At 38.8% G+C, this 72,089-nt stretch overlaps 1 protein-coding gene across 2 annotated transcripts; it reads right to left on the reverse strand.

Annotated features, from left to right (window-relative positions):
* Positions 1–5,203: 5,203 nt before the first annotated feature.
* Positions 5,204–51,518, reverse strand: RRP15 (ribosomal RNA processing 15 homolog). Of its 2 annotated transcripts, none has more exons than XM_009441505.5 (5): positions 51,312–51,518; positions 34,207–34,481; positions 31,642–31,739; positions 29,133–29,334; positions 5,204–5,831 (listed from the first exon to the last, which is right to left on the reverse strand). In XM_009441505.5, exons 1-5 carry the CDS (start codon positions 51,448–51,450, stop codon positions 5,688–5,690), a joined length of 858 nt encoding a protein of 285 aa, XP_009439780.3. In that variant the 5' UTR covers positions 51,451–51,518; the 3' UTR covers positions 5,204–5,687. The 2 variants fall into 2 exon arrangements, with proteins under 2 accessions (XP_009439780.3, XP_016794419.1); XM_016938930.4 differs by lacking the exon at positions 5,204–5,831 and adding an exon at positions 13,572–14,029 and having other exon boundaries at positions 51,312–51,503.
* Positions 51,519–72,089: the final 20,571 nt, after the last annotated feature.

Here is a 72,089-nt window from a genome sequence, read left to right on the forward strand (position 1 = left end):
TTTGGACTTTGAGCTTTTATATTTATAATATACTTAAGAGAACCCAGTGTTGCTGTACAAAGACAAATATTATTGTGTAGAAACAGTCTTGATGTTATGCTTGGTACTTCTCAGTATTTCAGGGCAACTGCTGAGTCTGGCTGCTGCACTGTTTTCAGAGCTGATGTCAATCTATTGTTTATGTCCTGTCCATGGGAGGGATACATTTTTACCTAAGATTGAAGTCTGGTTCTGCAAATGCAAAGAGGCAACTGTCTGGTAGCCTGAGGGTGAATCAACAGCTGCAAGGCCACCCACGCATACGGACACAGCTCTCAGCTGTCTCTCCATTTAGAGCCCCAGTTGGTCCTGACCTCTTACAAATTTGGTGTTTTCACTTTGATGTTTATGAACCGATTGCATTAAAAATGCAGGATAATGATTCAGGGTTAGAGAAACTATTATTTATACAAATGTGGTTAACACCTCATCATTTTAAATTGGCTGTGCTAATAATGCTCATTGTGCTCTTCGGGGTTTTGTGTGTGTGTGTGTGTGTGTGTGTGTGTGTGTGTGTGTGTGTTTTGCCTGAATCTGCAACCTACATTTGCTCTGGCAGTATGTTGAGTATATGCTAGAATAGAATGGACCTAGGCAACTCCAAGGTCCTACAACTAAATACACTTACTTAGGAAACCTCCTAAATAAGTAGGCCTCTAGATATAAGTGAAAAACATGAGAATTCACTCCTTACATGGTATCTGTTGCTCCGGCAGTTCTCAAAATGTCCTTTTGGTGCATCATAAACCCATTCTTTTAGAGAACAACAAAAATATTTAAGGTTTGGTGCATTAATTCTGAAAGCCTCAGATGATAAATAATGCTAAAAAACCAAATGCTATTTGTTATTAACTGAGTGGCTTAACATTTAAGGACAATGGTCACCCTACAATACAAGTTAATTATAAAGAAACATATCTTTTTAAAAATATAAATGCTGAAAAAAAGTCAACAATAATTCAATCAATAAAATTTCACCAGTATTTGTATATGCCTAAATTATATCAATAAAAGTTTATGGAAAAAGCTTAAGACAGATTTACAATTCCCAAATTCACTGTTGTTTCATTAGACTAGATATATGCTCTGTAGCTTTATTCTCTTCATAGTTGGGATAGACCCACTAGCCACGTGTAACTTTTAAAATTTAAAGTAATTAAGTAAAATTAAAAATTTAGTTCCTCTGTATCACAAGCCACATGTGAAATGCTCAGTAGTCACCTGTGCAAGTGGCTACCATATTGAACAGCACAGACATAAATTATTTCCATCATCAAAAAAAGTCCTATTGACAGCAATGATTTAGACTTTTAGTCCCTATAATGTTAATATAAAGTATTATGCCCACTCTTCTAACATATATCCTTGCTTGCCTTACTCAGGTGAAAACCAAAGAGTGTTTAACGGAAAGCTGAATATGTGCTCCTCCCACTGAAGGAGAGGGCAAAAAGGAGGGAGAAGAAAGGTGAGCAATGTTGGAACAGGTATTTTAAGAAAGCAAATTTAAATTTAAAAGGTTTACCACATCTCTAGGTAAAAAGTCCTAAATACTAACTCCCTGAAATTATGTTCAGTAGACTAGGTAAAAAATATTAATATCGCTCTCTAAGCTAGAAAACACTCTAAATTTAGAGAATCTAAAGTTATTTAAGAACTGTTAGAATATATCTTCCATCTCTATGATTATTCATTCTAACTTAGCATTTTATTAAAACATTAATCACAATTCTAAATGTCTTGTCAACCACCTCAAACATTCTACTTCTAAATCTATTCACAGATTCCCTTGACTAATATGTTTAATCAAATTTCAGAAAAGCTCGCCCACTGAAAAAATTTACCAGGACTACCAGTGCTGCAACAGTCAGTAAGATTCAAACACCCAGCTGGCCAAAATTCAGACTCCTGTTTTCTTGGGGAAGGAGTGAGAGAGCTTTTTATAGGCACGAAGTAGTTCTCTCTCCTGTTTCCAAAATTTGCTCTCACTGCCAATTCACCTCAAATAGTCTTCATACCCATAATATCTACAGGGCTTATAGCGTCTATACCATATCAGTGACATGCAGAGTGGAGATAAATGTCAATCACATTGATCCTAATAGATGAATTTGAGGGAAGAACAGAATGAATTCTGCTTTGGTCAACTGGAAAAAATGTTTCCAAATAAAAACAAAGCTAACATTATCAATAAAGTATTGACAAATTATAATATTCACAGCTCTACATAAACTTCATCAGTCAACTTTCCTTGAAGTTAAATTCCTTCAAGTCAGCACATTAATGGAGACATAGAAGGAAATGGGAGGAAACCGTAAGAGGTTTCCCACAATTTATACGTCCCTTTCTTCACCCATCTGTTTTAAAAGGCAAAAAAATATTTTATTTTAAAGAAATTGGATTGCCTTCAAATAGACCTTCGAGAACCTCCTACTGAGTGACTTTAGGCTCTAAGTACTAGTGGTAACCCTCTGAACTATTCTATCCAAAGGGTTTCCAAGGTATATTTTGCAATCAATTGAATAATATTTGAGCAATGCAGAATTCTAGGTAATTTGAAAATAAATTCAGTGCTCCAACTCCATTATAAAAAGTGCTAAACTACTAAGATAATTCTATTTTCAGTCCTAATCAGGTATTATCATTGGCTTTCAAATTCTGACGCTTAAAAATAACAACCAATGCTAAACTATGATAAATACTAAGAACATCAACCCCAGCCATCCAAGTATCTAGAATATTCTATATATGAAATAAGGAAATAAGATAATTATTTCTATATATGAAATATGGAAATAATACTTCTAAATTATTGGTTCCTATTTTCCATAGTTCTTTCTAACTGAAGATAAGTAACCTACTATATTATTCTAAGTAGTTACCAAAAATAAAATCCTAGGTGTTATGTTTAAATAAATGGGGAGGCAGGAATTGCAGTTTTCTTTCCCCTCGTTAAAAAATTCAAAGACAGGTGGTATGATGGCTCACACCTGTAATCCGAGCACTTTGGGAGGCAAGAGGCGGGGGGATCCCTTGAGCTCAGGAGTTCACAACCAGTCTGGGCAACATGGGGTAACCCCATCTACATCAAAAAGACAAAAAATTAGCTGGGCATGGTGGTGCCCACCTGTAGTCCTAGCTACTTGGGAGGCTGAGGTGGGAGGATAGCTGGAACCTGGGAGGTGGAGGTTGCAGTGAGCTGAGATTGCACCACTGCACTCCAGCCTGGGTGACAGTGTGAGACCGCCTCAAAAACAAACAAACAAAAACCACAAAGACAATGTAGAAAGATGAAATACACTCGGATTATTTATCTGATTGATATCAGAATAATTTAAATGTTGTAGGTAAAATATTTAGAATAGAAGTGACAGAACTAAACTACTCAAAACATTCACTTAAGATACACAATTAGTTTCTAAAATATGCACATTTCTGGTTTCATATTTATACATATGGTATTTTGCTTAATACCCAAGATGCAAAAATACGAATACATAGAAGATATCAAATCTATATGATAAAAATTGTCATATAATTTATATATACTTCATAGCCTTCTAACAGAAGTGATACATTTTTTTCTTCCTGATAGTGGCAACTCAATTTTTCTTTGGAATAAAATAATTTTGGAACAAAGGAAATCTGCAAATATTCTCGTCCTTACTTTCAATGTGAAGATCTTGTCAAATTTTTTCAAATCAAATGAGGGACTATAAAATATGTTTCAAAACATTTTAGTAAATAAGGTATTTATCCGTATCTATCATGTGAATGTACTACTCAGAAAAATTCCTGCAACTCTAGTATAACCCAGAAACAGATTAAATTAAATTAAGTGTAATCTTAGTTCTGGGGAGAAAAATGTGTTTAAGTTGCTGCACTTTTTTTTTTTTCAAAATTGTGTGTTTGTTAAGTCATATTGAAATATGTATCTGTATTAAGTTATAGCAGGATATTTAGTTCTCCTGTATTACTACTGAGGTATATTTGTTCACATTTATTTATACTGAAAGACACTAATGTTCACAAGTTAGAATAAATACAAAAATGCGTCTTGTACTTTGCTGTTTTAACCACTTGATATCTTAGGTGTACATCTTCCTTTATGATAACAAATACCAGGCCACAGACTGATTCGGCTTTAGTCATATAATACTGTAACACTCAAATGGGTTTCAAAATATAAACATCTCTGCTCTTGGATAGTTTTTTGGGGGGAGGATTATCCTTCAATACATAACAGATGCAAGTATGTGCAACTGGGTGGTAGGAGGGAATTATTTTTATTATGAAAAGGGATGGATCCTTTTCAAAAAGGGACAGATCATATTTATTAAAAATAATTCCCTTAAAAACTTTAGATCTTGGGCCACATTTCACAAAAATTTTGGAATGATATTAAACAGTCTTTCCTCTTTTTAACAGCTGGATACTAAAAGTCACCCAATTTAATAGCCTTTAAGGCAATAATATGGAATCAAGTCTCAAATTGGATGCAATATTCTGCTGCAGATTACTTGTTGTCTAACTGCATCAATTCACTGGTTGGGCAGTCCATAAAAAAGAATTTAAGCTAACTCAAATATTTGGGAGGAAAAAAAAGAAGAGAGAGACTAAAGCATGTCAAACTTGCTTCCTGAGAAATTGTGTCTCATTGCATAAGCATGAGAATTTCCACCTCTGTAAATCTCTCATGCAAAAATAGGCTAACACCTAAAATAAATCTGTCATTATTTATATTATTTAATAAATGAAAGGAAATAAAATAAAAGTTGAAATCTGGGCCGGGCGCAGTGGCTCACGCCTGTAATCTCAGCACTTTGGGAGGCCGAGGTGGGTGGATCACGAGGTCAGGAGATTGAGACCATCCTGGCTAACATGATGAAACCCCATCTCTACTAAAAATACAAAAACAAAAAATTAGCTGGGCGTGGTGGCAGGCACCTGTAGTCCCAGCTACTTGAGAGGTTGAGGTAGGAGAATGGCGTGAACCTGGGAGGCGGTGCTTGCAGTGAGCCGAGATCACGCCACTGCATTCCATCCGGGGCCACAGAGCAAGACTCCGTCTCAAAAAAAAAAAAAAAAAAAGTTGAAATCTGTTGTTTCTTAAATCATATCTTCCAGATTACCTAAAACTAAAATCACGACCCAAAATCTGAAAAACTATAATTTTAAATTTTATTATATAGGTTTTCTCAATAACTTCCCAACACAAAGCAAAAAACACCAATCATTCCCAAAAACTACAGATACATAGTTGAGTCTATAAGTTAGAAGGCAGAGAAATATTAACTTCAAAGAGTTTAATGATGAATTAGTACTGTATTTCTGAAAACATTGGTGATACTGAAATAATACACCAATAGACATGACCAATATGATCCTGGCAAAATGCATATCTCGCTGGTCAAGCAGAAATATATCCTTTTACAAATGTTCTGAGGAACAATGCTTAAAATTATACAAGGGTTTAAAATATAATTTTAATGAAGTATATATAAAGTGTACATGAAAAGGAGAAATATGAAATCTGGCAAAAGTCTTTTGGCTTTCTTACAAATGGTATCCTTATAATTCCCCAACTATCAGAGGATGACATATTTTTCTAGAAAAAATAAAACGACTGCAATTGTATTTCCTATGATGCTTTATGTATCAGAGTCACTTGCAGATTCTGGTCTGCTGTCATCTGGCCCATCACCTTCCTTGTCCCAGTCTTTCATAGATGCTCCCATCATGAAATCATCACGTAGGATCGCCCAACCTGGGCCTTCTTCTGATTTCACTCCAGTCTGAGGAAAATTATAGAATCAAAATATTCAAAAGTCAATTCCATCATAAGGAAACAAAAAGGTACAAGCTACAAAACAAACTTTTCAATGCTTAGTTTTTAAAATAGTGGTAAAACCAAGAGAAATTATAAATCGACTTACTTTATACCCTATGATTATACTATGATTATATATGTACAAATATATAATAAAGAACTAAACATTAATAAAATATTGTATGGACTCCATAAAAGAAACATGAAAGCAAAATAAAAAAATTTTTTTGAAGTGAGGGAAAATATATTAATTTTTTAAGCACTTCTGACAACAAAAAACAGACTTACAATACTATTTAACCTTCAGTGATAATTTACTAGAAAATTTTGGGCAAATTATTTCACCGCAACTGACAATTTAACAAAGGCCTTTAACCCAAAGTAAATTAAAAGTGGGAAAAAGAAACTACCTTGGTACTATGCTAGGTTTTTTAAGATGCCATCTCACTTAATGTTTTTATAAAAATTTGAACCAAATGTTCTTTATTTAGGTTATGAGCTCACTGCCTGACCCAATCATGTAATCAAAGACTAATCGTATGTTGAAATTATAAATAAATGAAGCAGGCAATAAACATAATAGGTAGTCAATTCGTTTCATTTAGTCACAGGATTTATGTGGTACTAATTACAGCCTTTCATTTCATGGTACAACAGTACCACCTTGTGGTATCAAGTAAGTAATACAATAGATGCAGCACTCAAAATTTTTCATTCCTTCCACAAATATTTATTGAGAATTAGCTGTGTATCAAGCACTATGTTAGAAACATAGTGATGAACAAAACGAAGTTCCTGTTTTCAGGGGGCTAACAGTCTATGCATATCTATTTATGTCAATCACAGAAATACAAAATTTTGTAAAAACCTAAGGTACAAGAACCCATGACATTTGGTTAGAAAACAGTTGTTATCATTATGCAGTCATTAACTACATAAAAACAGTTTAAAATATATATATATATATATATATATTAAAGATATTTGCTGGGTTACAAGAGATTACTTACCTAACTGCTATAGCTTCCCTTTATTTAAAAAAAGATAGCTCTGAAACATTCATTCCATTAAAAAAGAAAAAAATTGACCACTATTACAAGCAAATAGGAAAACTGTCCTATTGGCTCACTCTTGTCTTCTTGAGGTCAAAATATCAAGCAGAGCTTGTGCTTAAATATAACTTGAAGACTGAATGGGATATAAATGTAAGCAAAGATGTCAGAACTGACTTCGTATATCAAACATCAGCACACTTTTTACTATAATTTACCCAACATACAGAAATAAATAAAAAACATCTGTGCTATTTAAAAACCAACATAAAACAGTTCCAATGCTTCTCACGTCACACTGATAGGAGAACAATAACGTAGGAAGATAACTGGAGTATATTAACAACTTTTCATTTATTTCTACAATATCAAACCTACTCTTAAAACTGAAATTCTACTTCTATTAGATTAAGTTAACTAGCTGGATAAAAGGCCATTTTCCCTGATTTTCACTCTGTCACCCAGGCTGGAGTGCAGTGGCGTTATCATGGCTCACAGAAGCCTCGACCTCCCAGGCTCAAGTGATCCTCCCACCTCAGCCTCCAGAGTAGCTGGGACTACAGGTGCACACCATCATGCCTGGCTAATTTTTTTTTTTTTTAGAGACAGGGTTTTGCCATGTGGTCCAGGCTGGTTTCGAGCTCCTGGGCTCAAGCAATCCACCTGCCTTGGCTTCCCAAAGTGCTGGGATTATAGGCGAGAACCACCACACCCAGCCAACCCAGGTTTTCTTTAATAAAAAACTGATGTTCACAGTGAACAAAAATCCACTTAGAACCAACAATTATAACACCTCTCCTGTCAAAGTAAGAATTCAAAGCTTTCCATTAAATTCAGAAAAGTGTATAGCCATATCCAAATTGCTGACTAGCAAAGACCTATCCTGCCTTTGATATTTGAGTTTACATATGAACAAGTACAATCTCAGTGTGAAGCCTCTATGTTAGGCAAGTACACCCAATATGCCATCAACATGTTACCGAAAGAGCACACTGATCCCACGTGACTGACTCAACACAGAGTGTTTCTACAAGAGAGCTCACCCTGACAACCAACCTCTAGTTGGACTGAGCTACTCCTCTACTCCTCTCCTAGGTAGCACCAGAAAACACGCAGGCAACAGAAGAACGAAGAAGAAAAGGGAACATGGAAAAAAAAATTTTTTTTTTTTTTTGAGACGGAGTCTCGCTCTGTCGCCCAGGCTGGAGTGCAGTGGCGCAATCTCGGCTCACTGCAAGCTCCGCCTCCTGGGTTCACGCCATTCTGCTGCCTCAGCCTCCCGAGTAGCTGGGACTATAGGCACCTGCCACCATGCCTGGCTTATTTTTTTGTATTTTTAGTAGAGATGGGGTTTCACCATGTTAGCCAGGATGGTCTCAATCTCCTGACTTCATGATCTGCCCGCCTTGGCCTCCCAAAGTGCTGAGATTACAGGCGTGAGCCACCGTGCCCAGCCCACAAAACTTTAAACATGTATTTCAGAAAGAAAGGAACAATAGTAGACCAAAGGAAGGAATTCACTAATTAAAATGGTGACACCAACTATATCGCATGCTTGTCTTGAAAGATGATTGCTGTAAACATGTTATTTTAGGCAAGAAGAGTAACAACAGACTAAGTACAACGTTTTGCTCAATTGTCCAATGTAAAGAATAACGGGAAGAGCTTTACAGGGGGATTTTGGTGATGTTTTTGTTTCTTGGTTTCAAGGATCAATATAGTCTGTATCAGTGATTCTTAAAGTGTGATCTTTACACCAGCAGCATTATCCGCACAACTTGAAAATATGTTATTAGCAATTCAAAATCTCGAGCCCTGTTAAATCAGAAACTCCAGGCATGGGGCCTAGCAATCTGTTTTTATAAGCCAGTGATTCCGGTGCATGTTAAAGATAATTATTTATTTGCTTTACATAAACAAACATTTTTTCTTAGTGATGGTTTTTGTTCACTGCTATAAGACCAAGTACACTTTATGGCTGAGAGGGAAAGATTTTAGAAAATCTAATATTCGATTTTGTAAATCTAATGTAAAATTCAGCACTGTATGCCTTAAGTATGGACATCATTCAAGCTATCATTACAGTAGCATTTTTACACTGTGAAGCAACAATTTGGAAAAAAAAAGACACAATAGAAAATTTATAAAAACAAGTGTGGGTTAACACATTTTAAAAACAGGTATGTTAGATGGCATCTGTCAAGATGGCAGCTCAAGAAAACCTTGTTTAAGGCCAGGCGTGGTGGCTCACACCTGTAATCCCAGGAGTTTGGGAGGCTGAGGCGGGCAGATCACTTGAGGTCAGGAGTTTCAGACCAGCCTGGCCAACATGGTGAAACCCCGCTTCTATTAAAAATACAAAAATTAGCCTACGCATGGTAGCACAGGCTTATAATCCCAGCTACTGGGGAAGCTAAGGCGGGAGAATCACTTAGGAGGAGGAGGTTGCAGTGAGCTGAGATCACACCACTGCACTCCAGCCTGAGCGACGGAGTAAGACTCTGTCTCAAAAAAATAAAGAAAACCTTGTTTTAAAGGCAGCAGAATGACTCTTTAAATTCTAATCCCTACATTTGCTAAAGACATATGTAGAAAGAAAAAAGGCAGAGGGCCCATGCTAAAGTGGCAGTTTGAACATAAACAACTAGTCTTGCTCAACTGCTATATTCAATAAAACTACAGAAAAGTGATTTGTTGTTTTAAAGACATAACTCAGAAGGACAAGATCAGAAAAGACAATATCAACACAATTTTGAAGGTGAAGGAGATGGACCAGAAGACACCAGGAAAGTTAAATCCTAAGACTGCACCTATCACACTGACAAAACCAACCCTATTTACACTGCAGAATCTGCAAAAGAAACAGAAACTGGCAGTATGTATCAGGGACTTCTGGAAGTTAAGGGTTGAAGTGGAAGAACCAAAATAAAAAGCACTGGGGTGAAAGGTATGCTTTGAGAAACATTTAGTGCTCTACTTCCCCATCCCATTCCACAATAACCTGGCATAATACCTGGAGGTTTAACTTCTGAAGAGGTAATGGGCTTGCACAGATGAAAGCATAGGTATAGAACCAAAAATGGGATTAAGTTACACACACACACAGCAACCAGATATTGAATCCCAGCTCTCTTCTCACACTGGGCTCCCAAAATGCTGGTACGCAGACCTTTTTCTTCTAAGTAGGAGATTGGAAGAGTTACTTTATTGAAAACCTGACAAGTTGCTAATAAATTCACCCAGAGAACCCTACAGTGAAATTTAAGGTGGATGACATCCATATATTCATAGCTTCCAGTTGAATTTTTTGGTCTATTTGTTCTAATCATGAACACACAACTAAGGATTATCAGAAAGAAGAGAACAATGCAAACACAAAATTTAAAAAATGACTTGTAGGAAAAAAAATCTCAAGAGAAAAAAATTTAGGGAAAAATATCATCAACATCCTCAAAGAGTTAAAATATATTGCATCCATAAAATCAGAACAGTTGTTATTTGATTTTACCTTGTTTATTTATTATTTTTGAGATGAAGTTTCACTCTTGTTGCCTAGGCTGGAGTGCAATGGTGCATTCTTGGCTCACTGCAACCTCCACCTCTTGGGTTCAACCGATTATCCTGCCTCAGCCTCCCGAGTAGCTGGGATTACAGGCACCTGCCACCATGCCCAGCTAATTTTTTGTATTTTTAGTAAAGACGGGGTTTCACCATGTTGGCCAAACTGGTCTCAAACTACTGACTTCACGTGATCCACCCGCCTTGGCCTCCCAAAGTGCTAAGATTACAGGCCTGAACCACCACACTCGGCCAACAGTTGCTATTTTAAAAGAAACATTAGGAGAATAACAAAGAGCTTAAAATTAAAAATATGGTGGAAGAAACAAAACAAAAAACCACAGTATAAAAGTCAGAAGATAACGCTGAGGAAATTGCCCAGAAAATAGACTAAAAGAAAAGAGATGAAAAATGGAAGAAAAAGATAACTGGAGAACCAGTCCAAGAGGCCCAGTATGCAAATAATAGGAGTTCTACAGACAGAGAAAAAATGTACAGGAGGAAATTAATAAAATACTTTAACAAAATTTCCCAGTGAAGGACACACATTTCCAGATTAAAACCAGCCCTCGAGTGTCCAGTACAACACAATGAGAATATTATTGTAAAACTTCAGGACAACAGGAACTAAAAGAATATCCCATAAGCTTCCAGGAAAACAAAAGTCACATGCATACCAATAATCAGAAATCAAAAGATTCAGATTTTCCAGTAGCAATATTGGAAAGCAAGGAAGCAATAGACAAATACTTTCAAAATGTCAAAGGAAAATAATATCCAACCTAAAATTCAATATTGAGACATATTATTATTGAAATGTGAATACTGAACAGAGGTATTTTCAGACATACGAGGTCCCCAAAAGTTTACTTCCAATGCAGCCTTTCTCAGGACACTGAGGATGTTCTCCACAAACAGATGGAGTAAAACAAAAAGAAGAAAACATGGGATAGAGAAAATAGGAGTCCCACCAAAGGAAAAAGAAGGAAACAGCCAGGATGAGAATGAATGGAGATTCCAAAATAACAACTACACATCACGCATGAAGGACAACCTGCAGCCAAGTGACTCTGTGGGACGGCATGCTGAAAGCGGTCATCACCATGACATCTGTCATTGTATGTTATTTTAACTTGACAAAACCGCTGGAGAATATGCTTTACCAAAAGAGTGAGAGTGAACCAAGAAAAAAAGGAAGATCCAAGAACCCCAGAAATAGGGAATTCAATCCAGAAGAAATTCCAAGGATCAAAGAAAATTTAAGTCCCAGATGACAAGAGTGAAGCAACCCAAGAAAGCAATCAGGGGATACAAAGGAAAATAGAGGCCTCTAGGAAAGAATATCTCAGAGAAAATAATTAAAATAGATACATCACTTCAGATCATTTGACTTCAAAAAACTAAATTAATTAAGGAAATTAAATATGAAAAGTCAAGACAATGATTAACTTCAGGAAAAATAAATAGAAAGGAAACATATAAATATGGAATATTACAACATTCAGCTGTAAATAATTTTTTCACATGAATAAGAAATGCTGAATACTGACAACTATAATTGTAAACTAACTACATTGAGTGGCCAAAGGAGAAGAGACTGTGTAAGATAATTAAATCTTTGCCTACTATAACAGAAAACTAATAGATAATGCCTCAAACTGATTAATCAAAAGATACGACTACACATATGCACATGAGTTAGTGATGGCAGTGGCCGACCATCCGGAGTGGCTGCTGCCATCACACCAGTTGCAGCAGGGAGGTGCAGGCGGTGGTAGCAGGAGCGGAAGCAGCAGTGGTGGCGCTGGAACCCTTGTGCCTCGCGTCCCTGAGGCAGACAATTGTGTCACACCCACGCTCACACAGGCAGGCAGGACCCACTCCCAGGCCCGGAGCCTCTGCCATGGCCTCAACCTCACTGCCGGCCGCGTCTTGGGAACCCGCGAGTACCCGGCCGAAGGTGCAGGCAAGACTCAAGGGGCCAGCCCCCAGAGCGTCGGGTTCATTTGTGCGGGGTTGGCAGGGGCCATGCCACCTGCACCTCCCCTGCAGCTGCTGCTGCAGGGAAAACATGGAGTAGGCAGGCAGTTCCCGGCCCGCTCCTGGGAATCACAGCGATGGGGCCAGACTAAGTCACCGGCCAGCAAAGGAGCAGCACAGTCAGGCACGGAGGGGCAGGCTGAGAGGGGCCAAGAGGAGGACTTGGGCCTGGGACGGTGCCAGGCTCCACAGAGCTGGTGGGAGTTGGGAGCAGGCAGAAGCCCCGCCCTCGCAGGCATAGCTGCAGCAACCCAAGTCCCGGCTGCAGACCTAGGTATGGCTGCACTCTGGAGTGGAGGGGGCCAGGAAGGCGCCCCCTGCCCCTGCAGGCTCGGAAGTATCTTCTCCCACTGCCCGGTTTCTCCCCGCTCCCAGTGCCCGCTCTGATCTCAGAGCAAGGTTGGAGCGGAACCCGGGCACTGTTACAGCCCAGCTGGGTATACGCACACTGGGGGCAGCGCTGACATGCCAGGCCCCTGCCCCCTTGGCCCCCTCCGGACTTTGGGTGCCAACAAGCATGAGAGGGAGGCCGAGGTGGGGCTAAGGGCAGCTCAGCATTGACCTGCAGGCACTCCTTGGCCAGAACAGTCTGGGCGCCATTAGCAGTGGCAGGAAGCAGACAGGCTTCTGGGTAGAAGGGGGAGGGTCCCTGGTGAGGCCCCACCTTCAGGCCAGGGAGGGCCCGAAGCCTGGGGACCGGGCTGCCAGTCCTGGGGACCAGAGTGGCAACTTGTGGTGCTTTTTCTGGGCCCATCCACGGTAGCCCATGGACCAATTGGTACTCAGTTCCTCTCCTCTAAGGCCCATAAAAAGCCCCGAACTCAGCCAGACCCAGAGACAACAAGACCACCAGCTGCAGAGAGGAGCTATCCACCCCAGGGTCTCCTCTGTTCTATCGCTCAATAAAGCTCCTCTTCATCTTGCTCATCCTCCACTTGTCTGTGTACCTCATTCTTCCTGGATGCAGCACAAGAACTCGGGACCTGCCGAATGGCGGGGCTAAAAGAGGTGTAACACAAACAGCGCTGAAATATGTCCCTTGCTCACCACGTTGCAGGTGACAAGGAAAGAAGAAGGAGAGAAGAGCTGCAGCCCTTCGGGAAGCCCAGACCTAGGAGCTCCCTGAGCCAGGGCTGTGACACCTCTTTAGGGCTCTGCAGTTACTGGCATCTCCAAGCTTCCAGAACGCCACGACGTTCCCTGGTGTCGGCCATGGAAGCTGCTTACAGTACACCTGGTCCAGCTGCAGCCTCGCAAGTAGCCGGCGCCCATGCCATTGCCGGGAGCTATGGACCCTGCCGCAGCTGGCATGCCTGGCTGTGTTCAGTGGCAGGACCCCACTCTCACTCATACATCCCTTGCTCTTGGCAGGCATGGGATCCAGGCTGGTAGCACGAGCCGAGCGCAGACTGCCAGGCTGAGTGGGCAAAACGAGCCCATAGGACCGAGCAAAACAGGCAAAGGCACCACTGGTCACAGAGGTTTCCAGCTGGTGAAGCGACACCCAAGGATCCTGTAACATTAGGAATACAGAGATGTATAAATGCCAGCAGGACTAGCTAGAGAATTAAGAATTAGTTGCCCCTGAGATAGGAGCTATGAAGAGTAGGCAGAATGGGGTGGAAAACAACTTTATTTTATAATAAACGTTTATGGCAAAATGTGGCTTTTTAAACTACATGTATAAGTAAAGAATTAAAAAAAAAAAAGGACAGCAAGAAACAGAAAAAAAAAAAAGTACACCTAAACCATTTCCACAAATCCTAAGTTTCCCAGGCTTCTTTTCTACCAAGATCGTCCCAAAAATATCCTAAGAAATCCTTCTAGTTTTATTAACAATGATGATTCTGTTTTACTTCCTAACAATAAATGAAAAAGGGTCAAACACAATAAGTATACTATGAAGTCATTGTGTGCCAAGCACTTTATATAATATTGCCTTATTTCTAATTCTCTTAAGATTCCTGGCCAGATAGCAAGTATCATGCTTACCTTATAAGAAAACTAAGGCTCAGAGAAGTGAAGTAATTATTCAAGTTCAGAGTTAATAAAGAGCTGAGTCTATACCCAAACACAGATCCATTTGATTCCAAAGCCCATGTTCTTTCCACAACACTAAACTTCTCTAAAACTTAACTGATGATACGAACACAATACAGTAATATACTGTGTTCTTATATAACCTGTTATAACCTATGAATGAGGACTAAAATACATGCAAAATGCTGAATATGCTTAAGGTAATTTCCATAAAAGATTTGGAGTAAATTACATTACACACTGGATTGACATAATTTCAATTTGCTATATCTTTTCCATAAATATGATTTACCATTAAGTATAAAAACTTCTTAAATACTTGGAGCACCCACACAAAAAAAAGGTAGATCAAAGATTAATATAAGAAAAAAGAAAAAAAAAAAGCCTGAGGCAAATTCTAAACGTGTCATTCATCGGAAAAGCTTGCTTGGGGTGATCCCTGAATAGATTTCATTAAATGTTAAGACATCCTGAGAATGAAGGGTTTTTTGTTTTGTTTGTAAAAGAGAAGTAGCAATTTGGTATATTCTTTTTATAAAAGGAATAAAAAGAGAGTTCTGGATTTGAATCTTAGATAAGCCATTGACTCCAGTACTGCAAATTAGAAAGTTTTAGAGGTACAGGCCTTGAAAGAAATAAAAAATTTATTATTTTTTATTAACTGGTTATAGCTATAAGACAAAGTTAACCATACTGTACATGTTAGACATAGGTATTTACTATCATAGATGGAAGCTGTGTTAGCTGTTAAACATAACTAACTGTAATATAAATCGTAAAGTATAAACTGAAATAACCAAACTTTTATCAACTTACGGAGTCTTTCAGTGTTGCTGCAAGGCAGCACTGATTCAAAGACTTAAAGCAACCTATACAACTCTTTCTGCTTATATCAAATGAAACGTAAAAGTGACTAAATGCAAGAACTTAATGAAAACTGCATGATGCAAGGAAACAAACAGTCCCCACCTTCCTTGGCCTAGTTTTATACAAATATTGAATTGAAACCATACAGAAGCAGTCTGTGTCCATTTTGAAGGTGAAGACAACCCTTAAAAATGTTAATCAGCTTTCATTTCAAAGCGCAAACATACATTGGCAGCCACTGAACACTGAAAAAGAAGGTTTGGAATTACACATTCATCTCACACCAATGAGATGGTTAACTTCATTTCATTTGCTGGGGTGGGGGATAATTAAAATCAAACCATAAAGAAAGAAACAATATAGTCTCATCTATATTTAGTAATCAACAATAGTTGATTTCATTGCTTTCCCTAACAAGAAAGTTCAGTTTTCATTTTAACTCAGTTTCACCTAAATTTTAAAAAGTTCTTAACATTGACTAAATTCATCTAAATATCTTTGTTGTTAAAAATTTTCAGTAAGCTATTTGCAATTGTAGTTAAAAACATACTTTATGGATTCAATTTTTTTCGCCCACTGATTTTTTTTTTGTTTTGTTTTAATTTCATTTACGGCCCCTGAGGTAGGAGCTATGAAGAGTGTGCAGAATGGGGTGGAAGACAACTTGATTTTATAATAAACGTTTATGGCAAAATGTGGACATATGTACCCAATACATATGTCCTTCTTCAAAGCGGTTCTATTTGGTGGTTTCTATTATTATACATCTTGTTATCCATACATTTAGTTCTTAATTCAACATTGATTTTCCTCAACATTTAAATTATCTTAAGAACTCTAAGTAAGTTAAAGTTAACTAAGGTGACCAAGCCAAATGTCCAACAATGATAGACTGGATTAAGAAAATGTGGCACCTATACACCATGGAATACTATGCAGCCATAAAAAATGATGAGTTCATGTCCTTTGTAGGGACATGGATGAAACTGGAAATCATCATTCTCAGTAAACTATCGCAAGAACAAAAAACTAAACACCGCATATTCTCACTCATAGGTGGGAATTGAACAGTGAGAACACATGGACACAGGAAGGGGAACATCACACTCTGGGGACTGTTGTGGGGTGGGGGGAGGGGGGAGGGATAGCTTTAGGAGATATATCTAATGCTAAATGATGAGTTAATGGGTGCAGCACACCAGCATGGCACATGTATACATATGTAACGAACCTGCACATTGTGCACATGTACTCTAAAACTTAAAGTATAATAATAATAAAATAAAAGAAAAAAAAGAAATAAAACATAGTAAAAAAAAAAAAAAAAAAAAAAAACCTAAGGTACCTGAAAAGTCAAATGTAACACTTCAGGGAGCCTTTTGACAGTGCTCTATTCATTTTCATAGTAAATTAGTTGTTTGAAATATTCAGATACACTCTGCCAATTAGTCTCTTAAAGCACATTTTATCTGCTATATTATATAGCATATAAATGAAAACCCAGATTTATAAAAAATTAGCAGAGCTGTGAATTCAGCTGAAAAATAGATACCAACGTCTTCCTGATATCACAAATTTGCTAAAAAGCTTACATAAGAAAACATATGTAAAAGTGCTTTGCAAAACTATGAAATGCGATATAAACAAAACAAAGCTGCATCTAGTAAGGAATATGCACACTATCAATCTACTGAACTCAACAAACAATTTAGAAATAAATAGATTGGTCCCATCAGACCCCCTTGGAGAAACAGGTGATTCTAGGTCTGGGACACAGAAAGCACAAGGTTTGGGCTGGACATCCTGTCCCAGAATGCAAGGAATCACTCAAAGAAAATGAGGTCATGCCAGAAGGACACATGAGCCAGTTTACACAGGTTCTCACAGCCACATTTGCAAACTTAAGCAACAAAAAGTATAATGACACTCATTGACTGTAAACACTGAATAAAAATCCCTATGTCCATGACATTTTAAAAAGACAAACAAGCCGGGCACAGTGGCTCACGTCTGTAATCCCAGCACTTTGGCAGGCTGAGGTGGGTGGATCACCTGAGGTCAGGAGTTTGAGACTAGCCTGGCCAACATGGTGAAACCCCATCTCTACTAAAAATATAAAAATTAGCTAAGCGTGGTGGCGGGTGCCTGTAATCCCAGCTACTCAGGAGGCTGAGGTAGGAGAACCACTTGAACCCGGGAGGTGGAGGTTGCAGTGAGCCGAGCCGAGATTGCACCATTGCACTCCAGCCTGGGTGACAAGAATGAGACTCCATCTCAAAAAAAAAAAAAAGACAAAAGAAGAAAGAAGAGACTGGAGGTGACTATTAAACTCCTTACTCTGGAAGACCATAATTAAAAGGGATGAAACATCAACCCCCATCTTTAGGAACTTTAATTCATCTCTTGAAAAGTGTCAGCTAATAAATTAGAAAACAAATGAGAAAATCACCATTCTGTAACCTCAAGTCACTTAACTGTTTTAGGCAAGGATCACTAATTGATGGTAAAAGGCAAAAGATGGAGACAGGTACACTTGCTCCTGTGAAACTATTTGTCCCAGACATTACTTTCTAACTGGGGGGTGGGGAGGGTGCACCTTTAATAAAAAAAAAAAAAAAAAGTATTTATTATCACTTTAACCAAGTGGAAACTGGCATCACTAGCATGAAACATTCTGATAATGTGTCTCCTGATGTGTTACAATAGCAAGTACATAGTATAAGCTATCACACATATGATGTAATTATGGCAAAAAAAGTTTAACCTAAATCTCAGCAAGCCTGTAGTCCTAACTTCTAGCTTACAGGAAAAAGGCATAGAACAAGATAAATGACAACATAATGAAGTAATCAGACAAATTCATAAACCTGGATTCATTATTCATTCTTCAAGACAACTGGCCTGGATTCATTATTCATTCTTCAAGACAACTGGCTTGTCTCTTTAAAAAGCTAGTCTTTAAAAGAAAAAAAAAGACAAGGGATTGGTCTAGAACAAAAGAGAACAAGACAGAATCAAATGTAATGGGTGAGACTTAATTGAATTCTAGTTCTCAAAAAGTTATAAAAAAATTTTAATTGTATGGTATATGAACATCATACCTCAATAAAACTGATTTTTTTTTAAAAAAGAGAATCTTCGGGGCACATGGGGGTAATACTTTCAAATAATCAACCTAAACAAACAAAAACTAGATGGAGAGAAAGGCAGATAGCTATTAACACAAACACAGTAAGTGTTAACAACTTTTAAACCTAAGTAGAAATACAGAAATATAGGTGTTTATATTACTATTCTTTGTAATTTTCTTCCTGTTTGACAATTTTCATAAAAGAGCTGGGAGTTCACGCCTGTAATCCCAGCACTTTGGGAGGCTGAGGCAGAAGAATCACTTGAGCCCAGGAATTCAAGATCAGCCTGGGCAACATGATGAGACCCCCATCTCTAGAAAAAAAAATTTTAAATCAACCGGGCCTAATGGTGCCTGTGGCTCTAGCTACTCGCGAGGCTGAGGAGGGAGGATCACTTGAGCCCAGGAGGTTGAGGCTGCAGTGAGCTGTGATCACACCGCTATATTCCAGCCTGAGTGACACACCAAGACCCTGTCTTTAATTTAAAAAAAAAAAAAAAAAAGGGTGTGGGGCATGGGGGAAGATTCTAAAATCTGTATTCGACACACAATCATCAAATACATGATGCATTTGATTTCTAGTAAATTTTAATTCCTTGACAAATGAAGAGAAAGTCAATTCTAACTTGAATTTATAAATAATTTTCTAAGTTGGTTTTATGAGTTTCATAACTTGAAAATATCTTACTATGGTTAACATTTTATCTTACATAACAGTTTTGAGAAATCAGATTTTAAAATGTGTCAATCTTCATTATGCTTTACATCAAATGAGCAGCACGAGAGACCTAGGAAAAAGCAGAATGCAAGCTGCTTCCTTCACCATTCTCTTCCTAGTCTTGCTGACACTGTGGCTTATCAGCCAGCCACAGTTCTTCCAGCTCATCTGGGTGAGAGAAGGAAGAGAAGTTTTCTATTGGAAGTGGAATTACGTAAAAACATGTGCCACAGCATCTGGCACAAAGCATACGCTAGTAAGTGCCCTCTCAGTCCTTCTACTCACTATCCTTACTTGCTGATGCCGAGTCATTGTGTATCACATAATCCCCAGCTTGGGACAGGTATGATCTTCTAATGATGTTCTGCACATTATTCACAAAGATGAGGACATTCAAATAGTATGACAGCACCCCCATAAAAACCAAAATCTTAATAAGTAAATTCTTGTAAGTAATACAGTTAGTTCAACCATAAGTGGAAATGGGGAACAAGAGAAAGTGGACACATTTCTAGTTCCTTCAAATCTAGTTTTATATTTTCTAAGAATTATGCATTACTAGAGCCATCACACCTAACGTGAGTGAGAATATCCAAATCTAAACATAATTTTAATCAAATTATTGGAAGGTTTTTGGATTATTCAATAATTCAGATAAAAAGTAGTAAGAGTTCCCCTTCAAACTGGTTTCCAACTTTGGAATTCATCTTTGACTACAATTTTTAGAGAAAAAATAAGCACCAATATAAGGAACTCGTTTTGATGGCATGCAATGCAAAATAAAAATTATTGCAAACATTTATACAGCACTTACTATGTGTTAAGCATCATTCTAAGTGCTTTATGTATATTAACTTAATTGACTCTCACAACATCCCTATGAGGTAGGGACTGTCATTACTACTATATATAACAGGCATTTTGAACTCAGGCAGTCTGGTTCTAGAATCTGCGGCTTTAGTACTATGTGTTATATATCCCCACAAATGGTCTCAACTGCCTACTACTCAAAAATGGTAATTTTTACCAAGATGCAATAAAATATTATTCTGACTTTTAAAAATGCATTATAGGTGCTAACATGTAAGACTGATGTCTTAATATAATGCATTTTTAAAAGTTAGATGCATAGACTCATCTGTGCAGGATAATTTTTTTTTAAAGCCTCAGCCTCACTAAAGAAAATCCAATACAGGCAGCCACTTCAAATAGCACATTTATTCATATAGGAGCAAAAAGATGTATGGCACCATTAATTTTAAGTTAACAGTAACTAAAGATTTCTACAGCAGTTCTGTAATAACTAGTTCTTATTCTTCACTAATATCCATATTTTCCATAAGTCAAAATGCTGCATGTGCCATATTGCCAAACCTAAGTTCATTTTGATTAAAACTGTTGTTCAAATCAGAAACCACCCTACATGAAAACTAAATAGCATATTTTAAAAGACATAAATACAATGGGAAACTGGCTTAAAACCATTCCCATCAACAGTAATATGTATAATCCTGCTTGTTCTCATTTCAAACATGGAGTCTCACTTTTGCCTAAGCTCTATTTAGGCATTTTCAGTAAACAAACATTAAGCTGAATTATTTACAAAATTAGGATTCCACACATTCCTGTTAGAGAGCTTTACGTGAGAGTAAAACACTGTTATCCTGCAATGCAGAGGCAATCTAAGGACAGCATCTTTCTCTACCTCCTTGCCTGCCTTCCACACCCCAACTTGATTTAAAAGCTAAATCCTGGCCAGGCACGGTGGCTCAAGCCTGTAATCCCAGCACTTTGGGAGGCTGAGGTCGGAGGATCACTTGAGGCCAGGAGTTCGAGGAGACCAGCCTGGCCAACATGGTAAAACCCCATCTCTACTAAAAATACAAAAATAAAAAATAAAAAAATAAAAAAATAAAGCCAGGTGCGGTGGCATGCGCCTGTAATCTCAGCTACTCAAGAGGCTGAGGCATGAGAATTGCTTGAACCTGGGAGGCGGAGGTTGCAGTAAGCCAAGATCGTGACACTGCACTCCCACCTGGGCAACAGAGTGAGACCCTGCCTTAGAAAAACCAAAAGTAAATAATGAAAATAGCCAGAGGCCCACCAAGGGACCTGGGTAAGGAAGTCCTCCTTTCCTAGGCTTCTGTCTTTAGAAGCAAGAATTCAGCAGATCTAAGAACCAGAAGAAATGCACATTTTAAAAAGTACATAGCAATTTGGAGTCTGGGTCTAAGTTGTAAGATACCAAAGAGGCCAGGTATTTCAAAAGCATTCTCACCACTAATTATTTACCTATGAAGAAATTACAAGGTTGCCATTTATGATAAATAAATGAGAAATAGAGGAGTACCCTACCTTACCTCTATGTATGACATTTAAAGTGCTCATACCACAAAATCAGAAAAAATAAATAAATACCTGGACTCTTCCAGTAACTCTTTTTCCTAGGGACTTCTATTGAAAATTATTGTCTAGCAATCACTAAGGAAATCACTTTCTTTTTTTTTTTTTTTGAGATGGAGCCTTTCTCTGTCACCAGGCTGGAGTGCAGTGGTGCAATCTCAGCACACTGCTACCTCCATCTCCCAGGTTCAAGCGATTCTCCTGCCTCAGCCTCCCAAGTAGCTGCGATTACAGGCCCCTACCACCACGCCTGGCTAATTTTTGTATTTTTAGTAGAGACGGGGTTTCACCATGTTGGCCAGGATGGTTTCGATCTCCTGACCTTGTGATCAGCCCGCCTCGGCCTCCCAAAGTGCTGAGATTACAGATGTGAGCCACCGCGCCCTGCCAAAAAATCATTTTCTAACAGAAACCAGCTAGCATTTTCCCTTACTATAAAATTATAATTTCAGTTTCATTATTTTTAAAAAACCTGAAATTGATATATTGGCAATTTCAAATAAATGAAAACCTTGTAGAAAGTCTGTAATTCAAGAGTACAAGTAAAGCCAATGCTTTCCTAACAGCAGCCAACATATTCTCCTTAGAGACTCACAGATTTAACATCACATCCGCTTCTGTCGGCCTTTAGAGTAACAGAATTACATTCCAAGAAATCTGATTGAATTTTAGTTGGCTTTTCAAGAAAACATTAAAAGGAATAATTACAACTTTGAAAGCTAAGAAAAAAAATTAATGCCTCTACATTAATAAAATCTTGATTAACATACTGAGAAACAAATCACTCTAGATAGGAACATGTTTTGAATAGAGGAACAGAGGTATTAATCCTTTAAGAGTTAAAGCTTAATTTTTTTATAAAACTTTACTTAAAAAATATGTTTTTGTTGCTTCCTTAAACAGTGTTCTAAATACAATGTAATATTTTTAAAAATCACTCAGGGTCACCAGGCATGGTGGCTCATGCCTGTAATCCCAGCACTTTGGGAGGCCTAGGTGGGTGGATCACTTGAACCCAGGAGTTCGAGACCAGGCTGGGCAGCATAGCAAGATTCCATCTCTTTAAAAATAATAAAATAACAAAACATAAAATAAAATAAAATAAAACAAAAATCACTCGGGGTCAACATCAAGATATTGGTCAATATGCCTTGCCACATGTTGGTATGTAATTGGGATGATGCTTCCTGTATTTGATCGAAGAGAGGAATTACAGCCTCTGGATTAGGGAATTCCTTCCAAATAACTGAAAATTAGTTATCTAAACCTAGAAGATATTACATTTATTCATGTGGAAAACTCTCTAAAATAGACTATTCATCTTCCCTGACTCAGTAAACAAGTTAATCATTCTTAAAGATTCAGGAACCCTACTAAGACATACAGGACTCATCAGCACCTGCCCCAGGTGGCCTCACCATACTCTGCTATTCTGGTTGCCTCCTTGTTTCTGGCCATGCTATTTCCTGCACTAACCAAATGCTTCTGCCACACTGCTGCTGTTAACCTGATCTTTACTGTCATCCTTCTCATTTCTGATTATAACCTGGAGCAGTCACTGCCTCCAAAAATCTTTACCTCTCAGACATGTTCCATATTTTATATTCTCTATTTTGGTGAAAGCTGTCACCATTTCTGAGTCTCCCAAGTTGTAAACCTCTGAGTTATTAATAAGTCCTCCCCCTCCCATATCCCTCTACATCATGTTAATCACAAATCAAGTCAATCTATACCTTAAAATTGCCTCTCCAATCTGATTCTTCTTTTCCCTTCACCCCAACCCAATTTACCCCACACAATCTTAGTTCACGTTCTCTCCCCTTGCTTTAATTATGGCAATTGTCTTCCACTAATTGGTCTTCTGACCATGCTTCAGCCCTTTCTTTTCCTTAAAAATAATGAAATCTTCACTATCTGAGCAACAGATTCAATCATTCCCCAAACTTCAGCACTGCACAATATTACTCTTGTAACAAACCTCTACATGTACCTCCTTAGTCTAAAATAAAAGCTGAAATAAATCAAAAGAGAAAGACAGAAAAATCAAATCTGACCAGATCACTTACCTTATGGCATTGGCCTCCAAATGCGTAAGGAATAAAGTCCAGATTCCTCAAGATAGGACACTTCAAATCTAATGCCAACCTACTTCCTCAGAATCCCTTTTTCTAACTCCCCACTCATTAGCAAACATCCTACATTCCAACTTCCATGGAAGAAAACAGGAAAGAAAACTATAAGGAATCTGAAAAATTACAGAACTGGCAGGCTTTTTCCCCCTTACCATGTTTACTTCATGCCATTTTAAAAATCAAAGCTAAGTTTCTTATATTCTTCTAAAGTACTTTCCTCCTGAGTCACATTTCCTATGACTATCCCCACATCACAATTTTTCCAACTTTACGATTTTCTAATTTCGTGAGCAATATATGTACCACCCAGAACAGCTACTAAAACAATTTGGCAAAGAAGGTTCCTCTTCTTGTTTCTAAATGAAATATGTGGTGATCTGATTCATTCCATAGAACCAAATCTCCACTGAATTTAACATTCAACACTTTACCCCAAAGTTCTATTTATTGGCTAAGAATCATTCTTTTTTTATGTCTTCTCACATCCACTAACAGTATCTTTTTTCATAGCCCTATCTCACAAAAATACAAATAAAATAAAATTAGTGACTACCAATTATTCACTACAAATGTTTTAAGAACGGGGATAGAGAAGGTCTTAAAAGGTTCCAAAAAGAAAAGAATCAAAAAGAGCAGAGCAGCACTGAACCTCTCAATGGCTAAAAAAAAAAAAAAAAAAGAAAAGAAAAAAGAAAGAAAGAAAAAATTTCTCTCAAACTTCTGAGAGAAAATTACTTTCCAACATGGACATCTATGTTCTATTAGTTTCCTGTGGCTGCCATAACAAATTGCTACAAACTAGGTAGCTGAAAACAATAGCAATTTACTCTCTCACAGTTCTGGAGGCCCGATGCCCATATCTGGCAAAGCCTCACCCCCTCTTGGGGCTTCAGGGGAGAACCCATCCCTTGCTGTCTCCTCCAGCTTCTGGTGTTTCTTGGCATTCTTTGACTTGCAGCCACATCACTCCCACCTATTCCTCCATGGTCACACTGCCTGCTCCGATTCTGTCTGTCAAATTTCTCCTATGTGTCTAAGAACACTTGTCACTGGTCTTAGGGCCTACCCGAATAATTCGAGATTACCTCCTTCATCTCAAGATCATTAATTTAATTGCATCTGCAAAAATCCTTTTCCAAATATTGGAAGCCATCTATCGGGCCAACATATCAATAAAAAATAAGGACACCTATACTCTCTCCCAGAATGCTGAAAACTGTGCCATCACTAAAATGCAGGAGAAGGCCAAGAGAAAATAAGACGTTTAGTCCAAAAAAACAGAGGATACTGCATAGGAGAGAGGCGAGAGGCAAATGGAATTCCCAGGAAGGGGATAAAGCAATGTTGCAAAATGACAGTGCACAGCAGGTAAAGAACAACCAGTTTAGAGAGTAGCAGCAGGATGATCACAAGAAATATACTACTGAGAAGGGCTTAACAGTTCTTTTGAAGAGTATGGAAGGATTTTGGCATATACAAAACTAAAGGAAAAAAAAGGCAAGTGATAACTCCAGGAAAAATAAAAATTGTAACAAAGCTGAAGAAAGTAAGTATTATTATTGTATATTATTTTGCTCAGCAGTGAACAATATTCACATTGAATACTAGTATTCAATCTAGTGTAAGAAATTTTAATATACTATGTTGGAAGGACAGAATGTGGAGAGGTGTGAGGAAAACCAACTTTATCTTCCATAAAAGATAGTATCTAGTACTGATAAAGAAATAGTGTAAATATTATTTAAGATATGGAGGTAAATACCAGAAGAAAGTACTAAGAGTTGCCAAGGTATAGAGAAGAATGGAAAAGGGCAGTGGTTATTTTATTTAACCATAAATTCACTTTTCATACTGTGCTCCTATTGCTTTGATAATAAAATTCTAATGCAGAAAAGACTCTAAGAAAAATGACTTGTTCGGCTGGCCATGGTGGCTCATGCCTGTAATCCCAGCACTTTGGGAGGCCGAGGCAGGCGGATCACCTGAGGTCAGGAGTTCGTGACCAGCCTGATCAACATGGTGAAACCCTGTCTCTACTAAAAATACAAAAATTAGCTGGGCATGGTGGTGCACGCCTGTAATCCCAGCTACTCGGGAGGCTGAGACAGGAGAATCACTTGAACCCAGGAGGCGGAGGTTGCAATGAGCTGAGATCGCTCCACTGCACTCCTGCCTGGGCAACAGAGCGAGACTTTGTCTCAAAAAAAAAAAGAAAGAAAGAAAAAGAAAAATGACTTGTTCGGGCCCTATCACAGTTAAAAAACATTTATCACAATGTCTGTTTCTTATACCTTGAAGAAATATGAAATTTCTATAACAATTATTTTTTAAAAAAAGCGTTCTTTAAAATAAATTCCCAAGTCATGTGTACATTAGGAGAAAACAAAACCAAACACCAAAACCACTCCTAAAGTATGGTTAACTATAATGGGCTCAATGTATATAACCTATGTTATATTATTACAATTCTATCCATATTTAATATAAAACTCCTGCCTCTTTTGATTATTGAACATAAGACTTTAACGTCAAAACTGAATAACACATATAACTGGGAAAAAGAATTGAAGTCATTAAAATGAAGGTGTTTCCAAATTGGTATCCTGATAGATGGCTGCCAGTGAATCTAGTTTATATGTGGGTGGCCTCCAATTTTAGAGACTTCACAATATTAGGAATATTGAATTTAAAAATCTGTGCTCTGAATATCATTACAGCCCAGGGAAGGGAAAACAATAAGATTTCTTTTGTTCCATTTTATGATGAGAGAAGGAACATCTATGAGGAAAGAGTACAATAGCTATGGTGCTAGGACAAGGTTAAATATAAGAAAAAAATGGCAAATATTACTTTCTACTTTCTTAATCTTTTCCTTTATTTAGCTCATCAATGATTCATTTCTGAATAGCACTTTGGCACATCAAATCTATGCTCACCTTTGCCACCCTGCCTTCCCTTGAACTACCTTAAAAGTTCACCTATTTCAAGTAACATACATAGATATAATGATCTATGCTTTAAATAAATAGTACACAGTTACTCTGAAATTCCCTTCACACAGGGGTAGCCACTTAATGTACATTTTGTTAGAGCTGGTGTAACTAATGTTAACGTGCACTTGACATACTAATTTAGAATTTGCCTACTATCAAGTTAATCTTGCTTACTTATTTACTTGAAGTCATTTGTCCATCTTAATTGTAAGATTTTAAAGGACACAACAAGGATAACACCTGGTAGAAACAGGCACTTAATAAATATGTTTTTTTTTTTTTTTTTTTTTTGAGATGGAGTCTCTCTCTGTCACCCAGGCTGGAGTGCAGTGGCACAATCTCGGCTCACTGCACCCTCCGCCTCCCGGGTTCAAGAGATTCTCCCGCCTCAGCCTCCTGATTAGCTGGGATTACAGGTGGGTGCCACCATGCCCAGTTAATTTTTGTATTTTTAGTAGAGACAGTGTTTCACCATGTTGGCCAGGCTGGTCTCGAACTCCTGACCTCGTGATCCGCCCACCTTGGCCTCCCAAAGTGCTGGGATTACAGGCATGAGCCACCGCATCCAGCCAAGAAATATGCTTTATATCAGTAACTGATCCAATCTCAAATAGTATAGTACTTTCATAGTTATTCAGATGCAAACTCAAGCAAAATTTTTAAAAAGGAGTCTGTTTTTCCATAAATATGCAATCAACATGAAAACACACATTTTTAAAAGAAAGAAATATGTCAGGGTATTGATGGCATGGGGCAGGGTGTTCTAGAAACAAATTACTTTTAGAGCAAAATCACTTTGGCTTAAGTCTCAAGCAATTTTTGACCTTGTCCCAGATTTACAAATACTGTGATCACTGAAGTAGAAAAAAAGAAAGTCAAGGGCAAGTGCAAATGGTAAGAAAAAAATACAATGCCAGTGGAAAGAATCTGTTGTGTATTTTCATAACTCATGAAAGAAATAATCCCAAAGCAAAAGTGTGTGCCTCTATAAAATGTTATTTTGAAACCAATAGGAAAAAAAAAAAAAAACTAAGTCTCTTCATCTTCCCACTAGTTCTTTCCCATCCAATGTTGCTGAATCTTTCTCTAACTCTTACAGTAAAATGTTACTAGCGAGAATACAGCCTATTAAGGCTTTTGAACTAAAAAGTATAAATCCCCAAACACAGTGTTCATGTATTTACAAGTACTTCTGATAGACACTTTAAAATAGCAGCACTAGTGAGAACTATTATTATATAAATATACAATTTGAGCCCTTTGATATTCAAGAAAGAGACAAGTAGATTCAAAAACTTTTGTCACTTAGGTAAAATATGAACTTAATCAAGAAACTTTAAAAAATGCTCCAACCCTAGGCTAGCATAAAATTCCTAAATGCTCTTCTTGCTCGGGTTTCAATTATTTTCCCAAACAAAAAAATTTATGACAGAAATTCTCATTTCCTGACTGATTAAAAGTACCTTTGGTTTTGGCAACAGAAATCAAGCCATCAAAATATAACTACATATTTTGCTTTTTTAAAACGACAACAATAGAAACCCACCACTTATAAAATTAAAGCACATCTCAAAACCTTTCACCTGGTACATTAAAAAGAAATTACTGGCTGGGCTCGGTGGCTCACACCTGGAATCCCAGCACTTTGGAAGGCCGAGGCGGGTGGATCACCTGAGGTCAGAAGTTCAAGACCAGCCTGGTCAACATGGTGAAACCCCGTCTCTACTAAAAATACAAAAATTAGCCGGAGGTGATGGCGTGTGCCTGTAAACCCGGCTACTCAGGAGGCTGAGGCAAGAGAATTGCTTGAACCTGGGAGGTGGAGGTTTCAGTGAGCCGAGATCACGCCACTGCACTCCAGCCTGGGCCAGGGAGCAAGACTCCATCAAAAAAAAAAAAAAAAAAAAGAAAGAAACTACTGAGGCAGCTGGAGAAGCAAAGTTCTCATGCCAAAGGTCATAGAAAGTATTTATGCTCTTAATCTCTCAACCAAACATCACTAAAGATGCCTCAATGCAAGAATGACTTTCTACCATTATTTCCTAAAACTCTCTGACTCTTCATATTTTGTAAGTTACACACCATCTATGGGTAAAGTCTGAAATTAAAGCTGTGGCCCACACAGGCTTCTATTCTCCAAAATGTGCAAAATGGCAGGATTTCAGATAGGAGAGAGGCAAGACCTATCTCTAAAGGTTGCGGGCATGGAGGAATTTTAATACAATCTAGGAAAAAAACACAAAACCCTGTAATTCTATAGTCTGGTTTTCCATCTCAAGACTAGTTTTAGAGCTGAAAGTCTGATACACTGAATCCTATAGAAAAGTTTTTACCTGTTTGGCTTTTGGTTTCTTCCTGCTTGAAGTAGTCTCATTTGTACTTCCATCCATCCCTCTCAAAACACTGATGAAATCTTTCTTGGAAACAGTTGATATCAACTTAGCACGCTTTCTCATAGAACTTCCAGCTTCCTTAACCTTTTCATCAACATTCTTTTGATGTTTCTGAACAGCATTAAATAATTGCACCACACCCCTGTAGAATATAAAATGACCAGAATGATGTATTAAATAATTACCCTAGAATACAAACTCTGAGGATAGGAAAAACGTATTTTCACTGTCTAGAAAAGAGGCAAGCATTTAACAAGTACTCAAAGGAAAGAACGGGATAAGTGGTTAAATACATTTGATAAATACAACTGAAAAATGAACATACATTTCAATGAATGAATATAAATTTCTAAACAGATAACAAATGTGGATTGGTACATAACTTTGTGCTTCACTCCAAGAAAGATTTTTCTGGATCTCAATTTCATCTGTAAATTGGAAAAATAATGCCTCAGTAGCTTAAAAAGTATTTAGCTATGTTATCTGCAACTCTTGTGTTATGAAACCATTGTAAAATCCTACTTTAAAAAATACTTATTTTAAAAACTATGTTCCGTATTTATTTGAGTTCATTCAAAGATAAATTCTGAAAATTAAGACCTGTAGCATCCAATACAGGAGCCACAAGCCACATGTGGCTAGTGAGCACTTGAAGTGTGACTGGTCTGAATTGCCATGTGCTGTAAATGAAAATACACCAGATTTCAAAGACTCAGTATGAAAAATAGAATCCTTAAATATCATTAATAACTGCTTCATACTGACTACATGATGAATATTTTGAATGCAGAGTTAAATAAAATATTATTGAAGTTAATTTCACCTCTTTCATTTTATATTTCTCATTGTGGCTATAAGAACATTTTAAATTACATATTAAATTACAAATGAATGTAGCTCACATTCATTTCTCCTGGATAGCGTTGATTTAGACTGTTAAGATCCCTTCCGGCTCTAAAATTCTGCAATCTATGAATTTTCTTGCTCTAATAAGAGGCAATCTGCCTCTTCCAATAATTATTGGGCCTTGAGCATCCCTGCATATGGTTGCTGGATTTTTCAAGAATGAATGCACCTGACTGCTCTTTATCCAGGCCATTTCTCAGGGTTGTGTTTGTAGGTAGTGACCTTGAGGGATGAGGTAACATCTCCCCCCGACAAAGAGCAGGCTTGTTACCAATCAGTATAAAAGTGATAGATTCCCAAGCACAGTGTTCCAGTTCTTATAACACAACATATTGCACATGCGGGCATCCATCTAGGACACCTGCACTCCCTCTATGGGACAAAGGAAACAGTGGGAACATGAAGCTCTGCTACTGTTTTTGCCATGAATAAGAAAGTCCTTTGTCTTTGATCCAAAGTGTCTTGTCTTCTATCAGCATCCAGGAAACTTTGACAGGCTAGCTTATGAGCTTATAAGGAGAGTAAAATTCCAGACCCTTCACAGTAGTGACAGGACCAGGGTGAGGAAAGGGAGGCGCCTAGGACATAAAATTTAAGGAGGCACTCACTCTCATGTACTGAGCCTGTACTTTTCTAAGTTCTGTATATGTATTAATCCATTTAATTATCAAAGAAACCCTATAGGCTAGGTATATTATCCTCTATTTACAGATAAACTGAGAGAAAAAGAAATCAAGTAGCATGCCCAGGGACACACTGCTAGTAAGAGCCAGTACTATGATTTGAACCGAGCAGTCTGGCTCTATCACTCATGCCCTTATTCACCACACCACGCTATCGCACTGTGTAACACCGAGATGGATTAGAAAATGACCAAAATAATTTAGGTAACAAGAATTTAAAAGTAATTCTGCTAAATATAACTGCTACATTCTTTAGCAGCAGCCCAAATGTTATCTCCTCCGTAATGCCTTCTCAAACTCTCCCAGACAATCTCCTGTTCTATGTTCCCAACACATAGACATAATTCTACTCTCAAAGAGACTGTAATTCCTACAGATGACCAGGCAAGGACCACCTAGCAGCCACTATATCCTGTTTGTCTTTGGACACAGAGGGCATCAAGTAAACGTTTGGTGCCAATGAATAAATAAGCAGAGTAAAAAGATAGCACGAAATAGCTATAATGTGTAATGTATTATGCCATAAATATAATGCAAGATAAAAATCATCATTGAGTGCCACAAATTTAGACAAGCATCATAAGAGAAATGCAGTAAGAGGTCTGATTACACAGTTCTCGTGACTATAAAAACAAGATGATCTGAAATAGGTTCTTACCAAATATACACTTAGCACATTATATTCTTGCCTCACGAGACCTGGAAAATCTCTGGTTGAATTCAGTGTTGAACAGGCAGGCTTAGATATATATCACTTGGCTCTGAGAAGGCTGAGCTTAAGAATCAAATTGGGTCAAAAATAGAACCACTATGAAAGCTTTAGTATACTTATTTTTTAAAGGGCAAAAACACTACCTTACCTTGTTGCAATTCTCTGAAGATTTCTCTCTGTCTCTTTGTCTTGGACAACATCTGGCTTTACTCTGCACATCATTTCCCACTCCAGCCTCTTATCACGCTGCGTTATAAATATTGTTATGTGAAAGAATATTAGATATTTCTGAAAGTGCAGCAAACATTGGTATGATACTCTGTGAAAGGGTGAAGGTAATAAATCATTCTGGCTTAGTTTGTCAGGGACTTTTAAAAAAACACAATGTTAGGGGTTCAGCTTCGAGAGCCTGTGGTTAGCACTCAGCGTGTCATGCGAGAGGCACAAAGTGAGTTTCTGTCAGGCCCTTTGACAGCAGGGGCCTGGAGAGCTGCCAGCATATTCGGCCAGGCAGTACAAGATAGGGTGTGAGGGAGCCACATGCCTGCTCTGCCATCACCAGATCATCAGAGGGAAGCATAAGGAAGAATTCCAAACTACCCTCTTTGAAAATTGTAAGTTTATCTTTACTTTCAGAAAATGACTTCCTCAGTCATCAGAATTATTATTAAGAAAATGTATCAGCTTTTAAAAGAACAGCATCGTATCCAGATACTTATACAATGACTATTTTTCTATGCAGAGAATCATTTAAATCCATTTCTCCTCTTGTAGCATATCTGACCAATATTCTTGCCATATATGGTTTATCAGTTGTAAGCTACAGCAAACTGTACAGAAGCAGAAGGGGAGGTGGGAAATAAGAAAATTCCCTAGGTAACATAATTTAGTTTGAACTTGTCTTTAAATAGTATCCTGGTCCCAGGAATCTGATTTGATACATTGCATGTTCATGTCTCCTTCTCAGGCCAACATTTAACCAAATATCAAATATAATGATATAATGCATTAATCAATGAATGCTGGCAAGCATCAAAACCAGTAATAAAGACAACGTTTTTATTAAAATTTCTTTTTTTATCTATGCCTTTACTCATCTATTTCTCATTTTGTATTAATGAAAGTGTCTAATCACAGTAAAACCAAATTCTTGTGCTCACTATAAAGATTAGCCTGATAGCTTTCTAAAGAAATAGATTTTTCTCCTAACCAGACAATTCATTTTAGTGGTCATGAAATTCACTGTCAGATTATGACAGGAATTTTTTTTTTAAATCTTACTTTTAAGTTTGAAACAGTCAATTCTTAATTATATTCCGTACTCAAAGGATAATATGTATGCTTAATCCTGAAACATTCTTAACTCTGAAATTTGTTTTTGTATTTATGATTAGAAATAAGTAGCTGATATATTGGAAAACCATAATAGTTAAAATAGGAAATAATAATTTACATATTCTCTTCTAAGAAATACACACAAAGAGCATTTGTGGCTGCCATGTCTTGCTTCTGGTATCAATACATGCGCTTTCATGCATTATGGAGACAGTATCATCTCTAGCACTCAAAGCTTTGGCCTAGAGCAGAGTTACAGACTCATTCCTCTTGGCTTCAAAATGTTCTTACCCTCACTAGAACTCTGAGACCAGAGGAAATCAAAGATTCTGATATTTTTGAAGCCTCTTCTAGCATTTGCCAGATAATAAACAAAGATTCAAATTTTCAGTTGAAAAGCTATCCATAAGATTTAAAGACAAAACTTACCTTAAATAAAGTACAATAAGAATATTGAATTAATAATAGAGTATGCTGTGTTTCTAAGAGCAATACTTAAAAATTTCCACCTTTCACACAGAGCAACCAGTATTAAGAACAAAGAAAACATTCATCTTGAAACAAGAAAAGGAGATGGTAAACATAAAAGGAAATATATGTCAGTTCAAACCTATGTTTCTTTCATTTTTACCTATGAAGTGACTTTGGGAATTAGTACTCCTATGCTGCCAGTACGTTTGTAGAAAGTTATTTTTTCTTTAATTAAAAAACATGCTTAATTTAGTAACCAAGTATTTTAGACAGAGATCATCAAGTACAGGTGATATGAAAGCCTTATCACGGATTTTTAGCTTTTATAATACACAACAAATTTATGTACAACTTTTGGCCTTTAATTAATAGATTATACCTAGTCTAACAACTATCATCAGTAGTTCAACAAAAGCATAATGAATTCAAATTTATCCAACACTGATTTGTATCTAACACTGAAATAATCCGTTTTCAGAACTACAACCAATCCTTGAGTTATGACATTGTCACAGATTCCTATTGTAAAATAAGTTTTGGCAAAAAAAAAGTAACTAACATGCTTCTTAGTTCACAACCTAATAAAGTCAGCAAACAGACAGCTAAAACAAATAAAATAGGCTCAGGAATCACTACCATGTGTATAATTACTTGATTTTAAAAAGATGTTTCCTCAGCGTTTACATTTCTATTACTTTGCCTTTGCATAGATGATTAAAAAGTGAACATGCTCAATGGAATAATTTAGACTAAATTCCTAAACATAACCTTAGTTATCCACCTTCACATAAAAAACAAGTTAAAAACTGGAACGTTAATTGGTCAAACACTGCAAGAAACAGTTCGGTCAAGATAAGAGCTAGCCTAGACAAACAATCTAATCTACAAGACAACTGGTGGAACACACCTGTTTTATTTTCTCTAGTCTTTCTTGCTTTAACTTTTCTTTTTCCTTTTCCAGCTTCTTATTTTTGACCAGAATAGTAGGTTTACTTTCAGGAGTTTTCTTGTTGAGGACTTTAGCCATGGCATCTGCCCAGCCCATATTAGTCCCAACACTTGATTCTCCATCATTTTCACTTTCTTTGTCACAGGGCTCAGCATCACCCTCACTGTCAGCTTCTATTGCGTCATCATCAGAATAAAAGTGGTCCTTTTCCGATCCACAGCTTCCTATAGAACCTAAGAGTAAAAGCAAATTAAACTTTAATATCCTAGGCAGAGGCTGCCAAGGCCCCCCGAACCCTTCCTGGAGCTCTGCCTGTCCCCATTTTTGCAAGGGGGGTACTTTTCTGAGTCCCACAGCTATAGTAATGATGAAGAGCAATAGGACCATCTATCCCATTGCCATCAGCTCCCAGAGACCTAGCCCAGCCACATATACAGGGGATGTCACAGCAGCTTCCAAACCCAGGACCCAGGCAGCAGAAACAAATCCAACAGCCTCTGCCACGTCCTTATTGTCAAAATGGTGACAGATGTTGACATGGAGTTGGTGCAAGGTATATTCAAGTACACGAACATTAATTGTGTCACTAAACTAATGGAAGGGGCTAATGAAGGTTATTAAAACAAATAACAGAAAACTTTAATAAGAAAAAGGTACAGTATTATCAGAATAAATCTTCTAAGGGATTTGTCCCAGATATTTAAAATTCTGAATTTGTATGCAGAAAAAAAGCCTAAAACTAAAAATCAGCCTCATGTAAAAGAATTTGCATATAACATTAGAAAATTGGGCATTTTAACATTTTTGGAAAAAAAATTATCTAACAACGTGCCCAAGATACTAGATTCAATTGTAGCACTGAGTGACTGAATGAAAATACCAAGCTCTGATTGAAGATACAAATGTATAAGTGTACCATTGAATTTTATCATGCAGAACCACCAAAAAAGGCACCTACAGGTTACCAGCAAACTAGTTCATCATTTAAAATTCAAATGGATGAGGAAGATTAGCAGAAACAATAGTCCAGAAGGCGGCTTGTCTTGCAAATCAACTTGCTGAGCAGCTCTTTCTCACCTTCTTAAATTAAGTGCACTTTAACAAGGAGAGCACAAGCACCCAGCATTGCATGCATGCATCTCTATGATCCAGAGCCCTCTGGAGAGCTTCTGTTCTTCAGAAACCTGCAGAACTTATTAGGAAATACTTGGAAGAAGACAATCATCCAATAGCTTAGTAACTTGGAGTGTTTTTTAATTAGCAGAAGAAGAGCTAACAAAGAAGGCTGAGAAGTCAACAAGGAAGAAAACTCAGTAATATACAAACAGCTGCCATTTAGCAGTGATGTCTTTGGGTAAATAACTGCACTTTCTTTGGATGACTCCAAAACTAGTTGAATCTCAAAAGATTATTACAGAAAATGCCATTAGCTGAAACTTTTCCTATCAAAGTACCTCTACAAATGTAACAATATTAGTAGTTTAAGTATTTTTTTAAATATTGATATACTTGCATTAAGATAAAATACTATTTAACGCTAGAAGAAAAAGGCCAAGGCATAAGCAGGTTTCCTGCTGCTCCTTACTTTACTCAATTCTGTTCCACCCACCCAGATCAGAACCTTCACTTAAATGCAGAGGAGTAGAAAGCAATCCATATGCCAAAAGCACTGCAGCATTTCAGTGAGGCTGCTCTGGGTCCATTTACCCTTACCAAAGCCAAGCATCAGAACCATAACCGCTGCTTCTACCTTCTGAGAACTCTATTGATTGAGTCTTGTTGTTGCTTCAAAATTATCTGTTCTTCAACTCCGAGGCTCAGTTTCTTCTTTAAATAATTTCAACAAAATGTTCATAATTTGCCTTTAAACATCCTCTTAGCCATTTTATATCAGCTTATTGTTATGACCAAAGTAAATGGAAGACAGTGCATAGTCAGGTATTACCTTCTGAGTGATCCCCTCTACTCTCTTGACTTTAAGCCATAAAAAGACCTGACTTTTAGCAAGTGATTACAATACTTGCAATTTGGGCATTATTTTTGCGTAATACCTTTATTTTTTCAGTGCTGAAAATTCATGAAACAAAAAATGATGTAAAACATTAATACATTTCAAGTAAAAATTAATAACAAATTAGAAAGTAGGAAATAAAAACATGCCTATATAAAAATGAACCTCGAGCATGAGTAAAAATAAAGTATCTTCAAAAAACTAACTGAACATTACATAACAAAGAACAATAACATTTCACATTTTTTAAAAGCATGATCTTAAAACACGAAATGCCAACAGTATAAAAGAAAATGTTATAAAGACAAGAAATCACTTGCCATTCTATCATGCTAATAGAGCTGCATATTTCTTAATAAAGAGAAAAAAATTAATGAAAACATTTAATTCAAAGCTTTTTCTGTATCTTATATGCTGGATCAATTTAAGAAATCTGAACACATTTGTGACTCTAGGCTTTAACATACAAATATAGTTAATATATAAGAATCTTATTATTGCCCATAACACTAAAAAAAAAAGGTATCTAAATTAAAAGCTGGCAGCACTATTAACCAATTCAATAAAAGACTGAATTATTTTATTCCAGGGCCACAAAATGTTTCCCCAAGAGGCAGCTCCTAGGACCAGTGTACCCAGGAAAGTACACTGGAAAGCAAAGTTTGAAGAATATAGTTAGCTGAAAGCTGTATTATTTTAATACTGTATATGTTTTACTCTTCAGAGTCAGTAGCATTACACAGACACTAATAACAAAATAAACAATTCTTAGAAAAAGTGCTTCCTGTAGTAAGTATTTAACTAAATGTAAGGAGGCAAGATGGCTTAAAAGTTTGGGTCAATAAAAAAATATCTTGGTGATTAAAAGCAGAAAAATCTTGACTAGCTCCTGGTAACATGTCAAAACTGCAACACTGACATCTAGTGTTTTGTCCTGATGTATTCACACACAAATTGCCACAGATTTCATGTTTTTCAATGGTACTGTAAAGGCAGCCAAAGCAAGCCAAAACACTTTCTGATGGTGTAACCCACACCAATTCTCCACTTCAAAACCATGGCTATTTTTCTTTGGTGCATTTCTTACCCCGCTTGACTACCACAACATGCATAATATGAACACACAATAAATCCATGAAAAGTTTATAGCACCATTTTATGCAACCTGCACTCACCCCACCAATTAAAAAAAAATCCATAAGAATTCCCTTAAGTCATGGTTTTTATTTTATTATTTTCTTAAAGAAGCTCTATCTCAGAAGTTTTTAATCAGGCATTCACTGACAATGAAAATGATGACATTTAATATGAACAAATTAAAAATGCCAAAGTAATGAAGTCTCCCAGCATACTAAAAAAATAGGATTTACTTCTAGGATATCAAAGATTATCACTATGCAAATCAGAAAATAGAACTGGCTCAAAATATTATTATATCCTAATCAAATGAGGTTTTTAAAAAATTTTCCACTCACTGATCTATAACAGCAGAAGCAGATATAGCCAGGTGTCTAAGGGCATAGACGGAAATCACCAGACAAGTAAAAAATGCCTTTGAAGTCCTGTGTGTTGCCTTAAACATTAATTTTGCATTCTACTATAAAAATCTGGAACTTAAAGGACTACAAAGGATGCTTATTGAAGTAATGACTAAAAGTTCCAATCATGGCAGTGTTCTCTATTAAAGCTGCTCAGTAGCCACTAGCCACAAGAGCCTATTGAGTATTTCAAATGTGGCTAGCACAACTGAAGAACTGAATTTTTATTTTCTTTAATTACCTTAAATTTAAATCACATGTGGCTAGAGGCTACCATATTGAACAGAGCAGGGCTAAACCTCCGACGTACTGAGGTAGTCATAACGCATTTCTTATCTCCTGCTGCCTTTTCCCCAAAACCTCCAGCTCCCTTTCAAACTTGCCATCTGTTCCCTGACCCCAGATACGAATGGTTAGCTGCTGGCAGGAAAGTGAGCCATTTTCCTTAGCCTGGGATAAAGTTTTAAGAAGGCTCACAGTCCCTCAACATTCACTGAGCACTTATGAGTGATGGCCAAGAAAGGACAAAGGAAAAATCTAAATCTAGGTTTCTCTCCTTGAAGAACTCAGGAGTTTAGTAGGGTGGATAAATTACATAGCCAAATTGCAATAGAATTTGTAGGTGTTCTTAAAGAAAAACAACGAGGAAAGGGTGACCAGGGATATCTGGGATGGCTTAGAGAAAGTTTTACAAAGATGATATTCAAGTTGTTTCTTAATGCAAGAATTTGAATGACAAAAGAAAGGAGGAAGCCAAGGAAGTAAGATTCCATAACCCAAGCCAGTTGATCAGATGGTAAGATCACTGAACCTAGAACCAAACACATCCTAGATTTGAGTCAGTGCTCTGTATGAAAATCAAAATTACTATTGTAATCATATTATTATTGGCACTCCAGGCAGAAGAAATCAGCATGTCCAAAGGGATGGGAATGTTAAAGATGATGAAATATTTATAAAATGACACCAAGTTGAGACTGGCTGAAACAAAAGATTTGAGAATTGGATGGTAAAAATTGGGCATAAAGAAAGTAAGATTGGGATTTCATAAAAGCATGACTTATGATCCAAGAAATGCAATACACATCAATTCCAAGATTAAAACCAAGTAGTTTAAAAGTTCATACTCCAGGTGTGTGCTTCCAATAAAAGGCCAAATAGCTGGAATTTTTTCTCTTAGCACTTATCTTAAGTCCTTACTTTTAAAAACATTCTCTATTACAGTTTTTCTTTTAAAATGTAAATACCACCTGAAAGTGGTAAGCCTATTGGTTAACCTTTAACTTCCTTCACACCTTTAAAATTTGCCCTAAGTCAAACAGAACTCCCGGTAAAAACATGATTGAGGACAGTTAGTAAGGGACAATGAAGTAAGGCTAGCAGGATTCAATTTCAACTCCACACACTAATCTAAGTGGCTTTTCTGACATTAAGTCTTCTGCCTTAGTTTCTTCATCTGTAAAAATAGGAATAAAACGGTACTTCATTGGGTTTTCATAATTAAAATATGTAAAGTTCTTTGAGTGCCTACCCCTTAGTAAGCACCACTTAAATGCTGATTACACACCACACACACATGCAGAAATACACTCACAGACACATACAATGAGAATTTTTATGTGGCTGTGGTAGGGAAGAAGAAAGAAACAAGGCAGGAATGCCTCTGGTATTGGGAATCTTGAATTCATGTGAGGTGTTAAATGAGAAGCTTTAGATGACTAGAGAGTTATAGCATAGGGGTTAAGAGCTCAGATTACTGAATTAGACTTGGGGTGTTATGTTCTTATTCCAGTACTTTCTAATAGCCTAGTTTTGGGTAAGTTACCTAACCCTTCTGTGTCTCAGTTTCTTTATCAGTAAAACAGAGATAAAAACAGTAACTACTTCACTGGGTTGCTATCATGATTAAATATGATAACACATGAAAAGCGCTTAGCACAGACCTGGCACAACAGTAGGCACTAAATAAATGATAATCAGTAATCAGAGGACAGACAGAGATCCTGAGGACCTGGGGAACAGAGAAGAGAGCTTAAAAATTGATGTCAAGAAATAGAGGGAAAATAAATGTGACTTCAATTATAAAAGTGCTGCCTAAGTCTTGTTATAGTTTATAACTCATATGCCAGGGAATCATCACATGCAGGCCACCTTTTGCTTATTTCATGAGTGGCCAATGTCTCTGTGCTACAACCTTTCCAAAGTACTATAAAATAATAATACTAACTAGCTAACATGTAGTTAGATCTAGGCACTATTTATAAAGCACTTTTTATGTATTATCATTTCACAACACTTATTCTCTTTTCTTTTTTTTTTTTTTTTGAGACAAGGTCTCACTCTGGCACCCAGGCTGGAGTATAGTGGCACAATCTTAGCTCACTGCAGCCTATCTCCCAGGCTCATGCAATCCTCTCCTTTCAGCCTCCCAAGTAGCTGGGACTATAGGCACACACCACCACGCTCAGCTAATTTTTTGTAGAGATGAAGTCTCACTATGTTGTCCAGGCTGGTCTTGAACTCCTGGGCTCAAATGATCAACCCACCTCAGCCTTCCAAAGTGCTGGGATTCAGGAGTAAGCCACCACACCCAGCTCATTTCACAACATTTCTATGAGTTGCTTTTATTATTGTATTTACACAGGTGATGATTCTGAAGCTTAGAAAAGTTAAAAACATGCTCAAAGTCAAAAAGGCAAAGCTAACAGGCCTGTCAACTTGTGAGACACTACAAAGTTTTGTATCAGAGATTCAATTTAGACTAATGTGTACTGAACTAATGTACACATTTTAAAACATAGTTTAATAAAGCTTGAATTTAAAAAATTTCTATCTAAGCCTCAGTTAAGCTGAACAGTCTACTCACCATCCTCATTCTGATTTTACCTAAGTATACATATCCCCCTAGTTATTCAAGGCTCTCTAAAACTACTGCTCCCCATTCAGCTGTAAATCATCTGTTCTGCTCATGCCACATGGTCTTTCCTGCCAATTACTAAATTTAGAATATTCAAAATTGGTGCTTTAAAACTTCAAAAAAAAAAAGTTACCTTTGAAAAAAATGAAGTCATCCCAGGTTTCCATAAAAATAACCAAAAATAAAATGATAGTGCTACCATGGGAAAACACTGTCAGATGTGATTACATGTGCTATTGGGCAAGCCAAAACAGATAGACTCTGGAAGTAGTCTGTTTCCTGAGCCTGTCTTATAAATTGCTAAACCACTCAAGTAGGACTATGATATACTTCATTTCTTAGGCATGTTCCTTTGCTATTTTAAGTAACTTAAATGATAAAGGAGGCTATAAGCTACAGTTTGATGAAAAGCACATTTATCCGCTAGGTTATTATATCTTAAATACAGCATTGTAGTTTATCAAAAATGAAGGAATATCTCCTAGGACCTTCTAACCTGAATTGTTATCAAGTCTTTTGTTATAAGTAGATGGCCATTTTTCACATACATAACAAGAACAATTCGGGCTTTTTAGCTGCCTGGAAAACCTGAAATGATACTCCTTATTGTTTTATAGTCATATGGGCACATTCTATGAGGGAGGAGTCATCAGATCACAGCCCCGAGTAACAATCAAGGCTTCTTTTTTTTAACCTGGGTTGATTTACAGACAACAGACGCTTCCCCCGCACCCTGTCCCAAGACTACAATCTTAAGAATCTAGTTAGAGTTGCATCTTAGCTTCCATAAATCTGAGTAGCTCAAGGATAACTCAGAGGCAGGGGCTATCATCTTACCCTTTATCATACTTGATATCATCAACCACTGTTATTTTTTCACCTGAGGTGATTTACTGACTAGGAAGACTGCTTTTCTGTTTTGGGGTTCTTATTGTTTTAAGACTACAAGCTTAAGAACCGAGTATATATTGTATCTAAACTTCCAACAAGGTATCAAGTCAATAAATCTGAGTAGTTCATGGATAACTCAGGTAGGGCCATCACCCTCTCCTGTATAACACTTGTCATTTATATATTACTTAAAATGCAGACTGTAGCACTTTACCTTCTGTGATACTGTGAAATATCTATTTGGTCAACTCCTAAAATCCTTGGAATCTCCAAAGGAGTATCTTCTTGTATGCTAATGATTGAGGGCTGGTAGCCCCAAGGCAGCTTCAGGATCAGGGCTGGTCACTAGATGCACCAAGACAGGAATAGAAGTTTGGGACTTTCAGCTCCATTCCCCAGCCTCTGGGAAGGGAGGGAAGCTGAAAGTTAAACAGGTCACCTCGATGATTTAATCAACCATGCTTACGTAATGAAGTCTCCATAAAACATTTAAAAAAAACAGGGTTCAGAGAGCTTCTGGATAGCTGAACTCCTGGAGGTTCCTGCAGGACGGCACACCCAGGGAGGGCATGGAAGCTCCACACCCCTTCACCCTATACTTCACCCTATGCATCTGTTCATCTGTATCCGCTGTAATATGCTTTATAATAAACCCATAAACTTAAGTGTCTCCCTGAGTTCTGTGAGTTGCTCTAGAAAATTAATCGAACCCAAAGGGAAGATTACGGGAACCCCAATTTTAAGTCAGTTGGTCATAAGTTCCAGAGGTCTGGATTTAGGACTGGTATCTGAAGGGTTTGGGCAGTCTTATGAAGCTGAGCCCTCAGTCTGTGGGGTCTGACACTACCTCCAGGTAGATAATGTTGAAATGAATTGGAGAGCAAACAGGTGGTATCCACTGCAGAATTGATTACTTGCTTAGGGTGTGGGAATGAATCCATACACATTTAATCACAGAAGTCTTCTGTGATGATTGTTGCTGTTCAGTGGCTGAGTGAGAAAATAGAGAAAAGCACACTGAGTGGTGTTTTTTCCACATTCACCTGCTGTATATCTCTAATTCATGATCCCCTTCAATTTTACTATGATCAAATTTCAAATCGTACTGACAGTACTGCAATTCACCAAAAATTCAATCTTAGTCATTTTGCTATTATTCAAGTTGATATATATAACTGCTAATTTCACCCCCATGATAATCTAGTATATGAGAAAAGAGTATTAAAAAAACATGTTAAGAGAAATTTCCAATTTATTCAGTGAATAAATGGATATCAAGTACTACACCATGAATCAGGCTCTATGCCAAACTGAGATATAGCTGTCCTCACAGTGACAAGGTCTCTGTCCCCACGGAACTTAGGAAACTTCTGCAGTCTAACAAACAATACTTGAGTTTTGAGTTTTGTTCTCATGAAAGCACACTCTTCTACCTTTCTTATACAATATGTGAAAAGAAATTAAAGCCAGAAAAATAAAATTCAAACAACATATGGGTTATATCTGTGTTTTCTATGAAACTCAAGTAGCATCTTACTAAAGGAAGTTTTTCAAATGTCGATATAGGGCACATCCCTATCAATTTTTATAATCCAGTTAAAATTCAAATATAAGTGCCTGATTCAGTTTCCTGATAAAACAAGTCAGTACTCTTTAAATATATCTGTAATTTACACACTGATTCCTCATAGGTCTGAAGACTCTGCCTTTATAGTTTCCCAGTACTATCATCTAAAAGTTTTAGATAACTTAATAGTTTAACCAAGACCACATGTATACAACTACCTGACTAGAAAGTCCATCTCCATGGGTCACCTTTACAGAAATACTTAATTTCATGAGCAGAAAACAGCAATTTCTTATATTAAATAGCAAATTCTGAGTTAAGCCAAAGGAGAATTGTCCCATCTTTAACAAACAGACCTATATTACTAACTGTATTAAATAAAGGACTCTTCAACCAGGCGTGGTGGTATGCACCTATGGTCCCAATTATTAAAAGGCTGAGGCAGGAGGATTGCTTGAGCATGGGAATTGGAGGTTACAGTGAGCTATGATCATGCCACACTGCACACCAGCATGGGCAACATACCAAGACCCTGTCTCAAAAAAAAAAAAAATAAGAAAAAAAAGTTTTAAAATAATAAGTAAAATATATGATCCTTTATTATTTATCTACATTGCAGAGATAGGAAAAGTTGTAAAAGACGAAGTGGAGGAGACATTTAAGTTGAAACCTAAAGGATAGAGAAAAGCTGGTTAAGAGAAAGTAAAGAATAAAAAGAGTATGCCAATAGAGTACCATAAGCACGACTAGAAAGACAGAGAGCAGACTGTATTCCAGAAACTAGTTCAGAATGCTATGACCCTAGTCGTCTAGGGAATGACAAGATGTGAGCCTGAGAGGCAAGCAGTGGTCAGATCACACAGGTTGGGTATGCAGACTGTTGCCAGTTCACAAGGAGATTCAGTCAGTCAATCACTGTTATTTGTGGATTCTGTATTTGAGAATCGACTAACTCAGTAAAATGTATTTGTAACCCCAAATCAATACTCATGGCACTTTTGCAGTCATTCACAGACATGCTTAGAGCAGTGAAGGGTTGGAGTCTCCCTACATGCACACTCCTAGCTGAGGCTGAAGGAGACACTCTGCCTTGTTTCAACTTTCTCATTGTAAACTGGTGATCTTCCTACAGCTATTTAGTGCCACATTTTTTCCATTTCTGTGCTTTTTCTTGGCTACAGCAATGTTTAAAATGGCCCGCAAGCATAATGCTGACGGGTTGTGCAGTGTCCCTAAGCACAAGGATGCAATGTGCCTCTCAGAGAAAATATGTGTTGAATAAGCTTTGTTCAGGCACATTATTGGCCATCCATGAGTTCAAATGTTAATGAATCAACAAAGTATATTAAATATAACTATTATTATCCACTTCCTCTAACAGTACAGTATGCCCAAAATGTATGGTGCTATGAGTTTGCATTAAAGTTTGTTGTTTGAAAAATTGAAGGCTGGGTGCAGTGGCTCATGCCTGTAATCCCAACACTTCGGGAGGCCGCGGCAGGAGGATCACTTGAGCCCAGGAGTTTGGGAACAGCCTGGGCAACAGAGTGAGACCCATCTTTACAAAAAGTGAAAAATTAGCTGGACATGATGGCAGCCACTTGTGGTCCTAGCTACTTTGGAGGTTGAAGTGGGAGAACTGCTTGAGCCTGGGAGGTCAAGACTGCAGTGAGCTCTGATTATGCCACTGCACTCCGGCCTAGGCAACAGACCAAGACTTTGTCTTAAAAACAAAAAAAAAAAGGGGGTGGGGAGTGGGGGACCAGCCGCGGTGGCTCACGCCTGTAATCCCAACACTTTGGGAGACCAAGGTGGGTGGATCATGAGGTCAAGAGATCCAGACTATCCTGGCCAACATGTTGAAACCCCGTCTCTACTAAAAATACAAAAATTAGCCGGGCGTGGTGGCACGTGCCTGTAGTACCAGCTACTCGGAAGGCTGAGGCAGAAGAATTGCTTGAACCTGGGAGGCGGAGGTGGTGGTGAACCAAGACAGCACCACTGTACTCCAGCCTGGCAACAGAACAAGACTCCATCTCAAAAAAAAAAAAAAAAAAAAAAAAGAAAATTCAATGATTTCTCTCTTTTTTTTTCCTTTTTCTTTAATCTCAGAGTTTTGTTTTTAAAATTTATTTATTCATTTTTGAGACAGAGTCTCACTCTGTCAGCCAGGCTGGAGTGCAGTGGCACAATCTCGGCCCACTGCAACCTCTGCCTCCCAGGTTCAAGTGATTCTTATGCCTTAGCCTCACAAGTAGCTGGTACTACAGGCATGCACCACCATGTTGGGCTAATTTTTTGTATATTTTCTTTTTTGGTAGAGATGGGTTTTGCCATGTTAGCCAGGCTGGTCTCAAAGTCCTGACTTTAAGTGATCTGCCCACCTTGGCCTCCCAAAGTGCTGAGATTACAGGTGTGAGCCACCATGCCCAGTCTAAATTTTTTATTTTTTGGGACAGGGTCATGCTGTGTCATCCAGGCTGGAGTACAGTGGCACAGTCACAGCTCACTGCAGTCTCGAACTCCCAGGCTCAAACAACCCTCCCGCCTCAGCCTCCCAAGTAGCTGGGATTACAGGCACACACCACCATATCCAGCTAGTTTTTTCCATTCTTTTTGTAGTGACGGGGTCTCACTATGTTGCCTAGGCTGGCCTCAGACTCCTGGGTTCAAGCAATCCTCCCACCTCAGCCTCCAAAGTGCTGAGATTACAGATGTATGCCCCCGCATGTGGCCAAGGAAAATCAAACACTTTCTTTCTGAAAAACATTTCAAGTGGAGCTCTTCTTTGTCTTCAAACAAAAACACACATAAGGCTGGGTGCAGTGGCTCATGCCTGTAATCCCAGCACTTTGGGAGGCCAAGGCAGGCAGATCAATTGAGCTCATGAGTTCAAGACCAGTCTGAGCAATATGGCAAAACCTCATCTCTTCCAAAAATACAAAAATCAGCCAGGTGTGGGTAGTGTACGCCTATAGTCCCAGCTAATCCAGAGGCTGAGGTGGGAGGATGGCTTGAGCCTAAGAGGCAGAGGTTGCAGTGAGCCAAGATTGCACCACTGCACTCCAGCAGCCTGGGTAATAGAGCCAGATCTTGTTTCAGAAAACAAAAACAAACAAACAAACAAACAAAAAACCCCCAAAAAATCCACATAAGACAAGGTTATGTATTGATAAAATGACAAAAATGTTCTGACCAGAGGCTCACAGGAGCCTAAAACTGTATTTCCTCTAGAAGCAATGGTTCACTAATTCAGGGATTCAGGGTTTCCTGCAACTTTACTGAACATTACTGTAACTAGAATCAACTGCGAATTCACAAATTGAGAGTAAGTATTTATAAACATTTATAGTAATTTGATATTACCATGATGGCCAACAATGTGGTCATGTTTCCAGTTACTCTTTTTCATTGATTTTTTTAAAAAAAACACCTGTCTATGACAGATTGGAGATTAAAAAACAAAACTCAGAATGGTCCTTCAATGTTGATGGTTAAAGAAGCAATTGCCTAGAAGACTGAAGGGAGTAAGGCTGCAATGACAGGCCCAACAGATAGGTACCCTATGAACTAATGTAAACAAAAGAGATGCAGGCAAGGCCAGGCACAGTGGCTCATGCCTGTAATCCCAGCACTTTGGGAGGCCAAGGTGGGCGGATCACCTGAGGTCAGGAGTTCAAGACCAGCCTGACCAACATGGAGAAACTCTGTCTCTACTAAAAATACAAAATTAGCTGGGTGTGGTGGTGCATGCCTGTAATCCCAGCTACTTGGGAGGCTGAGGCAGAAGAATCGCTTGAACCCTGGAGGTGGAGGTTGGGGTGACCTGAGATCATGCCATTGCACTCCAGTCTGGGCAACAAGAGCAAAACTCCATCTCAAAAAAGAGAGAGAGAGAGAGAGAGAGAGAGAGAGAGAGAGAGAGATGCGGGCAAGAACTAAAGTAGTGGCAACAGGATAAATGGATTAATTAAACCAAATAGATATGGAAGCAACAGGAAGACTAAAGGATGACACTTGTGTTTCCAGCTTGGATGGGAGTAGATGGCAGTGTCTTTCTTAGAGACAGAAGCAGCTTTGGCAAAGAAAATGTGTCTATGGCATAACCAAGCAGACACAATCAATTGTTATCAACATCATTATCACTGTCTTGAATTTTACCAAAAATATATGATCTAATGGTTCGATTATGGAATAAAACGAGTGGAATAACAGATAACATCTTGCACCTATGGAGGTAACAGTTTTCTACTAGGAAGCAATATGATATACTGGAAGCACTATTTCCAAGCTTCTTTTCTTATCTGTAAAATAGAAATGCTATCAGCTACCTTACAGGGTTACTAGAATAATTCAAACCTCTCTTCTGGGGAGAGCTCCAGCTTACAAATACCACATTACCAAAAGTGGGAAAACTTATTTGGCAAAAAGAGATGGGACTAGCAGTTTTTTTAGGTCAGAAGAGACATCATCGTCATCACTAATATTTATGAGTGGGTACCATGTGCCAAATATTAAATGCTTACCATATATAAACTCATTTAATTGTCACAACAATCCTAAAGTAGACATTATTATATCCTCATTTTGTAGATGAGGAAATTGGGGTAGATAATAATAACTAGCACAAAGTCACTCTGAAAGGTAGTACCATCACAGGTGACTTTTATACAATTGAGTGAACATGGGAATTTGTTACCAGAAATAACATATGGATTTTAGGAGAAAGGAAGGAAGGAAAGAATACTCTGGTTATAAACATTGGAAGTGCTATAGAAATCTGAACACAAAAATGTCCCTTGGTGATGAAATCTTCTTGAGTGGGAGGGAGAAAAGTTTGTCTCCATACCAAAGTCTCCTTGTTCCCAATCCTTTCTTTCCTTAGATTCAAAGGCCCAACCCTTTCACTTTCCAGATACTTTTTTTTAATTATCCATGTCCTCCTGATTCCTCAAACATATTAAGGTAGTGGTCAAGAGCATAAGCTCTACAATCAAACTTCAATAATTGCTGTATCATTTATCAACTTGCTTATCTGCTTATGTACAGAAGTGAGCAAGTTATAAGCCTCTGTGCCTCAGTTTTTTAAATGTAACATGAGGATAATAGCAGCGTCTATCTCATAGAGTTGCCAGAATTCTCTGAGCTGATATATAGAAGGAACTCAGAACAGAACCAGGCACACAGGAAAGTTCCAAAAGTATAACTATTGTTATTATCCAATTCCTCTAACAGTGTAGTATGCCCAAAACCTATGGTGCTATAAGCTTACATGAAAGTTGCCTGTTTGCAAAATTGAATACTTTCTTTTTGAAAAATATTTCAAGTGGGGCCCTTCTCTGTCTTCACTGCTGTGTCCTAGTGCAGATCCTAACATAGAGTTTTGCAATTGCCTACAAACTGTCCTGGCACTCTTTGGCAGTTACCATACATCTGGCAGTAATATTTATAAACAACTGTCACCATCTTGCTTAAAAGTTCTCAATAGCTCCCTGCTGCCTACAAATACACAAGGCCCTTTATAATCTACTTTTAACCATTGTTTCCAGTTTTACTTCTAGTCACTTCTCTGAACAGCTAGAGCCATAACAGAAGATTACTTTGTCTGAAATAGGCCATGAATTTTAAGAGACCGCATGCCACTGTATATGCTTTTATGTCTGAGAAAACTGCCCTCTATACTCCCAGGCCAGGAAAACTATTCAGCCTTCTAAAGCCTAGATAGAATGCCACCTTACACATTTATTCAACAAAACAATTTACTGAATACTAAAGTATGCAAAGAAGACCCTGTGAAAATAAACAAGACATACTTTTGACATTTGGGGAACTTATCTCTATAAGGAGAGAGATATGTTAAAATATAATAACATAGTATATTATCAATAATACACGTAAGATATAAGTAAGCAACGCCTAGGCTGAATTCCAGAGGATATGAATTTCTCTGTCTCCATCCTTACCTTTCCAAAATTGAACCATGATCTTGAAAACTACCTTTTAATTATACTAATACACTATATTACAGTCCTGTGTTTAATATCTTTCCTAAAACTGAAATTTTAATGCAGAAATTTATTCATCCTTTGTATCCTCAACACCTAGAGGGTGATTGGAACCTAAGGGAACACAACAAGTGTTCACTGAATTGAATTAGATAAATTAGGTTTCCATATTGGCCAAAAACCTTTTTAACCCATAATGTGGCTGATCTATAACAGCAAGAGAACCTTAAAACCTAATCAGCATTTATAATAATACGCTGAAAAGTCAGAACAGTTCCAACTTGGAATTATCCAGTACTTGAATAGAAAAATCCAATTTGGCCAGGTGTGCTGGCTCACACCTGTAATCTCAGCACTTTGGGAGGCCGAGACGGGTGGATCACTTGAACCTAGGAGTTCGAGACATGCCTGGGCAACATGGCAAAATCCCATCTCTACCAAAAAAAAAAAAGAAAAAAGAAAAAAAAATTAGCCAGGTACAGTGGTATGCGCCTGTAGTCCTAGCTACCTGGGGAAGCTGAAGCAAGATGATCGCTTTGGGGGGCGGTGGGGGAGGAGGTCAAGGTTGCAGTGAGCCCTGTTTGTGCCACTGCACTCTAGCCTGGGTGGCAAAGCAAGACCCTGTCTCAAAAAGAAAAAGAAAAATCCAATTTGTAAGCAGTACTGACATTTTGCTCCAAATATAGTACTCTTCCCTTCTTGAACAATAGTGTTTGAACTAGTCTAATGAGTTCAAAAAATATCAGAACCAGAAGGTCTAATTTTGGCCCAACAAATAGTTTGTTTTCCTTAACAATGTGGCAGGAGATGAAGACTCTAATTACCTAGGAATTGCAGTAGCATATGACACTTTCTTCTTGGTCCTGGAAGTCCAGGTTAATTCATTCATTTACTTAAATATCTGTGAAGGACCCACAAGGCAATAGGAACTGGGGATACAGTAGGCTCTATTTTTATGGAACTTATATTCCAATTGGGAAAGCAGCAAATACATACATCAAATGGTTTGGGCAGGGTTGAGAAAAAATAAAGCAGGGCAATAAGTCAAAAATGAAGAAAAGAAGGCAGGAAGAAGAGTAGTGGTGGTACGTTACATAGGGTAGTCAGGGACAAGTCTCTCTGGTAAGGCACTGGATCAGAGGTTGGTGAGGGAGAGACATGCCAAGCATTTGAAAACTATTCTAGGCAGCAGAGCCAACAAATGAAGAAACCATGGTGTGGGAGCATGTTTAAGGTGTTAAACACAAGCATACCGGTATGGCATGATTACAGTTAGTGGTTTGTGAGGGGCATATTGGCCTATGACAGACAACCTGGCCCAAATCATACAGCCTAAGGATTTTGGATATTATATACTGAGATGAGAAGCCACTGGATCATCTCAAACAGACAGCGGGCATAATTAGAAATACGTTATAAAAGAATAGCTCTGTCTGTTTTTTGGGTATCAGCTAGTACAAAGGAGCAATAACTGGGCAGTAGGAAGTCAGGGATTACCTGCAATTCCTTGTAACCTAATAAGCTGGTGCCAAGAATGATGGTAAAGAGGAGCAACAGACACAGCATGGTTGAAAGCCTCAAAAACACATCCTTCCTTCCTTTTATTATCAAGCGTCTCTGAGAGACATAGTTATCAAATACTACCAGTTTTTAATCGACCTTAACCACCAAACTCTTCTTTCATTCACTATTATTTAGTCTCTAATACACGCACACATCTACCGCACAAGAAGCCAAGTACACCCCCTTCTTCCTCTTACCTCTTTTAACCTTTTGCTTCTTACACCCTATGAGACCCATTCTTCTCCTGTTTTCAAGTACCCTCTTCCTTTCACCCTTTGCTACTGTAAGTTTCTCGGTAGCTGCAGGTGTTTCACCCATTTTATTATAATTAATAATGGTGACCCTGAAAATACCTAGTAAAAGAACGTGGAAACTCAAAATTACAGTTGACAGCGTTACTTCTCTGAACACGACTTCCCCAAGCCTCCTCACTAAGCCAAAGTCGCCCCTCTGAAGTGGTGCCAAGATAAAACCCAGGTGGCTAGCAGCAAATGAAGTCGCAAGCGCTGCTTGACACGAACTCAGCCCCGCCTTTCCTCCCAGACACCAAAGCTCAGCCCTACCACATTACCTTCACTATCAGAAGTGTCTGTGGCCTCGTCTTCCAGCACCGACGCTACGGCTCCAGTTACCATTTTCATCTTCTTCTTTGGGGTCTTTTTCAGGTTTTCTTCCTCACTCACACGTGAGTCCGGAGCGGCGGCTGCCATTTTTCTGCGCCGGAAGCGTCACCTGACAGTTGCGTCCGGTGGCAACCAGAGGAACTTCTGCATTTAGTGCCGTTAACACAAGGTTCCGGGGCGGGGTCGTCTAGCCCGGAGTTCCGGGGCCGGAGCCTCAGAATGTGACTTGGAGAGAGCTCTGAATGGCTCGGTGTGTTTACGCGAAGTCTGTTCCAGGACGAAAATCAGCGGCTGAATGGCCTCACTCAGCCGACTCCTCCGCTAGCTCGCCTGTGCCCTGGTCCTCCGCCCCAGTGCGTCCCCAGCCCGTCCCCAGCCCGGCGCGGTCCACTTTGATTTCCTAGCCTCGGCGGCTTCCCTTGTCTGCTGCCTTAATGTTGGTTTAGTGTCCTCCTCAGGTGTCTCTTACGTGCCCACTGAACGCCGCAGCAGCTAGGACGCGGGACAGATCCACTGGGGGTCGATAATTAGAATACGATCGTATCATCCCCCCGCCCAAGATAACACGCGAGACCTTTCTTGCAAACCGAATAGACTCACCTTCTTTCCCTGGGGCGGGTGTTGAATCCAACCGCACCCTTCTCCCTCGGACCCGGCTGGGGCCTGGAGGGTTTCTGGCGCCCGACTGCGCGGTGCAGACCGAGGGTGCGAATACCTTGCTATCCGCGCGAGGATCCTGCCTCTCACCCGGGGCTAGCTTTTCTCTGAAGTTAGCCTCTGTCACCGGCTCTCAGCTCCTAGTTCCATCGAAGCACCTACCACAGTCGGCCTTCATTTTCCCCCCTAAAATGTTGGCTTCTCGCAGGAGGGGAACGTATTTCATTTACCATGTCCCCTCAAGGTTAGCAACAGAAGTTGGCCTGAAGTGAATTTTCCAAAAATATTTTTGGAAGGGATGAATGAATCAATGAATGAGTGACAGAATATAACTATTGACAAAGTTAATGACTCAGATGGATAATGCAGCAAACCTTTACTGGCTAGACTTGTTCTAAAGGCTTTCCCCAAACTTAGCGTTTTCCCTTTCCCCTCTTAAGGAGGTTCATAGATTGTGATACCCATAAGTCAAAAACAAAAACAAGAATCCTCATTTTGACATATTCCAGTAGATGTTTATGTAGGAAATAAATATATATTCACATCCTAAAAACTCAATACAACATTTTTAAACTTGGTTTTTAATTTTTTTGTCTTTTAAGAGAGAGAGGGTCTAGCCGGGCGCGGTGGCCCACACCTGTAATCCCAGCACTTTGGGAGGCTGAGATAAGTGGATCGCTTGAGTCCAGGAGTTTGAGAACAGCCTGGCCAACATGGTGAAACCCCATCTCTACTAAAAATACACAAATTAGCCAAATGCAGTGACGAGTGCCTGTAGTCCCAGTTACTCGGGAGGCTGAAGCAGGAGAATCGCTTGAACCTTGGAGGCGGAGGTTGCAGTGAGCGGAGATCGCGACTCTGCACTCCAGCCTCGGCGACAGAGCGAGACTCTGTCTCAAAAACAAACAAACAAAATCTACCACCACCACCACCAACAACAAAAAATTGTGCAGAAAAAAAATGACATTTTGAGTACAGTTGGTAAGAGATGAGATTCCAGTATAAACCTTTAAAAAGTGCAGTTATTGACCAGGCGTGGTGACTCATGCCTGTATTTCCAGCACCTTGGGAGGCGGAGGCGGGAGGATCTCTTGAGGCCAGGAGTTAAGAGACTAGGCTGGACGACATGGTGAAACCCCGTCTCCACTAAAAATACAAAAATTCGCCAGCCATGGTGGTGAGCACCTGTAGTCCCAGCTACTCAGCTACTCAGGAGGCTGAGGTGAGAATCGCTTGAACCCAGAGGGGCGGGGAGGTGAGTGGGGAGGGGCAAAGGTTGCAGTGAGCCAAGATGGCAGGTATGGTGGCTCCAGCCTGTAATCCTGGCTTCTCCAAGGCTGAGATGGGAGGATCACTTGAGTCCAGGAGCTCGAGGCTGCAGTGAGCCATGACTGCACTACTGCATTCCAGCCTGGGTGACAAAGTGAGACCCTTACTCTTGACAAAATAAAAAGGGGTGCACTTTAGAGGTGCCCTTTAGGATGCTGCTGATGCCCAGAAGCTCTCACCATCCTGCTCAGTGTGATCCTTTCATTACCACTGTGTCCTGATCTGGAACCTATTTTTTGCTGTCTTTCATAGCTAATGCTTGCTTTTGCCTAGGGCTAAATATAAATTGGAGCAAGGAGTTCCAAATAAAGTTGGGAATGCATTGGAGAAAGTTGTAGAGAAGGAAGCAAAGTTCAAAAAAATGATTGCAGTGGTTCAATGGAAAACATGTTCCTGCATATTAAACACAAAGTTCCTGCATTAATGTTAGTGTTATTTAGTGATCGAGAAGTGATGTTTTGTGCATTTAACATGTTAATGTGAGTTTACGTATATATAGAAATTTTTTTGTGTTTAGTTGCAATTTAAGAAATTGCCTGGAGGGTAGGAATGGTTGATTTGTTACACATTCACATTTTTCTTCCTTTAAAATAATATAAAATAGGATCCAGGTTTTTATCCAGAAGTCTGATTTTCAGAAATTGATTACTGCTGTTAAGTTGGAGATACCTATGTTAGCTTATTTAATCTTCACAATAAGCTAATGAGTTAAGTACTATTTTTTTTCCATTTTATAGATGAGGAAACAGAGGCACAGAGTAAATAACTGCTGACCGTCACACAACCAGTACATGGCAGAATCACATTCAGACCCAAGCACTCCACTGCAGAGTCTGCTCAACCACGGAGTTGCACTGCCCACTCAGAGGGTTGTGCTTTATCACTTAGCATACAGTCAGAATAGGCAACAAAAATTTCCTTTTTTCTTTCTGTTTTTTCTTTTTTTAAATTTTACTTTACATTCTGGGATACAAGTGCAGAACGTGTAGGTTTCTTACGTAGGTGTACATGTGCCGTGGTGGTTTGCTGCACCTTTCAACCCATCATCTAGGTTTTAAGCCCTGCATGCATTAGCTATTTGTCCTAACACTCTCCCTCCTGTCACACCCCAATCCCCGATTGGCCCTGGTGTGTGTTGTTCCCCTTCCTGTGTCCATGCGTTCTCATTGTTCAGCTCCCACTTATGAGTGAGAACGTGTGGTATGTGGTTTTCTGTTCCTGCGTTAGTTTGCTGAGGATGATGGCTTCTAGCTTGATCTATGTCCCTGCGAAAGACATGATCCCATTCCTTTTTATGGCTGCATAGTATTTCCTAATGTCTATGTACCCGCATTTTCTTTATCCAGTCTATCATTAATGGGCATTTAGATGGGTTCCATGTCTTCGCTATTGTAAATAGTGCTGCAATAAACATATGTGTGCATGTGTCTTTATAGTAGAATGATTTATATTTTTTGGGTATATACCCAGTAATTGGATTGCTGGGACAAATGATATTTCTGGTTCTAGATCCTTGAGGAATCGCCACAGTTTCTTCCACAATGGTTGAACTAATTTACATTCCCACCAACAGTGTAAAAGCATTCTTATTTCTCCACAGCCTCTCCAGCGTCTATTGTTTCTTGACTTTTTAATAATCACTATTCTGACTTGCATGAGATGGTATCTCATTGTGGTTTTGATTTAGGCAACAGAAATTTCTAACAAGCACTGGAATTCATGAATTAAAAAAATAGTTTCTGCTGTTACAATGAACCAAAATAGCTGACAATATTCAAACAGAATGCCCACTGTATGGTGGAAATAACTGAAGTCACCTAAATGCTTGTGTGAGAATTTTACAAACAAACCTATGCTAGTTATCAGCTTATTGCCTCTTGGCTCTAAATTCATCCTTTTTGGCTGCTCTGTGAAAATTGAGCTGGGCTCTTAAATATTTTTATTTGCCTGAAGGCCAGATGTTCAGCTTTGTCAGTAGAGGGCATTAGAGTGACATTATAAGAAAAAGGGGCCATCTTCCTGGTTCCGATGTGCTTTTCTCTACAGACTCCTGTGGAAACTTCTCCGGCATCAGGGTGCTGAAGTATATTCACGTTCTGCTGTAGCACAGAAGGCTTCTCCAGCATCTGACTCCTGAATGCCTCTAGCAAGACACCTGCCCATCCACAGCTGCTTCTAGCACCTCAAAGGGAAATTTCAGGAAGGCGGATTTTTGAACGAGTTTTTTTGTTTTGCTTTTGTTTTTTAAAGATGAGATCACACTCTGTTGCCTATGCTGGAGTGCAGTGACATGATCTTGGCTCACTGCAGCCTCAAAATTATGGGCTTAAGTGATCCTCCCACCTCAGCCCCCTAAGTAGCTGGGACCACAGGTGCAAGCCACCCCATTGGCAATTTTCAACAAGTTCTGACAGGGCAGTATCACAGCAACTCCTCCGCCACCCAATGAACCACAACTGTGCCCTCCCACAAGAGCTGTATCTCAGCTGTGGGTAGAAAGATAGGCCTCTTCCTCGGATGCTGCATTTTACATAGTCACTGCTCCTTATATCTTCCATTACTATATTCTACAGAGTTTACTTAACCTCTTACTAACAATCCCTTGTTACTTCAACCTTCTGATATAGCTAATGATTCTTTATATTAAATTATCCTATTCAAATTACTAAAGCAGTTTCTGTCTCCTGAGTGGCCCTGAATGATATAAATCTAGAATGGGTGTTGTAATGAAAATATCAGCACCCACATACCTTCTTTGCCTGCCTACAGCATGGTTAGAAAGTTTTACAGGGAGTTTCTCACTTTGGGAAAGGCCAGAGGCAGGGTGCTTATGAGAGTTTCCTGTTGAAATGCCAATAGTTATAGAAGAATAACAGATAAAATATTTTTCTTCTGAATAATTTGTGCAGCTTGGCTGATATGAGTGCCTCGAAGAGGGCTAAGCTAATAGACATGGAACAGAAAAGAGAGAGGGGTAATTGCCCAGGGTATCCCAAGCAGAAGGGTGGTCCTCTGGGAAGGTCTGAGCATAAAGCTAACTTGATAGGAGCCCTGGACAGAGATTCTGGTTACAGAATAGTTCTTGGGATTCTCTACATACAGAGGATCTATAAAGGGAGAGAGTAAAGAGAAAGAAGACATCTCAGAATTATAGAGGATACCAGAGCTCCTAGTTGAGAAGGAACGAGAGAGATCAGGATAGAGAGTTATGAGAAGAGCAGTGCTAAGTCCCTAAACACTAGTGAAATGAAGTCCCCCAAAAAAGAGATTGTCACTGATGTTAAATTCTACTATAGTTGGCCCAGCGCAGTGGCTCACGCCTGTAATCCCACCACTTTGGAAGGCCGAGGCAGGCGGATCACGAGGTCAGGAGATCGAGACCATCCTGGCTAACACGGTGAAACCCCGTCTCTACTGAAAGTACAAAAAAATTAGCCTGGCATGGTGGCAGGCGCCTGTAGTCCCAGCTACTTGGGAGGCTGAGGCTGGAGAATGGCGTGAACCCGGGAGGCGGAGCTTGCGGTGAGCCGAGATCGCGCCACTGCGCTCCAGCCTGGGCGACAGAGCGAGACTCCCTCTCAATGAGGACAAAAAAAAAAAAAAAAAAAAAAAAAAAAAAAAATTCTACTATAGTCTTAGAGAAAAAGGAATCATACACAATTAACATACATTAATTAAATCTTACATGTAATTAACTTGACGCTATAATGGGAGACGTAAAGGAAAACTTTAAAAAAATATTTATTTCCAGAAGGATAGACCAGATATTCTAAAGATGTTTGTTCCAACCAAAATTTCACTGGAATTAATTTTGACAGGTGAGGAGCAGAGAGAGAAAGGTCTTGTTAAAATAACTATCAGGTACAAAATAAGTAAAGGATAATTAAAAAAATAGAAAAAGAGTCTTGAGGCAAAATTTGCCCATTCAGGTATTAGAATATACTATAAATCTACAACAATTAAAATATATAGATCAAAAGAAAAAATAAATGGAGATGAAATAAATCCTAGAATATGTAAAATCTTAAAATATTATAAAGGAAGTATTACAAGTAAAAGAATATATTATGCAAAAATTGTGTTAGTAAAATTGATGATTAGAAGAGAAAGAGGCCAGGTGTGGTGGCTCTTGCCTGTAATCCCAGAACTTTGGGAGGCTTAGGCGGGAGGATCGCTTGGGCTCAGGAGTTTGAGACTACCCTGGCAAATGGCAAAACCCTGTCTCTACAAAAAACACACAAAAAATAAGCCAGGTGTGGTTGTGAGCACCTGTAGTCCCAGCTACTCAGGAGGCTGAGGTGGGAGGATGGCTTGAGCCCAGGAGGCGGAGGTTGCAGAGAGCTGAGATCATACCACTGCACTGCAGCCTGGGTGACAAAGCCAGAACCTGTCTAAAAAAATAATAAAAAACAAAAAGTTGATTAGCAATGAACTAATTAACTAACTGAGGGACTAGGAACACAAAAAAAAGAGAGAAAAAAATTACAGGCTCATGTCTTACCCTAAAATTAATTTCAGGATTATGAAAATAAGCTGTAAGAAAAGAAAAAAAGAAAAATAAGTGACAATCTGATTTATCTGGATTGTAGAAACAACTTCCCAAGTTAAAGGTAAATAGAATATAAATGAATATAAGACAGAACATCAAGTTTGAAATAACTACATAATGAATTCATGGGACTTCGGCATGCATAGGACTTCTTTATCAAGATGGAGTAGCAGGGAGCAAATCTACCTTGTCACTTGAAACAACCCAAAACAGACAAAACCTATAGAACAACAGTTTTCAAGACACTGGACATTAGATAATGAAGCCTAATAATCACTGAGAGATGGAAAGCAAATCAGGTGAGCCCCACAATTACTCCAGCATACTGCTTTGAGAAAATTTCCAGACCCTAGCACAGGAAGCAGGGACCTAAGCTGAGCCTGGAAGACTCTCCAAGTTGAAGAGATATAGCTGAGAGTCAGGCGAGACCGAGGTGACTGGAGTTGGAAGGGCAGAATGCCAGAGAAGAGAGAGAGAACTCAAGAGATCTGCGAAGAGGATCCCTTAAGAATTTAGGTGATTACTGACCAGTGCACACATGTGAGGAAACTACGCAAGGCCAGAGAAAGAACCACAAGAAAGAATTAGAGGCAACAGTTGTTATCGACGCATACACAAGGCTGATTATAGTCTCCATTCCCACTAGGCACTGGTTAGGGTACCTGTTAAAAACTATGAAGGTGTGAGATTTTTATCATACTTGCAAACTAACAGATAGCCTGCCAAAATTTCATGAGTGCTTGTAGGAGATATAAGACTCCTGGGTTGGAGATAATGGGCAGTTTATTTATTGTTCTGGACAATAGCAGTAGAAGCATATCGGCAGTTCCCACAGAGTGACACAAAGAGGATCAGATAACACCACATGCAGTAGGCTGCCTTACAGGAGAGGAACTTTAAGCTATTTACAATAGCATTAAAAATATGTGAAATAATTAGGGATAAAATATGTAAAATGCCTGTACATTAAACAATAAAAAGCGTTGCTTAGCAAAATTAAAGAAGATCAAACTACATGGAGATATACAATGTTCATGGGTCAGAAGACTTAAAATTATTAAGATGTTAATTCTTCCCAAATTGACCTACAGATTCAATGCAATCCCTATAAAAATTCCAGCAGACTTCTTTGTAGAAGTTAGTAAGTTTATCCTAAAATTTATATGGAATTTCAAATGATCTAGAATAGCAAAGAAACAACTTTGAAAAAGAAGAAAAAATTTGAAGGCCTAACACTACCTGATTTCAAGACTTATGATAAGGCTGTGGTTATTAAAACAGTGTAGTATTAAATCAAGGTAGACAAACAGAACAATTAAACAGAATAGGGCATAAAGAAAAGACATCTATCTATCTATCTATCTATGAAAAACTGATTGTTGACAAAGGTATAAAGTCAATACAATGGGGAAAAGATAGTATTTTCAACAAATGTTCTTGGAACAATTGGATATTCATATACCAAAAAAAGAAAAGAGAAAAAAATTGGATATCTATATACAAAAACCTACACTTCAATTTATACCTCACACCATACATAAAAATTGACTCAAAATGGAATAGCCCTGAAGACAAAACACGCAACTATAAAGCTTCTATACGAAGCACTGGAGAAAACCTTTATGCCCTTGGGTTAGGCAAAGATTTCCTAGGTACAACCACAAGCATGATCTATAAAGGGACAACTTGTTAAATTGAACTTTATCAAAATTTAGAAGCTGCTACCTGAAAGACAAAGTATAAAGAATGAAAAGACAGGCCACAGACGGGGAGAAAATATTTGCAAAGCATACATCTGATAAAAGATTGTGTCTAGAATGCATAAAGAATTCTCAAATTCAGTATTCACTTGAATATTGACACTTCACCAAAGAAGATATACCAATGGCAGATAACACATGAAAAGATGTTCAACATTGTAAGTCACTGAGGAAATGTAGAAAGAAAACCACATAATCAGATACGACCATACACCTTTTAGAATGGCTACAAATAAGAAGACTAACTACACTAAGCATCGATGAAGATGTGGAACAACCAGAGCTTTCACAGGCTGCTAGTGAGAATGTAAAATGGTCAACCAATGGGAAGGCAGGTGGTCAGCTTCTTAAAAAATTAATCATACACTTACCACATGATCTAGCCATTCCACCCCTAGTTATTGACCCAGAGAAACATAAACTTATTTCCATGTAAAGACTTCCACATGAATATTCATAGCAGCTTCACTCATAATACTTCCAAACTGAAAGCAACTCAAATATCCATCAATAGGTGAATGAATAAATAAATTGTGGTATGACCATGCAGTAGAGAGCTATACCCAACAATAAAAAGGAACAAACTGTGGATCTACAAAACAACTAGGTGAATCTGAAAATAATTATGCCAGAAAAAAAGAGTGCATACTGTATGATTCCAGTTGTATTAAACCTTTTTTTTTTTTTTTTTTTTTTTTTTTGTTACGGGGTCTCACTCTGTCACCCAGGCTGGAATGCAGTAGCATGATCATGGTTTACTGCAGCTTTGATCTCCTGGGCTCAAATGATCCTCCCACCTCAGCCTCCCAAGTAGCTGGGACTACAGGCGTGCTATGGGCATGCACCACCACACCCAGGTAATTTTTGTATTTTTTTGCAGAGACAGAGTTTTGTCATGTTGCCCAGGCTGGTCTTGAACTCCTGAGCTCCAAGCAATCCGCCTGCTTCTGTCTCTCAAAGTGCTGGGATTACAAACATGAGTCACAGCACCTGGCCTTACGCTCTTTACAAATATAAATTTTTCTATGGTGACAGAAATAAGATCAATGGCTGCTGAAGGGGTGGGAGGTTAGAAGGGCTATGAAGGGGCAGAGTTATCATGAGGCACAAGGAAACTTTTTGAAGCAATGGACATGTTTATTATTTAGATTGTGGTGAGTTTCCCAGTATAGATATATAGATACCAGGAAACATAAAATAGCACACTTTAATATCTGCAGTTTACTGTAAGTCAGTTATGCCTTAATATAGCTGGTAAAAAATACATACAATTGACTAGGGAAATACACAAAATAAGAAATACAAACATGAACCAAATATGAGAAAACTGTATGGCTACTGTAACAGAATAACACAAACTTGGTGGCTTAAAGCAGCACAGATTTACTTTCTTGCAGCTCTGGAAGCCATATGTCCAAAATCAGTTTCACTAGGGTAATCCAGGTGTCTGCAGGCTGATGCTTTCTGGTGTATGCATGGGAGAATAAATTTTCTTGCCTTTTGTAGCTTCCAGAGACCATCTGCATTCCTTAGCTCAGTATCCCTTCCTCACATCACTCTAACCTCTTGCTTCCATTGTGACATCCCTTACTCCTCTTCTGCAGTCAAACGTCCGTCTGCCTCCCTCTTTCTAGGACACTTGTGATTGCATTTTAGGGCTCACCTGGATAATCCAGGATATTCTTTCCATCTCAGGATTCTTAATTTAATCACATCAGCAAAGCCCCTTTTGCTGTACAGATGCTTCTCAATTTATGATGAGGTTATATCCCAATAAACCCACCGTAAGTTGAAAAGATAGTAAGTCAAAAATATATCTAATACACTTAAACATCACAGCTTGGCCTAGCCTACCTTAAACATACTCAAAACACTTACATTAGCCTACAGTGAGGCAAAATTATCTAACCAAAGCCTATTTTATAATTAAGTGTTGAATAATCTCATGTAAATTACTGAATACTGTGCTGAAAGTGAAAAACAAAATTCTTCTATGGGGTCCTAGTCCATTTTCTGGTGCTTATAACAGAATATCTGAAACTTACTAATTTATAAAGAAATGAGATTTATTTATTACAGTTATGGAGGCTGAGAAGTCCATGGCCAAGGGGTTATATATGGTGATGGCCTTCATGCTGGTGGGAACTCTCTGCAGAGTCCCAAAGCAACACAGGGCATCCCATGCTGAGGAGGCTAGCTCAGGATTCTCTTCCTCTTAGAAAGCTATCAGTCCTATTCCCATGAAAACCCATTAATCCATGAAAGTAATAATCTATTAATTCATAAGTGGATTAATCTATTTATGAGAGCTCTGACCTCATGGCCCAATCACCTCTTAAAGGCCCCACCTTTCAATACTGCCACATTGGGGATTAAGGTTCAACATGAGTTTCCAAGGCAATAAACATTCAAATCACAGCATATGAGTACTTGAAGTACAGCTTCTACTGAATGCATATCACTTTCACACCATCATAAAGCAGAAAAATCCTAAATTGAACCACTGTAAATCAGGGACCATCTGTATAAGGTAGCATTCACAGGTTCCAGGGATTAGGACAGGGAATCTTTGGGTCTATTATTCAGCTTACTATGGTTTGTTTTAATTTACTCAGTTTTAAGGACAGTGTTTAAAAAAAGGCCCTTTGGAACACTTTTTTTTTTTTTTAAAGAAGATATCTTTCTTCTTTATCTTTACTTTCCTCTGGCACTGAACTACTGCATGTGATATAATTAAGACCCAGGCCTCATTATTACTAACCACACTGAGCCCTTTGTACTATGTTTGATTGCCTCTTTAGAAACCTCCCTGTAAACAAGAAAGGGACAGATTACATCATCTGGTTGGTGTTAAACAACGGAGCAGGTGAATACTGGCAAGACTAATAGGCTTTATTTCATTTGAACAAATTACTCTTGGACTCCTGGTCTCAGAGCCTGCATTAGTGAGACTGGTACTATCATGCATCAAGGAGACATATTCCACCTTGCATAAAACCCTTCCATTAAAAACTCACCTCGCTATGGGACTTAACTGTCTCTTAGGCAGTATTCATCAGCAATGACAAGATTGCCCAGCATTTCTGAATGACCAAGCAAACAAAGGAGAAAAGTGGACTACTTTGATCCTGTCAGACTTTCAGACATTTCTTTCTGCCAGTAGAAAGTGCATCCTGAGTTGTGTATGAGGAACTACCACTTCCTTTCATTGTGTCAGTTAACCCCAACCTGTGTCACTAATAGACCAGAGATACAACTGAAAGAGGCCTCAAGAGTGCAGTCTTTTTATTCCATTATTCTGAAGTTGAGTGGCCATGTCATCCAGGACCAGTGATTGTTTGTCCAGTGATAAAGTCTCAGGGTCCAGCCTTCCTCAAAATGCCATTCACTCATTTGACAAATATTCAATGAGCCTTGTACCAAGTTCTCTTCATTTTAGTTTTTACTTTTTATTCTTTTGGGTACACAGTAGGTATATATATTTATGGGGTACATACGCTCTTTTGATACAGTCATACAGTGTGTAACAATTACATCAGAGTAAATGGGGTTTCCATCACCTCAAGAATTCATCATTTCTTTGTGGTACAAACATTCCAATTGTACTCCTTCAGTTATTCTAAAATGTCCAACAAATTATTGCTAACTGTACTCACTCTGTTGTGCTATCAAAGGCTAGATCTTATTCATTGTATCTAACTATATTTTTGTACCCATTAACCACCCCCATTTCTCTCCCACCCCAAATCCTTACAGCCTCTGGTAACCATCATTCTACTCTCTATGTCCATGAGTTCAAATGATTAATTTTTAGCTCCCATAGATGAGTGAGAACATGTGAAGTTTGTCTTTCTGTACCTGGATTCTTTCACTTAACATAATGTCCTCCAGTTCCATCCATATTGTTGCAAATGACAGGATCTCATTCTTTTTACAGCTGAATAGTATCGATTACGTGTATGCACCAAATTTTCTCTGTCAATTTATCTGTTGATGGACACTTAGGATGATTCCAAATCTTGCCTATTGTGAATAGTGCTGCAATAAACATAGCAATGCAGATATCTCTTCAATATACTGATTTCCTTTCTTTCGGGTATATGCCTAGTGCTAAGTTCTTTTTAGGTACTGAGGATTTCTAGCAAGACAGACAATTCCTTGTTCTTATGATGCTTTGCTTCTGTTTGAGTGAGACAACAATAAACATGTAAATTTTAAAAATAGAACAAATTGCTGCAGAAAGCAGTATCAGGAAGATGAAACAGAGTAGTAGAATAGAGAATGGTTTGGGGACTGAAAGGTGGCTGGTGTGGGACACTTTAGATCAGTGGTCCCCAACCTTTTTGGCACCAGAAACTGGTTTCATGGAAGACAATTTTTCCACTGGTAAGGGATGGTTTCAGGATGAAACTGATCCACCTCAGATCATCAGGCATTAGTTAGATTCTCATAAGGAGAATCCTAGATCCCTCGCATGCGCAGTTCACAATAGGGGTCCCGCTCCTGTGAATCTGATGCTGCAGCTGATCTGACAGGAGCTGGAGCTCAGGCGGTAATGCTCACTCATCCATCGCTCACCTCCTGCTGTACGGCCCAGTTCCTAACAGGCCATGGACCAGTAGTGGTCCGTTACTCTGGGGTTGGGGACTCTTGCTCTAGTTGGAGGTCAGAGATGCTCTCAGGATGTGACATTTGAGCTGATATAGGAGTGGTGTGACTGAAATGGCATGTGAAAATCTAGGACAGAATTTTCCAGGAGAACGCAATGAGCCCCTTTGAGGAGGAAAAGACAGCGTAAGTAAGGAATAGTGAGCAGGGGAGGTGGGGTGCACATTGATGGGAGAGGGGAGAGAGGAGTCCAGGGCAAGTGTGCTCTTGAGGGCCATGAGAAGGACATTCAACTTTGCCCCAAGAGACCTAGGGAGCCATGGTACTATTTTACACAAGGTCATGACAGGACAGAACTCATTTCTGAAAGGCTCCTTTAGTTTTGTTGGAGAATGTGGGGGCCAGAGTGTAAACACACAGACCAGTTAGGCCATTGTGGAAGCCTAATGTGGAAGACCATGAGGGCTTAGACTAGGGCAGAGATAAATAAAACACACTTAGGGTATGTTTTAGATGTGGAAACCTGACACAAACTGTTGTTGATGGGTTGAATACGAGAAGGAAAGAATTAAAAAATGACACATAGGTTTTTGACTTTACAGCTAGGTAGACGATGGTGCATTTGCTAGTATGAGAAAGGCCCGAGAAGAACAGCTTTTATGAGGAAAAGCAAAAGAGTCTGACTTGTTAGGTTTAAGGTCTTGACATCTGTTTTAGTCCGCTTGGGCTACTACAACAGAATGCCACAGACTAGGCGGCTTATAAACAACAGAAATTTTTCCTTTTTACCATGATTCTGAATGCTGAGAAGTCTAAGATCAAGGTATCTGGAGAGGGCTCAATTCCTAGCTTATAGACAGCTTTCTTCTTGCTGTGTCCTCACATAACACAAGGGGTGAGGAAGCTCTCTGGGGGCTCTTTATAAGGGCACTTATCCCATTCATAAGGGCTCTGCCTACCAACGGCCCCACCTCCAAATACCATCACATTGAGAGTTAGGATTTCCACATATGAATTTAGGAGGGACATAAACATATAGTCTATAGAAGCATCTAAGTAAAGATATCGATTAAGTAATTGGATCCCAAGGGAGAGACCAGGGCTAGAGACAATAGGTATAAATGTTGACAGCACCATATTGGTGGTTTTTAAAGCCAAGAAAATGGATGAGGTTTTATAGGAAGAAGACGAAAAAGAAGCCAAAATCCAGTTGGCAGGAACTCCAATATTCAGAAGCAGAGGAGACAACATATGAAAATGTATATCAAGAGCAGAAAGAATTGTGAAATAAGGAAAGCCAGAGAACTTCACGTTTCAAAAGGAAGCAGAGATTTTGTTAAATGCTATTGTGAGGCCAAGCTAGGCGAGGATAAGGGTGTGTTCTTGAGATTTTTTTTTAAGTGAAGATTATTAGGAAATTTGTCAAGTGTCTGGTAGAATAATGGGAAAGAAAGTTATGGTAGAAGGGCTAAACAATAAATAAAAACTTCAGTTTCCGGCCGGGCGCGGTGGCTCACGCCTGTAATCCCAGCACTTTGAGAGGCCGAGGCGGGCGGATCAAAAGGTCAGGAGATAGAGACCATCCTGACTAACACGGTGAAACCCCGTCTCTACTACAAATACAAAAACAATTAGCCGGGCGCGGTGGCGGGCGCCTATAGTCCCAGCTACTCGGGAGGCTGAGGCAGGAGAATGGCGTGAACCCGAGAGGCGGAGCTTGCAGTGAGCGGAGATCGCACCACTGCACTCCAGCCTGGGCGACAGAGGGAGACTCCGTCTCAAAAAAACAAAAAAAACAAAAAAAACCCACAACAACTTCAGTTTCCAACAATATAATGAACAAGATGTGCAAAGAAAAGCCTTTTGATATGGAACACCTATAAATAGTTGCCTAGCTTTTCCTGGGGGATGGGGTGGTGCTCAGTAGTCATGTATTGAATAAAATGAATGGCTCTAGGCTTTGCCAGATGTCCTGAAGCAAGCACAACACCTAATGTCCAGCTCCTCTCTTTTTGTCAATCCCTATGGTTTCATCAAAAACTCAGACCTAGAGTTAGATCAGGCTTTCAGTACCTTTACATGAGTTGCATAATTCTTTGAATATCTCTGAATCTCTGTTTCTTCTCCTGTAAAAGGGGGATGACCTCATCTATCTCAGAAGCTTATGAGTGGTAGGTGGCCTTATTTTGCAGACACGATACTCTCTGAAGTCCACATTGTCATGATCAGAGACTACACTGCTAAACCTGGCAGCCTGCTGGGTGCCTGTATCTCCTTACGAGTATATAGATCCCTGTTTTTGCTTGGCTAGGCCAGGAACCCAAAACTCAACTTTGTGGAGTCCCACGAAGCTCTTGGCTAGAGCAGCCCTGAGTTTTCTGATGAGCTGCAGCCCCAATCATTAGCTGCTGCAATGGTGAGAGGAGAGGCTTTTCTTGAGTAAAGCAGATCAGGTGGGCTATACCATTTTGTAACACTTCTCAATAGCCATCAGAAGCTAAGATTGTCAGTGCTCCATTTACTGAGTACTTATTATATACCAGGAAATATACATAGGTTCTTAATATCCTCATTTTACAGATGAGGATATATTTTGGGTCAGAAAGAGTAAGTGAGATGTCCTGAGCCATGATTTCAGCTCTATCAGTTTTTGCTTCATTTATTTTCCTCCCTCCCTTCCTTCCTTCCTTCCTTTCTTTTTTGAAACAGGGTGTCACTCTGTCACCCAGGCTGGAGTGCAGTGGTGAGATCTCAGCTCACTGCAACCTCCACCTCCCAGGCTCAAGCGATCGTCCCACCTCAGCCTCCCAAGTAGCCTGGACTACAGGCACGTGCCACCAAACTCGGCTAATTTTTTTTTTTTTTTTTTTTTGATAGAGATGGGGTTTCTTCATTTTGCCCAGGCTGGTCTCGAACACCTGAGCTCACATGATCTGCCACCTTCAGTCTTCCAAAGTGCTGGCATTGCAGGTGTGAGCCACTGTACCCAGCCTTTATTTATTTTGAGTCTCTATTGGTGTAGACACATTTAAGATTGTTATATCTTCCAGATAAATTAATTATTTTATCATTACATATTACTTTTCTTTATTTCTAGTGATTTTCTTTGCTCTGAAGTCTACTTTACCTGATATTAATAGAGCCCCTTTGGGTTTTTTCAAAAATATTTACATGGTATACCTTTTCCCTTCCTTTTATTTTCAACCTACCTATGAAGTATTTGCAGTGAGATTTTTTGTAGACAGCGTATTATTGAATCACGTTTTTAAACCTACTCTGTCAATCTCCGTTTTTGAAATAGGTTTATTTAGACCATTTGTATTTAAAGTAACTATTGGCTGGATGCCGTGGCTTATGCCTGTAATCCCAGCACTTTGGGAGGCCAAAGTGGGAGGATCACTTGAGGTCAGAAGTTTGAGCCCAGTCTGGGCAACATGATGAGACCCCATCTCTACAAAAAATTTTAAAATTAGCCAGGCATTGAGGCACATGCCTGTATTCCTGGCTACTCGAGAGGCTGAAGCAGGAAGATTGCTTAAGCATAGGAATTCAAAGTTGCAGTGAGCTATGATCATACCATTGCACTCCAGCTTGGGCAATAGAGTGAGACCCTGTCTCAAAGAAATAAATAAAGTAACTATTGATATGCAAAGATGTAAATTTGCCATTTCATTATTTGTTTTCTCTTTGTTTCTTATTTTTTTCTGTTTCTCTTTTCTTACCTTTCTGTGGCTTACTTTAAAATTTTTTAGGATTCCTTCCTGACTTGTTTATAGTACTTTGGATATATCATATTATATAGTTTTCTTAGTGCTTGCTCAAGGTATTATAATGGACATACATAACTTCCCTGTCTACTGATATTGAAGCTTTACCACTTGGAGTGAAATGTAGAAACCTTACTTCCATTTAGGTTTCTTTACCTGCCACACTTTTTAAGTATAATTGTCTTAAGTATTTCCTTTATACTCATTGAGCACCATATCATATAATGTTAAAATTTGTACTTCAACCATAAAATATGATTTAAGAAACTCCTGAGCATAGTCTATTATATTTACTCCTATTTTAGCCATTCCAGTGTTCTTCCCTTTCTAAAATTTCAAGCTTTCTTGTGTTACCATTTTCTTTCTGTTTAGAGAACTTCCTCTAGCCATTCTTTAAAGGAGGACTTGCTAGAAACAATTTCTCTAATTTTTTATTCTTCTGAAAATGTCTTTATTCTCCCTTCATTTCTAAAGGATGTTTTCATCAGATACAGAATTTGCAGCTGACAGTTCTTTTTCTTCAGTTATTGAAAAGTATCGTGCCACTACCTTTTGGCCTTGATGGTTTGAAATGAGACACTTGCTGTTGTTTGAATTGATGTTCCTCTATATAGAATGAGTCTTTTCTCTCTGGCTGATTTTAAGATTAAAAAAAATTTTGGTCTTTAGTTTTTCGAATTTAACTATGATGTCTCTTGGAGTTGATTCCTACGGATTTATCCTAATGAGGGGTTGCTCAGCTTCTTGAATCTGTAGATTTAAATCTTTGACCACATTTAGACAGTTTTCAGCCATTATTTTCTTGAATTATTTTTTCAATCTCCTTCCCTTTCTCTCCTTTTTTTTCTGAGACTCTGATGATATATGTGTTAGCTCTTTTGTTATTTTTCTTCAGATCTTGTCTGTTTTTCTCTCCATTATTCAGATTGACTAAATTCTATTGATCTATCATGAAGTTCAATGATTCATCTTCTATCACTTCTACTCTATTATTGAACCCATCCAGGCAATTTCTTGGGGTTTTATTTGGCTATTGTATTTTTTACTTCTATAATTTTCATTTTTTCTCTCTCTCTATAACTTCTATTTCTTTGCTGAGATTTTTCTATTTTTTCATTTGTTTCAAAAAATCATAAATACTTGTTTAAGCATTTTTATAATGCCTCTTTTAAAATTTTTTATCAGATAATCCAACATCTGATTTTTGGTGTTGGAGTCTATGGACTGCCTCTTTTCATTCAAATTGTGATTTCACTCATTTTTACTATGACAAGTTTTATAGTTTGAATGTGTCCGCCAAAGTTCATGTGTTGGAAACTTGATCCTCCATGTGGCAGTGTTGGGAGATGGGGCCTGATGGGAGGTTTTTAAGTCATGAGGAAACTGTCCTCATGAATGGATTAATGCCATTATCATAGGCGTGGGATCCTTATAAAAGGACAAGTTTGGTTCTCTCTTGCTGTCTCTGTCACCGTTTCTTGCCCTCTGGCCTTCTGCTATGTGATGACACAGCAAGAAGACCCTTGCCAAATGCCAGCCCCTGAATCTTGGACTTCCCAGTCTCCACAACTGTGAGCCAATAAATTTCTGTTTATTATAAATCACCCAGTCTCAGGTATTCTGTTAAACAGAACGAAACAGACTAAGACAATGAGTAATTAAAAAAAAACTTTTTTTTGAGACAGGGTCTCACACTGTTGCTCAGGCTGGAGTGCAGTGGTACAATCATAGCTCACCTGCAGTATCAAGCTCCTAGGCTCAAGTGATCCTCCCACATCAGCCTCCCGAGTAGCTGGGACCACAGGCGCATACCATGACATTTGGCTAATTTTAAAATTTTTTCTGTAGAGACAAGGTCTCACTATGTTGCCCAGGCTGGTCTTGAACTCCTGAGCTCAAGCTGTCTTCCTGCCTCAGCCTCCCAAAGTGCCAGGATTACAGGTGTGAGCCACTGCACCCAGCCAGGTGATTTTCTAAATTGTATTTTGGACTGCTTAGATGTGATATTATGACTCTAGACCCTATTAAACATTCTAGATGTTATATTATGAGATTCTGCATCTGTTTAATTTTCTTTCATTAGCAGACAGTCCCCCTGTTAAGGTGTAACATAAGAGCCAAGTAGCTGTGTATGCTCATTTTCCCACTGGACTTTACTAATACCATCCCAGCAATTAGAACACTGACTCATACCACCGAATGCTTCCGAGTAGAGGGGTAAGCTCAGCTTCCTGTTGGACCATACTGACTCCAAGGAGGAAAGACGTGGTGACACAAGCTTTGTTGTGCAAGTCCCCAGTGACACTAGGCTTTTTTGCTGCCAGGTGGGGTGGAGGCTCAGCTATTTGCTGGGCTCTACTGACACTATCTTGGTGAGGGAATCAGAGCACCATATGGCAGAGCAGGGCATGGAAGACTTCTCCCCATTCAGCCTTTTACATCACCTGGCAGGGGAATCAAAGCATCAAAGCACTGCCTGCTTCTATTAGGCAGTGAATTGAAAATCAATTGTCTATTCTCCCTGAATACCTCTGGGCAGGGAAATTAGAGTGCTTCTATGGGACAGACTGGGGGTGGGTTGGGGAGAAGATTTGCTTCCTACTGAGAGTCAAGTCCTATTCATGAATAACCAAATCTAAATCTCTGGGGACAGAGTATTAGCAGTGGTATTAAAAAAAAAAGCAGCTTATTCTAATGTACAGTGAGGGTGAGAACCATAGGTCTACGTGAATGCCGAGGTCTTCGAAGTGGACAACAGGTGCTAGTGTTCCTAATGAATAGGTGCTGAGACTGAAGGATGAAACTATAAGACAAATATGGATCAGACACTTCCGAGAAGCCTTGGTTTTCAAAGAGGAGAAGATTGGCAAAGAGAAACATGAAGAATAGTTCATTTACCTTAGGTGTGGCAGTAAAAGGAAAAACAGCCTACTTGTGAAAGAGCTCTAAGGCCAGCCAAGTTCCAGTTGAACAAGGATGTGAAAGGATTTCTGAAAGAAGAGGTTGGGAATTTGCTGATGGAAGATTTTGGTTGATGTAGGGAATAGTAGATGGGTTTGCAAGGACAAGGAGTAGAGATATTGGATCACATTACAGATTTTTCCAAGCAGCATAGGACAAGTGTCTAGGTGAAAATGGATGACCTAGGAGGCTTCAAGTGGTGATTTATGGAAACTGGGAGATGCATGTGATGGTAATACTGAGTGTCAACTTGATTGGATTGAAGGATACAAAGTATTGATCCTGGGTGTGTCTGTGAGGGTGTCGCCAAAGGAGATTAACATTTGAGTCAGTGGACTGGGAAAGACAGACTTACCCTTAATGTGGGTAGGCACCATCTAATCAGCTGCCAGCGTGGCTAGAATATAGGCAGGCAGAAAAATGTGAAAAGAGAGACAGGCCTAGCCTCCCAGCCTACATTATCTCCTGTGCTGGATGCTTCCTGCCCTGGAATATCAGACTCCAAGTGCTTCAGTTTTGGAACTCAGACTGGCTCTCCTCGCTCCTCAGCCTGGGACCTTGTGATCATGTGAGTTAATACTCAGTAAACTCCCCTTTATATGCATATACCTATTCCATTAGTTCTGTCCCTCTAGAGAACCCTGACTAATACAATGCAATAATGATGGAGTTCATCTCATCATCAGTTAGTGGAAAGTAGTCAAAATTCAGGTACAGTTGAACGTCTTTCTTTGGGAGATATGAGGTCATGAAGCAACTACGAAATCCTATGGCAGCCTATGGGCCAGGCCATCTCACCTAAGAAAGATGGTGTGATGACTTGGGGGTGACCCTTTTCCACACATTCTTGGCCTCCCTGTGCTGCAGCCTTGGAATAACCCCCCTCTCCCTGTTATCAGTCCATCAGTCCACAGGAAATTTCTCTCCTCTCCTTTGTTACTCTTAAAGGCATTCTCTCTTCCAACACCCCTCAAACACATAATCTCTTAGAGTGAGTTCATGATTTTACAAAAACTTGAAGAGTACCAGATTTCAGACAGCTCATTTACAACTCTGCACAAGTCACAAGTTCAGGGAAATACAAAGGCCTAGTTA

The sequence above is a fragment of the Pan troglodytes genome, chromosome 1, assembly GCF_028858775.2.
Source record: "Pan troglodytes isolate AG18354 chromosome 1, NHGRI_mPanTro3-v2.0_pri, whole genome shotgun sequence".
Classification (NCBI taxonomy): Eukaryota; Metazoa; Chordata; class Mammalia; order Primates; family Hominidae; genus Pan; species Pan troglodytes.

What these genes read in the sequence shown, in the direction of transcription:
- RRP15 (XM_016938930.4), bottom strand. Translation starts at nt 51,450, where the DNA reads ATGGCAGCCGCCGCTCCGGACTCACGTGTGAGTGAGGAAGAAAACCTG. An exon ending in CTTCAGAGAATTGCAACAAG is followed by an intron (nt 29,335 to 31,641) that starts GTAAGGTAGTGT and finishes TATATTCTACAG; the next exon opens with GGGTGTGGTGCAATTATTTA. An exon ending in AGAAACCAAAAGCCAAACAG is followed by an intron (nt 14,030 to 29,132) that starts GTAAAAACTTTT and finishes CTAATGTTACAG; the next exon opens with GATCCTTGGGTGTCGCTTCA.